This window comes from Prunus avium, chromosome 6 (assembly GCF_965620075.1).
Source record: "Prunus avium chromosome 6, drPruAviu1.hap1.1, whole genome shotgun sequence".
In the NCBI taxonomy this organism is placed as follows: domain Eukaryota; kingdom Viridiplantae; phylum Streptophyta; class Magnoliopsida; order Rosales; family Rosaceae; genus Prunus; species Prunus avium.
In genome coordinates this window covers 21921200-21993288 of record NC_142289.1, presented here as the reverse complement: position 1 = coordinate 21993288, position 72089 = coordinate 21921200, and the positions used below count along the sequence as shown (strand labels likewise).

At 42.4% G+C, this 72089-nt stretch overlaps 3 protein-coding genes, 1 non-coding gene and 1 pseudogene across 6 annotated transcripts; 2 read left to right on the top strand and 3 right to left on the bottom strand.

Moving 5' to 3' along the window:
* The first annotated feature begins 25125 nt into the window (after window positions 1-25125).
* Window positions 25126-25527, top strand: LOC148293826 (uncharacterized). The gene has a single exon (XM_088254613.1). The coding sequence runs from the start codon at window positions 25126-25128 to the stop codon at window positions 25525-25527; it is 402 nt and encodes a 133-aa protein (XP_088110739.1).
* A 3461-nt stretch (window positions 25528-28988) lies between these two features.
* On the bottom strand, window positions 28989-29107 carry LOC148293825 (5S ribosomal RNA; annotated as a pseudogene).
* A 1299-nt stretch (window positions 29108-30406) lies between these two features.
* Window positions 30407-30525, bottom strand: LOC148293824 (5S ribosomal RNA). The gene has a single exon (XR_015836950.1). It is a non-coding gene; the product is annotated as a 5S ribosomal RNA (ribosomal RNA).
* Window positions 30526-42571: 12046 nt separating this feature from the next.
* On the bottom strand, window positions 42572-45769 carry LOC110771124 (uncharacterized). 3 transcript variants are annotated; one of them, XR_002528843.2, is made up of 10 exons: window positions 45502-45769; window positions 45290-45384; window positions 45154-45216; window positions 44828-44903; window positions 44622-44730; window positions 44232-44344; window positions 44026-44084; window positions 43813-43921; window positions 43039-43282; window positions 42807-42946 (listed from the first exon to the last, which is right to left on the bottom strand). XR_002528843.2 is itself a non-coding variant. In XM_088254162.1 (9 exons), exons 1-9 carry the CDS (start codon window positions 45535-45537, stop codon window positions 42779-42781), a joined length of 828 nt encoding a protein of 275 aa, XP_088110288.1. In that variant the 5' UTR covers window positions 45538-45753; the 3' UTR covers window positions 42572-42778. The 3 variants fall into 3 exon arrangements, 1 of the variants encoding a protein (XP_088110288.1); XR_015836314.1 differs by having other exon boundaries at window positions 42818-42946; window positions 43035-43282; XM_088254162.1 differs by lacking the exon at window positions 43039-43282 and having other exon boundaries at window positions 42572-42946; window positions 45502-45753.
* Window positions 45770-52385: 6616 nt separating this feature from the next.
* LOC110745684 (succinate--CoA ligase [ADP-forming] subunit alpha, mitochondrial-like) lies at window positions 52386-54757 on the top strand. The gene is made up of 3 exons (XM_088254019.1): window positions 52386-53555; window positions 53901-54071; window positions 54306-54757. The coding sequence occupies exons 1-3, from the start codon at window positions 53244-53246 to the stop codon at window positions 54333-54335; spliced, it is 513 nt and encodes a 170-aa protein (XP_088110145.1). The 5' UTR covers window positions 52386-53243; the 3' UTR covers window positions 54336-54757.
* The last annotated feature ends 17332 nt before the right edge of the window (window positions 54758-72089 follow it).

Sequence of the window (72089 nt, the reverse complement as noted above, 5' to 3'; positions counted from 1 at the left end):
GGACGATGTGATTTTCGAAGAATTTGACCACCTGTGCGCTAGAAATTGACTGATAGGACTCCGCCTCGACCCATTTAGTAAAATAGTCGGTTGCCACTAGAATCCATGCATGTTGGTTGGACGCTGCCGGATAAATTTTGCCCATCCTCTGAACGGCCACGGTTTAGTAACCGGGTGGAGGGCTTCGGCCGGTACCCTTTGTATGGGGCCGTAGATTTGACACTTGATACACCCTTTCGCATATTCTATGCAGTCCTTTAAAATGGTAGGCCAATAATAGCCGTGCCTCCGAACCAACCATCTCATCTTGACGCCAGACTGGTGAACGCCGCAAATCCCCTCGTGGGATTCGGTCATGATAACCTTAATATCTTCGGCTCTGGGGCATAGAAGCAATAACCAGTCTGATCCCTTTCGATACAGCTCGTTCTGATAAATTAAATAACAGCGAGCTCGGAAACGCGTAGTCCTCTCACGGCTGCCGGAGGGGTCGCGCAGATACTTCACTACGGGGTAGCGCCAGTCGGTTTCGGCCGTGTTGACTTGCGTTGTCATTCCCCGTTCGGCCAAAGCCGGCAAGGTATGCCTCTCGATTCTTATCACACGATCGTGGTCACTGTCCCGAATATTCACGCCTGAAGCTAGTTGGCTGCGCAAATCTCACGGCCTGGAGCTCCGGGCCGAGGGGATGTGCGTTAACACGTGGCTTCCTTCTTTTAGATGCGGTGCGGTTGTGCGCGGGCGTGCCAGCACGGTCTACCGCGTGTCGAGATGGTAATGTGGATGAAAATGGTTAAGTGGTGCGCCTGTTTGAATTCGACTTCTAATCAAACGATTGTGGCCGAGAGAAGAACTGATCTCGGCCATCAGGTTCACGGCCTGAGCTGGCCGTTTAGTGGTGGTGTTGATGGTGGATTTTGGGCGTTGCTCCGGCGCGCTGCTCAGGGAGCGACGGTTGTATGATATATGGGATGAATGAAAGAGTAACAGAGATGGTGCTCCAGCGCCTTGAAAATCAAGGGTCGTATGATATATTGATGAATAGATTTTCCTTACAAACTAACACTACTCCTAGAAAAACAAGTAAAGGTATTGAAAGTGCATTACAGGAAAATATAATTTGCTCCGTGGGAGGCTTTTGTTTGGTGTTTGAACCCTTTGAATGTAGCTTGAACTTGGTATTTATAGGAGGAGTTCTTGGAGGAGTAATCGAGGCTGAAAATCTGCATGGTGGAGCCTGATCAGAGCAAGTGGGTAGTCCAATCGACATTTGGGATCGTGAAGCATGGTGGTGTGACCCCATGAATCCTGGTAAATCTCGGCCGCCGCCCTGATCGTGGGTTCTGCGCTTCTGGCCGTGGGGACGCATTTAATGCCCTTGTTTGGTGGTTGGTGATCTGACCTCAATTTGTAAGAATGTTTGTAAGTATGTTGGCGCCTAACCACTCTGATTTCTGTCACCAAATCCTGACTTGAGTCACTTCCCTTCTTCCCTCGTGCATTAAATGCCCTTTTGCGGCTAGTGGGTTTGCTAGTCAGCGGCGTTACTTCATTAAATGAAGCGTGGGACCCTGCTGCCATGTGACGGTTTGACTCTTAATATCTTCGGCCGTGTCCCCTTCGTCCCTCGGCCTTGGCCTATCGAAACCGTGTTTGCAAGGCCGAGATGACTATGCCTTCTCAACTTTTCCTTTGTTTTGAGGAAGGCAAAAGCGCTGCGTTTTGGATGGCAAACAGGTGCTGGGGCCGAGGGGGAAGACCCCTTTGGTCAGTGTACGACCGTGATTTATCAGGCACAAACATTGCCCCCACATCCCCGGATTCTTCGGTCTCGGCATGGGCAGAGGCCGAATAGATTCCAGGGGATGGACCCTTTGCATTCCTTCTGAAGTGATTGTCAACTGGTGCATTAAATGCGCAGGACAGTCGGCGCATTTAATGCCCAAGCGCATTCAATGCCCAAGCACGTCGTGCAGGCCATCATTGCCCAGACTTACGCGAGGCGTCGCTTCGCCTCGTCAAATGAAACGACGGCCTCTGGGCTTCCGACACATCATCGCGCTTTCGATTTGTGCGAGCCATCATTTTACCTCGCCAACCGAAACATCAGCCCCCAAGTTTCAGACACACCCTTCGCGTGCTCCGAGTGCGTTGTCAGGCTAGTATAAAAACCAGTGCTAGTATAAAAACCCTGCCTTCCTTCATTTTTCTTTCACGCCTCCTGTTCTGAAACTCTCCTCTTGCTTAGTGATTCCTGGGCCTCGTTCCTCCTTTACTCATTCTCTCCTTCATCCATATGTAGCCCCAGGTCGTAAGAGGGGTAGAGAGGCTGCAAGTGCCGAGGTCGTAGCGACCGAGGGCACTCCGGCCAAGAGGGTCGCGGCCGAGGAAGAGGGCCCTCCTTCTTCTCTTGGAGGGTGAGGATGAGGAGGAAGTCCCCTCTGTGACTGTGAGCGAGGCCCCTCCTGTGATCGTAAGTACTTCCCCCCCCCCCTTTCCTTTCTCTCTTTTTTTTTGACTTTTTATATTTTGATAATCTGGTTCCTTCCTCAGGGCGAAGTGGTGGCCGAGGAAACAGTTGTTGCTGAGGCGATGGTCGGGGAGGCGGCCGCTGCCGAAGTGGTGGTCTAGGAGGCAGCCACTGCCGAAGTGGCGGGAACGCTGGATGCCGAGGGAACCGCCGCTGAGGTGCCAGCTACTGAGGCCGCCACCGCAGATCCATCAGATGGCGAGGACATCTCCGTGGAAATAGCACGGGCTGCCCTGGTGGCACCTCCTCCGCTTGTTTCACCAAATGACCACCGTCGAGGCATTTATGGAGTTCAGGTCCTGCTTGGATGCAGCTATGGCGCTCAAAGTACATGGTCCAGTAGTTCTTCTCCATGCGGGCCATGCCAATCTCGACCTCTAACTTTTCTCCCTGCCCCTGAGTCGGGTGGTGAGCCAGGAAATCGGCCAATGCCTGACCCTTGGCCGACTTCTGAGCCACATATTGGAAGGTGAATTTAGACAATGCCATCGTCCACTTCCCAATTCGGCCGCGTATGATCGGCCAAGTGAGCATATATTTGATGAGGTCGGTCTTGGAGATGATCTGAATGAGCGAAGGAAGCATACAATGGCGCAACTCGGTAGCCGCGAAATAAAGTACCAAGCACAATTTCTCGATCGGCGAATAGTTTAGCTCGGCCATGTTAAGGGTGCAGCTCAGATAGTGCACTGCTTGTTCTCGTTCGGATTTGTTGTTCTGAGCTAGCAGACAGCCGATAAAGCCCTCTGAAGCCGAAATGTAAAGCCTCAAGGGTTTCCCTCTTTTCGGCGGCATAAGGACCGGTGGTTGAGATAAATATCTCTTGATGTCATCGAGGGCCGCTTGATGTTCTGCCCCCCATACGAACCGTTCCGTGTCTTTTAGTTTGAGCAGAGGAGTCAACGGCCGGATTTTCCTTGCCAAATTGGATATGAACCGCCTTAGAAAGTTGACCTTACCGAGGAAGGACTGGAGTTCCTTCTTGGTCCTTGGCGGAGGTGCTGCCATAATGGCCGTAGCTTTATTTTTATCCACCTCGATTCCTCGTTGGTGAACCAAGAAACCGAGGAAGTTCCCGGCAGTGACGCCGAAAGCACATTTCTTAGGGTTCATCTTTAGGCCATGCGCCCGCATTCGGTTGAAAGCCTGTCGGAGATGTCCTACGTGGTCGGCTTTGGATGGGGACTTTACAACCACGTCGTCGATATAGACTTCAACGGTCCGGCCAATAAGGTCGTGGGAAATAAAATTCATAGCTCGCTGGTATGTCGCGCCGGCATTCTTTAGGCCGAACGGCATGACCACCCACTCATAGGTTCCGATTGCGCCTGGACATCTGAACGCCGTCTTGTGGACATCTTCCTCGGCTATGAAAATTTGGTTGTAACCAGCATGGCCGTCCATGAAAGATAGGAGCTCATGCTTCGCGGCTCCGTTTACCAGGGGGTTGCGCGATTCAGATTTCTATAATCGCTGCAAACCCTCAAAGCCCCAGTCTTCTTCAAAACTGGTACGATGTTAGCCAACCACTCAACGTGCCGGGCCGTTCGGATGAAGCCGGTTTTAAGGAGCCGTTCAATCTCCTCCTTGACTTTAAGTTGTACTTCGGTCGAGAACCGCCTCGGCGACTGTTGGAGAGGCCTAAACCCCTCCTTGATCTTTAATTCGTGCTCAACCAAACTTCTTGGCAATCCAGGCATCTCATGGTAATCCCAAGCAAAACAATCCTTATATTCATGGAGCAGGCCGATAATCTCGGCCGCTAACTTAGGGTTCAAAAGTTGGCTTACAAAAAGAGGCCGTGGTTCGGCCTCAGGGTAGTCATCTTCCATTTCGGCGGGCGCCATTTCTAAGTCGTCAAAAGTCAAAGCGTCTGCCTCGTCTGATTCGTGGAGGAATTCGATTAGGTTGATCGGTGAATTTGGCCGTAAGGATTCCTCCGCCCAATGTTCCAACTGTCTTTCCAGCAGGTCGGTCACGGCCACTACACCCTCTTCTTTAGTAGCTTTGTCTGTCATCTAGAGGCTAGTGAGGTCGATCAACACTTCGCGTGCCGAATCCTGTCGAACATTCTCGGCGCCTAACTCCAGCACTTTCTAGGCCGTTGTCCTGGTTGGTCGGCCGCTTGCATCGTGGTCGGTGAGGACAACCCATCCAACGTCGTCGTTTAAATCCGTGTATGGATACCTTCTGGCCGGGTGTATGGATACCTTCTGGCCGTCCCAAAAGAACAACAGTTGGAAGAGGGAAGACGGTATGCATCCAGATTGATGGATCCAGTCACGACCGAGCAATATATTGTAGTCCACACTGGATTCGACTACGTAGAAGGCCGCGACTCTTGTTTGGTCGGCCACGGTGATTTTCAACGGCAATACCCCGATGGTCTTAGATTTATCGTCGACAAAGCTGCTCATGACCACGTCGTTGGGGATGAGGTCCTCTTTTCACTTATCCAGCTTCCTCACCAGGGAATAAGGAAGGATGTTGACCGTCGCCCCACAGTCAACGAAGACTTTGAACACGGGCACATCCTCTACATGAGCCGAGATGTACAACGGCTTGAGATGTCGGTATTTGTTCGGCTCGTCTCTGGGTATTACCTTGTTAAAAGCCACGGCCAACAACTCTTCCTTTGTCTTTGGCCTCTGATCAAGCTGCTCCTCGGCCACGTCATTATCCAGGCCGTTCGTCTGCCCTCCTGGGGCTGAAAACTCAGACGATAGCACCAAGACCATGTTCATGCTGACCTCCTTTGGCTCCTGCTGGTCTCCCCTACCAGCTTCCTCTTTGGCCTCATAGCCGTCCTTGGCGAGAGTTTTTTCCTCAACCATCCCGAGGATCCCCTCGTATTCTTCATCGGAGATTCCTAACGTGGGGTTGTCTTCGGCCTCATGCCCAAAGAAAGGATCACCGGGGCCCTCGATCATAGGCCTTCCAGTCCCAGGGATATCGTCTGTGGACACTTTGATCTCAGGGGGGGTCCGAGGCCTCGACCTTCTCTTCGAGGGCTCGTCTAACCTTAGCCAACGTATCCCTGAGTGTTAAGTAGTCGTCCAAACGGCTTACCCGGGCCTTTTCCTCGGTCGTCAGACCAAAGATAGTGTCGGCCGGAGTCACAGTAAAATATTGGCGGAGGTATTCTAAGTCGCCCTTGCTGAAGGGGGCCTTAGCCTCCAATCTTCCTAGGTCAGGCTGGTAACCTGCCATCCCTCTCGCTCTGGCTTCCCTGTTTGCCTGGTATACGGCCTTAATGGCCAGGTCAGATCCGCTGGTAATGAGGAGCCCCTCCGCCTTAGTGTTTTTGAGGGCCAACTCCATGATTTCACGGTTCTCAGGGGTCATGCTGTATAGGTCGGTGGCCGAGTGGTCTTTATGGAATTCCATGAGAAAGGGCAAACCGTTGGCCGAGAAAGGGGGGTCCCTTCCGTGGTAGACTTCGACGATACCCTCGTCTGTTTTCTCCAGGGCCGCGGCCTTCGGCTCAACCGAAACGGCCGCTGTCCCACGAGGGTTCTCGTCCTGCCTAGGGCGCCACGTCCTCAGAGGCTTGATGCTGGCCGTCTTCGCTGTAGAGGGGACGATTGGTACGGATGGTGGCCCATCTGCGGTCGCCATTTTCTTTTGTCGTTTGGAACCCTTGGCCTGGGTCGTCTGTATCCTGGCCTGCTGAACCTGTCTCTGCATTCTTCTCAGCTGGGTTTTTGTCAATGGTTCGGCCCTGCCCCCAGGTCGTGCATGGTACCAACGGTCATCCCGTATGACCGGCGGTTTGAAAGTCTTTACTGGCCTAGGGGCGGCCTCGTCTTTGTGGCCCACCGAGGTACTGGGGGTTTGTGCCCCCAGTCGGTCGAAAACAGCTTTGCTGGCTGGCCGACGGTCGTACTGGCCGTCGAATTTCTTCACAGTCGGTTGAGATGGCTCGGCAGCCTTCCTTTTGTTCTCCTATAGCCTGGGCTAACCGACCTCACACTTGCATTGATCGCAAAGCATCGGCTCTGGCTCAGCCAAGGGTTCCTTTCCTTTTGCCGGCCGACGAATTTCCCTATATTCGGCCTGGAGTTGGGCATTGACCATGTTGACGACAGGTGGAGGGAATGGATTGGAGTCAACCTGCATGGCCACCTTCTCCGAGAATTGGAGCTTCTTTTCATCTATCAACTTCTGGATGACGTCTCACAGGACAACGCAGTTGTTGGTGTTGTGAGACCAAGAACTGTGGTATTTGCAGAACGTCTTTCGTTTGAGCTCGTCGGGTTTCGGAATTTTATGGCCGAAAGACAATTTGACCTTTTCCTCGCCCAATAGCAGGTCAAAGATAGCCTCGGCTCTTGTCAAATCAAAAGTGTAGGCCTTTGTTTCCCAAGCCGCAAACTTGGCGTCGGGAATTTTTGTGCGGCTATTGTCGGCCTTGACAAGTCCTTTGCAGACGAATGGTTTGTCTATGCTGACTTCAGCTGAGCTCATCTCTACTTCGTTGTTTTCGGCCTCCGCGGAGCCGTCTGCTTCGGCGTAGCTGACAATGGGATTCCTATAGTAAGTCCCTTTTGAAGCCGTCTTCTTCTGCATTTCTTCCTTCAATAAGGATGCGTATCTGTCCACCTTGTTGATCAAGTCATGCATGTCCCGGAATTCGATTCCCTGGAATTTTTTCCGATATTCGAATTCCAAACCCTTCTTTGGCCATCTTGACAAATTCCCTCTCTGGTAGGTTTGTGCAGCACCAGTTCCTGCATGTTTTGAACCGCTGCAGGTAGTCAAGAGGTGATTTGTCTGACGCCTGGCTCATCCTTGCCAGCTCGGCGACCGTTATCTCTATTAGTCTGATAAAAATGTTCTCGGAATATCCTTTCCATGTCAGACCAATCCCTTTGGGCGTCCGAATCGTGAGAACGCCGCGCCGGTCAGAGAGTGAACAAATAAACGGAGCTTTTGGGCGTCCGAATCGGCCTCTCCACACTGGGCCATGAAGCGACCTATGTGTTCAATGGAGGAGGTCTGCCCATCCCCGGAGAAAAGCATGAATTCTGGCAACCGATAGTTCCGGGGAAGAAGGGTTCGGTCAATTTACGACGGGTACGGCCTTGTATACCTTGGCGCTTCCGGCCGCCTCTGAGCTAGGCCGTCCTCGATCATTCGCCCTTGGGGGGGCGTTTCTTGTTGGGCCACAAATGGCCGCGGGACCTGTTGTACATCGTTCTGTGGCCTTATCTGCTGGGCCGCTTGAACAGGGGGCTCGGTCGTTGCGACCGAGCCGGGTGGCACTAGATAAGCGCCATGGGTTTGTTCAGGGTGCGCATGTGTTACCGTCGGAATGGCCGAACCATACTGACCGTACTGTTGTGATGGAGCAGCAGTCGCGTTGCTTGGGCCAGGATGGGTCTGGATGGCCAAAGTATGAACTGGGCCGAGTTGCTGGATCTAGAACTGCATGGGACTGCTTTGCCCCAAGGATACGGCCAAAGCGTGGAGTGGGCCGCACGCTGTCTCTACCGGGTAAGTTGGTTCGGGGTCTACCCATGTGGGCTAGGACTGCCCCCAGCTATTCTTCTTGCATGAGTTTTTGACAAGTATCCCACCGGGCGTGCCAAAAGTGTTGGCGGCGCAAATCTCACGCCCTGGTACTCCGGGCTGAGGGGATATGCGTTAACACGTGATGTCCTTCATTTGGATGCGGTGCGGTTGTGCGCGGGCATGCCAGCACGGTCTACCGTGCGTCGAGATGGTGATGTGGTTTGGATAGAATGGTTTAAGTGGTGCGCCTGTTTTGAGTCTGACTTCAAATCAAACGATTGTGGCCGAGAGAGGAACTGATCTCGGCCGTCATGTTCACGGCCTGAGCTACAAATCCGTTTAGTGGTGGTGTTGATGGTGGGTTTTGGGCAGTGCTCCGGCGCGTTGCTCAGAGAGCGACGGTCGTATGATATATGGGGTGAATGAGAGAGTAACAGAGATGGTTCTCCGGCGCCTTGAAAATCAGGGGTCGTATGATATATTGATGAATGGATTTTTCTTACAATCTATCACTACTCCTAGGAAAGCAAGTAAAGGTTTTGAAAGTGCATTACAGGAAAATATAATTTGCTCCGTGGGAGGATTTTGGTTTGGTGTTTGAACCCTTTGAATGTAGCTTGAGCTTGGTATTTATAGGAAGAGCTCTGGAGGAGTAATCGAGGCTGAAAATCTGCATGACGGAGCTTGATCAGAGCAAGTGGATAGTCCAATCGACATTTGGAATCGTGAAGCATGGTGGTGTGACCCCATAAATCCTGGTAAATTTCGGCCGCCGCCCTGGCCGTGGGGACGCATTTAATGCCCTGGTCTGGTGGTCAGTGATCAGATCTCAAGTTGTAAGAATATTTGTAAGAATGTTTGCACCTAACCACTCTGATTTTTATCACCAAATCCTGACTTTAGTCACTTCCCTTCTTCCCTTGTGCATTAAATGCCTTCTTGCGGCTAGTGGGTTTGCTAGTCAGAGGCGTTACTTCATTAAATGAAGCGTGGGGCCCTGCTGCCACATGGGGATTTGACTCTAATATCTTTGGCCGTGTCTCTTTCGTCCTTCGGCCGCGGCCCATAATGCCGCGGTCGAGCTCGAGATGATTAGGCCTTTGCAGCTTTTCCTTCGTCTCTGGGAAGACAAAACGCCACGATCCAGTTCATGAATAGGTGCTAGGGCCGAGCGGAAACTCCTTCGGTCATTTTTACGACCGTGATTTATTAGGAAAAAACAGTTTCGGATCGAGCCCAAAACTTGGCAACATCATAATAAGGTGGGAGGAGTCATTCGGTGAGTTTTCAGTGAAATCCAATCACTAGAACTATGCAATACACCAACCACTTCATTTAAGGCACAAACTGAGTATGAACTTGAATTGTCCAATTTCAATGGCCTATTGATTTCGGATCGAGCCCAACACTTTTGCAACACCATAATGGGGTGGGAGGACTCATTCGGTGGGTTTTGAGTGAAATCCAATCGCTAGAACTACGCAATACACCAACCACTCCACTTAAGGCACAAACTGAGTACGAACTTGAATTGTCCAATTTCTTACACCTATGGATTTTGGATCAAGCACAAAACTTGGGCAACATCATAATCAGGTGGGAGGAGTCATTCAGTGAGTTTTGAGTGAAATCCAATCGCTAGAACTATGCAATACACCAACCACTTCATTTAAGGCACAAGCTGAGTACGAACTTGAATTGTTGAATTTCATACACCTATTGATTTCGGATCGAGCCCAAAACTTGGATAACATCATAATAAGGTGGGAGGAGTCGTTCGGTGAGTTTTGAGTGAAATCGAATCGCTACAACTGTGCAATACACCAACCACTCCATTTAAGCCACAAACTGGGTACGAACGTGAATTATCCAATTTCTATGGCCTATTGATTTCGGATCGAGCCCAAAACTTGGGCAACATCACAATAAGGTGGGAGGATTCATTCACGGAGTTTTGAGTGAAATCCAATCGCTTCAACTACGCAATACACCAACCACTCCATTTAAGGCACAAACTGAGTACGAACTTGAATTGTCCAATTTCTTACAACTATTGATTTCGGATCGAGCCCGAAACTTGGGCAACATCATAATTACGTGGGAGGAGTCATTCGGTGAGTTTTGAGTGAAATCCAATCGCTAGAACTATGCAATACACCAACCACTTCATTTAAGGCACAAACTTAGTACGAACTTGAATTGGCCAATTTCTATGTCCAATTGATTTCGGATTGAGCCCAACACTTGGGCAACATCATAATATGGTGGGAGGAGTCATTCGGTGAGTTTTGAGTGAAATCCAATCGCTAGAACTATGCAATACACCAACCGCTCCACTTAAGGCACAAACTGAGTACGAACTTGAATTGTCCAATTTCCTACACCTATGGATTTCGGATCGACACCAAAACTTGGGCAACATCATAATAAGGAGGAAGGAGTCATTCGGTGAGTTTTGAGTGAAATCCAATCGCTAGAACTATGCAGTACACCAACGACTCCATTTAAGGCACAAACGGAGTACGAACTTGAATTGTCCAATTTCTATGTCCTATTGATTTCAAATCGAGCCCAGCACTTGGGCAACATCATAATAGGGTGGGAGGAGTCATTCGGTGAGTTTTGAGTGAAATCCAATCGCTATAACCATGCAATACACCCACAACTCCATTTAAGGCACAAATTGAGTACGAACTTGTATTGTCCAATTTCTTACACCTATTGATTTTGGATCATGCCCAAAACATTGGCAACATCATAATTAGGTGGGAGGAGTCATTCGGTGAGTTTTGGGTGAAATCCAATCACAAGAACTATGCAATATGCCAACCACTCCAAGTAGGAACGAACTGCCTCTGAACTTGAATTGTCCAATTTCTTACAGCTATTGATTTCGGATCGAGCCCAAAACTTGGGCAACATAATAATATGGTGGGAAGAGTCATTCGGTAAGTTTTGAGTGAAATCCAACTATGCAATACACCAACCACTCTATTTATGCCACAAATTGAGTACGAACTTGAATTGTCCAATTTCTTACACCTATTGATTTCGGATCGAGCCCAAAACTTGGGCGACATTAAAATTAACTGGGAGGAGTCATTCGGTGAGTTTCGAGTGAAATCCAATTGCTAGAACAATGCAGTATACCAACCACTCCATTTAAGGCACAAACTGAGTACGAACTTGAATTGTCCAATTTCAATGGCCTATTGATTTCGGATCGAGCCCAACACTTGGGCAACATCATAATAGGGTGGGAGGACTCATTCGGTGGGTTTTGAGTGAAATCCAATCGCTAGAACTACGCAATACACCAACCACTCCACTTAAGGCACAAACTGAGTACGAACTTGAATTGTCCAATTTCTTACACCTATGAATTTCGGATCGAGCCCACAACTTGGGCAACATCATAATAGGTGGGACGAGTGATTCATTGAGTTTTGAATGAAATCCAATCACTAGAACTAAGCAATACACCAATCACTCCATTTAAGGCACAAAGTGAGTACGAACTTGAATTGTCCAATTTCTTACACCTATTGATTTTGAATCGAGCCCAAAACTTGGGCAACATCATAATCAGGTGGGAGGAGTCATTCGGTGAGTTTTGAGTGAAATCCAATCGCTAGAACTATGCAATACACCAACCACTTCATTTAAGGCACAAGGTGAGTACGAACGTGAATTGTCCAATTGATTTCGGATCGAGCCCAACACTTGGGCAACACCATAATATGGTGGGAGGATTCATTCATGGAGTTTTGAGTGAAATCCAATCGCTTCAAGTACGCAATACACCAACCACTCCATGTAAGGCACAAACTGAGTACGAACTTGAATTGTCCAATTTCTTACAACTATTGATTTCGGATCGAGCCCGAAACCTGGGCAACATCATAATTATGTGGGAGGAGTCATTTGGTGAGTTTTGAGTGAAATCCAATCGCTAGAACTATGCAATACACCAACCACTTCATTTAATGCACAAACTTAGTACGAACTTGAATTGTCCAATTTCTATGTCCAATTGATTTCGGATCGAGCCCAACACTTGGGCAACATCATAATATGGTGGGAGGAGTCATTCGGTGAGTTTTGAGTGAAATCCAATCGCTAGAACTATGCAATACACCAACCACTCCACTTAAGCCACAAACTGAGTACGAACTTGAATTGTCCAATTTCTTACACCTATGGATTTCGGATCGACACCAAAACTTGGGCAACATCATAATAAGGAGGGAGGAGTCATTCGGTGAGTTTTGAGTGAAATCCAATCGCTAGAACTATGCAGTACACCAACCACTCCATTTAAGGCACAAACTGAGTACGAACTTGAATTGTCCAATTTCTATGGCCTATTGATTTCGGATCGAGCTCAAAACTTGGGCAACATCACAATAAGGTGGGAGGATTCATTCACGAAGTTTTGAGTGAAATCGAATCTCTTCAACTACGCAATACCCCAACCACTCCATTTATGGCACAAACTGAGTATGAACTTGAATTGTCCAATTTCTTACAACTATTGATTTCGGATCGAGCCCAAAACTTGGGCAACATCATAATTACGTGGGAGGAGTCATTCGGGGAGTTTTGAGTGAAATCCAATCGCTAGAACTATGCAGTACACCAACCACTTCCTTTAAGGCACAAACTCAGTACGAACTTGAATTGTACAATTTCTATGTCCAATTGATGTCGGATCGAGCCCAACACTTGGGCAACATCATAATATGGTGGGAGGAGTCATTCGGTGAGTTTTGAGTGAAATCCAATTGGTAGAACTATGCAATACACCAACCACTCCACTTAAAGCACAAACTGAGTACGAACTTGAATTGTCCAATTTCTTACACCTATGGATTTCAGATTGACACCAAAACTTGGGCAACAACATAAAAAGGAGGGTGGAGTCATTCAATGAGTTTTGAGTGAAATCCAATCGCTTGAACTATGCAGTTCACCAACCACTCCATTTAAGGAACAAACTGAGTACGAACTCGAATTGTCCAATTTCTATGTCCTATTGATTTCAAATCGAGCCCAGCACTTGGGCAACATCATAATAGGGTGGGAGGAGTCATTCGGTGAGTTTTGAGTGAAATCCAATCGCTATAACCATGCAATACACCCAAAACTCCATTTAAGGCACAAATTGAGTACGAACTTGAATTGTCCAATTTCTTACACCTATTGATTTTGGATCTTGCCCAAAACATTGGCAACATCATAATTAGGTGGGAGGAGTCATTCGGTGAGTTTTGGGTGAAATCCAATCACTAGAACTATGCAATATGCCAACCACTCCATTTAAGGCACAAACTGAGTACGAACTTGAATTATCCAATTTCTACGGCCAATTCATTTCGGATCGTGCCCAAAACTTGGGCAACATAATAATATGGTGGGAGGAGTCATTTGGTGAGTTTTGAGTGAAATCCAATCGCTAGAACTATGCAATACACCAACCACTCTATTTATGGCACAAACTGAGTACGAACTTGAATTGTCCAGTTTCTTACACCTATTGATTTCGGATCGAGCCCAGAACTTGGGCAACATTAAAATTAAGTGGGAGGAGTCATTCGGTGAGTTTCGAGTGAAATCCAATCGCTAGAACAATGCAGTATACCAACCACTCCATTTGAGGCACAAACTTAGTATGAACTTGAATTGTCCAATTTTAATGGCCTATTGATTTCGGATCGAGCCCAACACTTGGACAACATCATAATAGGGTGGGAGGACTCATTCGGTGGGTTTTGAGTGAAATCCAATCGCTAGAACTACGCAATACACCAACCACTCCACTTAAGGCACAAACTGAGTACGAACTTGAATTGTTCAATTTCTTACACCTATGGATTTCGGATCGAGCCCACAACTTGGGCAACATCATAATAAGGTGGGAGGAGTCATTCGTTGAGTTTTGAGTGAAATCCAATCGCTAGAACTATGCAATACACCAACCACTCCATTTAAGGCACAAACTAAGTACGAACTTGAATTGTCCAATTTCTATGGCCTACTGATGTCGGATCGAGCCCAAAACATGGGAAAGATCATAATATGGTGGGAGGAGTCATTCGGTGAGTTTTGATTGAAATCCAATCACTAGAACTATGCAGTGCACCATCCACTCCATTTAAGGCACAAACTGAGTACGAACTTGAATTGTCCAATTTCTATGTCCTATTGATTTCAAATCAAGCCCAGCACTTGGGCAACATCATAATAGGGTGGGAGGAGTCATTTGGTGAGTTTTGAGTGAAATCCAATGGCTAGAACTATGCAATACACCAACCACTTCGTTTAAGGCACAAACTCAGTACGAACTTGAATTGTCCAATTTCTATGTCCAATTGATTTCGGATCGAGCCCAACACTTGGGCAACATCATAATATGGTGGGAGGAGTCATTCGGTGATTTTTGAGTGAAATCCAATCGCTAGAACTATGCAATACACCAACCACTCCGTTTAAGCCACAAACTGAGTACGAACTTGAATTGTCCGTTTTCTATGGCCTATTGATTTCGGATCGAGCCCAAAACTTGGGCAACATCATAATAAGCTGGGAGGAGTCAGTCGGTAAGTTTTGAGTGAAATCCAATCGCTTGAACTATGCAGTACACCAACCATTCCATTTAAGGCACAAACTGAGTACGAACTTGAATTGTCCAATTTCTATGGCCTATTGATTTTGGATCGTGCCCAACACTTGGCAACATCATAATAGGGTGGGAGGACTCACTCGATGAGTTTTGAGTGAAATCCAATCGCTAGAACTATGCAATACACGAACTGCTCCACTTAAGGCACAAACTAGGTACAAACTTGAATTGTCCAATTTCTTACACCTATGGATTTCGGATCGAGCCCAAAACTTGGGCGACATCATAATATGGTGGGAGGAGTCATTCGGTGAGTTTTGAATGAAATCCAATCGCTGGAACTGTGCAGTACACCAACCACTCCATTTAAGGCACAAACTGAGTACGAACTTGAATTGTCCGATTTCGATGGCCTATTGATTTCGGATCGAGCCCAACACATGGGTGTAGGTGCTTTTTCATTCCAGCAGCTTGGCGAATGGGCCTGGGCTGCTGTAAAGAGCAAACGGCTGGAATCGTCCGTTGTGTCTGTGTTCGAGAATCAAACCCCAAGTGTGCTTCAAAAGGGTAGCGGAGCCTTAGGAAACACCCTAGTTATCTTCACCAACAAAAAAGACAATTGCTTGCATATAAATATTTTGGCTTGGCATGAGAAGCTTGTGGCATGGGAGCTGAGCATTTGTGAGTTTAGCATGAGAGAGAGAGAAGGCTTGGATTTCCTATGAGAAACATAGTCTCGAAGTAAGGGGAAGAGGGAGTTTTTGGGAGGATTTATTGAGGAGAGAGAGAAAGAGATGAGGAAGAGGAACGGGTGGCTTGAGCAAGTTTCCGGCAGCTTGACGAAAGCTTCGTCAAGCTCCTAGGCGATTTGACAGAAGAGAAAATGGGAAGCAATGGAAGAACAAGGCTTGAAATCGGAGGGTTCCAGAGATGAGAGATGATGCTTGCTCTCTCTGGATGTGGGTTTTGAGAGAGAGAAAGGAGGAAGATGGAAGAACAAAGCATGAAATTGAAGGATTCCAGAGGGGATGCTTGCCTTCGATCGATTTTGTTGTGTGTTTTGCTGGGAAGAAAGTAGCTCCTTTTATAGGCGTTAAAAACCTTAATTTTGTCAAGCTACCCTCGCCCCTTTTCCTCACTTTCTTCCATTTACTCTTGTTTGGTGAAATTTCCCTAGCCTGCACTCATAGGCACGCAGCTTTTTGGGGTTCCAAGGTCCTGAGGCAGCTGGACTTCTCCATGTGGGTGAGGAGCCGCCCACTTTTGTTTCTTGTTTTCTCACCAAAGCTTGAAGAGGAAAGAATGGGTAAGGGTGCTTGGTCAAAAAGGTGATTAGCACATGGGTTTGCTTGGTTTTGGTGGTTTGGCTGTGATATGGTTTTAACAGACATGCACGACGTTGGATATTTTATAAGGTGCTGGGCTGGGCTGTTTTGTTTCCAGCAGCTTGTGAGTTCCCTTTGATTTCGTCAGACTGCTGGAAGCTTTGGCTAATGTGGGATTTTCTCACGTGTTATGGGCTATTAGGTTTTCTTAAGGTGATGGGCTACTAGGTTTTTCTCTCATGCTTACCCATATGTTTGGGCTCAAGGAATGAGCTTGAGTTTTGGTGCTCCCAAGTAGCCCAAAACTTCCACTCCTTGGACCATCAATGGGCCTTAGCAAGCCCCAGGCGTTCGCGTGGCTTGGGCCCACTTAAGCTCGTAGCGTGGCGTGTTGCTTATTTGCTTGGCGTGGCATGTGTGCAAGCTCATATGACGAACTTTCGCGTGCCCAAATCGGGTTTCTTCTCGATAAGGTGTAGCATTGGGCCGAGATTATTTTTGGGCCTAGCCTTGGATTTTTTGGGCCTCAACATTAGCCCCCTTAATTATTAGGGCCATGGATAGGTGCTGGAATGGGCCGAATAATTAAACTTGACCCAAAAATCAAGTTCAGTGTGGTTATGTGACCCTTCTCTTCCCGCATGCATCATGATGGGCTTCCAGCAATTACTTGCAATGTCCCAGATAATAACTTCCTCCTTCTTTTTCGTTTATTATTATTTTCTTCTTTTCCTTCCTCTTTATGTGCACCAGAGTAAATCCTTCTCTCTACCACTTTCCTCTTCTTTTCTTTTCCATTCTCCAGCGCCCTTCTATAGCCATTGGAAGGGAGCTCAAGCCAAACTCGACTCCGTCATTCCCCGCACGAAGAAAACCCACTTGTTGTTGGAAGAGATCACTTCCTGCAGACTTTTCTTCTAAGAATCCCTGATTTCCCTCTTTCTTGGTGCATCTGAGGCCATCCTTTGAGGGGATTAACAAGGTATACCCTTTTCTCATGCAATTTCTTAAATCTATTGAGGGGTTTGTTGGGTTCCTCACACCCATGGATTTTGCTCTTTGTTTTGACAGCCAAGCACCCATTCCTTTTGACCCATCCATCTTTTGTTGGAGTAATCATTAGCAAGGAAGGGTTTGCGTTAGTTTTTGGGGTTCTCCCCCTTTTTGATTTATTTCTTTTTGCAAGCTACTGGAAGAGTGCGAACTTTGTGAAAAGAAATCGTTGGTATGGATTGCATCCTTTTCTTTTCTCCATTTTTCTTCCCTTTTTTTTTTTTTTATCATGTGTTGGCTCTCTTTGTGCTGGTGAAAAGGCTGAACTTTGCACGATGTGCTTTTTCTATGTAGGTGTATACGGCTCTGCGTCATATTCCCTGCTGCTGGAAGCTTTGAGTGCACCAATTTCGCAACTTGGCAATTTGGATTTCTATCTCGGTTTCTCGGTAAATAGTTCTACTCCTTTGCTGGAATCGCGAGTCTTTCTTTTGGCTTTGTAGGAATAGACATAGACTGGTGTTTGGCCTAGGCTCATTTTTCTTGCGAACACATGCTTGATTAACCTTGGACTTTCTCCTATGTTGTGGGAAATAGAAATTGACATAATGCATGTTTTGCAATGCTTGAATTTTTGTATTATTGAGAGAGAATTTGCTTGCCATGGGGATTGCTTGTCGATCATGGAATGAGAATTTTGCTTGCCATGGGTAAATTGCATGCTGCCCGGGCATTTGCTTAAGTGTTTCCTTTGGCGTGAGCTTGACTTGCCGTGCTTGGCGTATATTTTGCGTGTGATGCCTCCTTGACCCCCTTCTTGATGTTGTTGTTGAACTATATGCATCAAGAGCGTATGCTTGTAACTGCATGATTAATACGTAAGATTAGAGGCTGCTTCAAAGCTTGAGGAACGCACCATTGGTTTCTTTCTTATGAGCTTAGAGCTTGGTCATGGATAGCTATTTATTTTTGGCTTTACAGGGATAGATATAAACATGTGTATGATGGGTCAGCAAGAATGCCGTGTAACTCATAAGGATTTTTTTGTTTTTGTGAAAAAGGTTACTAGGAGGTAAGTAGTGTTCAGTTTGTAACACTTGCTTTGTGAAAAAGGGTCTGCTGGAATGATTGATTGAGCATGGAATGAGAACTTTGCTTGCCATGAGCTTGAGTAATAGATTGCATGATGCTTCGAAAATATTTTTTTTTTGTTTATGCATTTCGCTTGGCATGAGATAGCTTGCTTTGCTTGGCTTGTAAAGTTCATATAGCTTGCATGCTAGTGTGGAGATTGCTTGGCTTTAACACAGAGAACTAGCTTTATGCTTTGCTCTTTTTCAGCATATTCTTTGTTGGCAATTCTTGCAGGGATTCATGTAATAAGTCATAATGACCTCTGTGATGAGTGATGGCCTATTTCCCCTTGCACGATGGGCTGAAGAAGAGACGACTACCTTCATCACTTAGAAACACTTGCCAAGACTTGATCATAGGCACTTGGTAAGCTTTGGAGGCTACTCTCATTTCCAGGTGTTGTATAGAAGAAATGCATGTATTTGGTATCCTTGCAGCATCATTAAGGGCTGGCCAGAGTGGTTTGATTGTGAGTGGGCAGACCTAGCTACCAAAGATGCTTTGCGAATGATTGAAGGTTGCAAAGGAAACATCGTTTTCGACCTCACAGCAGTGTGTTGAAAGGGTTTGAGCGTGTGTCTTGTTAGGACCTCGCATGAACTTCCCTCTTGATACTTTGAAGAAATTATAGCACACGTTGTTTTTAGAGCATAGGCTGCTTGTAGCATAAAGATGTACGCCTGATCCCCTGAAGCAAGAGTTATTGTTAATGCGTTGAGCCTTAAGGAACACGAATTGGAGAGCCAGTGCTGTAAGCTACGAGACCTTCTCCTTGACAAATGAGCTACTGATAATGGCGCTTGGTGCGTGGTGGAAACATCGAAAGGATCATCTCTCCGTGCTTCTTCTGTTCTGTTTTAGTCATGCATTGTGATCTAGTTGAGGTACCCAATTCTCCTTCTTTGCACCATGATATGCATAATTTTTGTTTTTTTTAGCAAGGCTATATCTTCCGGCACCATCTTTCTCTGACACATGTCTTTATTTCGCCTTGCAGGTCGCGTAGTAGCTTTTCCTTTTGAAATTGTAGGATGTATAGCTCTTCAGCACAGTTGACTGCATTTGGGCTTGAGTTGTACCCTTTTTTTTTTGGAGAACTTAAAGCTCATGTTGTTGGAACCTTGAAACACAGCATTGTTACATACTTTCTGCCAGAACTTTTGATTTAGCATGCTTGAGATATTAAGCTTCGGCTTGTTTTGTACACTTTGCTTGGTTGGAAATGATGGAATACATGAATCGTTGGGGTTCGGAATGCATTGAGATAATGATTTCCAGCTTGTTCTGTACACTTCGCTTGGTTGGAAATAATGAAATGCATGAATTGTTGGGTTTTGGAATGCATTGAGATAATGATTTCCAGCTTGTTTTGTACACTTCGCCTGATTGTAAATGATGAAATGCATGAGTTGCTTGAGATTTTAACAGGTTGGTTTGTGGTAGGTGCAAGGCACATGCTGCCAATTTTTTTTTTTTTATAAAAAGATCACAAAGATGTTTGCCCCATTGCCTCTATGTATGTGTATTTTTTTAAAAAAAATTAAAAAATTTAATTAAAAAAAAAAAAAAAAGGAACATGTTTTGCAAAACAGAAGAAGGCAAAAGTAAGGAAAGAATTCTAGAGGCTTTTTACTTTTTCCAAAATACTTCTTTTTCATTGCAAATATCATCTTACACCTTGGCATGCCATAATGGTGGTGTATTCTACAAAATTTGTGAAAGCATAGGGTGAAAACACATAAGGAGTTCATTTTTTGAAATAAATTTGAAAAAGCCAAAAGCAAAAGGATATGTGTAAAAGCAACTCAGCAGTAGTAAGGCTTTTAGCCATTTTGCATTGATGAATACTCCAATCAAATTAAGCCCCCAAGTATGAAAGGGCCAAGGAGTGTGCGTGACTTGCAATAGCATGAAAGCTTGTGGCTTAGGTTGGCATGTATTTGGTATGTGTTGTACAAAGCTGCCATGCTCTGCAGAGGTATTTAACAGAGCCACAGCTACTGCTTTACTTGCATGCGGCTCATAACCCAACTAATCAAAGGGTGCTTTGCAGCTCATAACCCATTGCACTTTTTTTTCAACTTTCGTGAGATTATGAGAGGTTAGGTAGCTGCCTCTTGATAATCTTGCTCACCAAATGAAGCCCCCAAGTGGCGTTCTTCCAGCATGTCTGATGTGCATACTTCGCTGCTGGAATCATCCTCCCATCGATCAGCAAGTGGCCATAGGGTGTTATAACTTGAAGTTTTGAATATTTTCACCAATAAGCTTTCTCCATGTTTCCACAAGGCTCCCAAATAGCCTCTGATGGCTTTGGGTCATTCTTCAACGGGTGGCACAATATGTCATCGTCGAGCAAGTCATCAAAGCATGTAATGACAGTAGCCATCTCCTTTCCCCTTCGTTTTGGCAAGGGGTCTTCATCAATAGCTTGCCTCTTAAAGGGTAGCTTAAGAGTTCCGCCATGTATCTCGGCATGCAAGATCTTCCTCAAAGTTTGACAAGCGGTTGTTGGATGACCCACAAACTGATGATAACGGCAGTACCAAGGATCACCATTTTCTTCTCTAGTAGGGACTTTGTAGGGCCTGATGAGGGGTTTGATTGCACCATGAATAAACATTGTATCAAGAATGGCAAGTGATTCTTTATCTTTGCATGGCAATGGTGTGCTTCTTCCTCTTCTCTCCTCCAAGCTTCTTGCCCAGTTAGTTTGACTGACATGCTTGTTTTTCTTACTGCTTCCAGTAACCGAGAAAATTGGCTGATGCCAATATTTTCCAAATAGACTCTGTAATCTGCCACGATGTTGCTAATGCAAATTTCAACAAGCATTACTTCATCCTTCTCATCATAGCAGTCTAAAGCCAGGTCCCTGAACCTGTGCACGAAGTCCACGGGATCTTCCCATGTTTTTGACGAGTGTTGTTGAGTTGAGTGGTAGTAACTCTTTCCTCATGTTGGAAGTATTTTTTACAAAACTTGTCTGCCAAATTTTCCCAAGAGTGGATGGAACCTGGTGCCAATGTTGTGTACCACGTCATGCATGGCCTGTCAGGTCTTGTCCTTGCCACCCCTACCTTGTGCCACGCGCGAAATGGCATGGCCTGTCATGTCTTGTCCTCGCCACCCCTACCTTGTGCCATGCGCGGGCCTGCCGAACTGCCGGTTCCAATCGGCTGTGGGGCCTACCTGACGATAAGTGAACCCCAAAAACAAAAGCAAAAGCAACATTAAGAACAACCCCATTAATTTCGACAGTGCATCGGTCCCGCGGCTTTTTCATTTTCGTTCCTTCCCAGTGACTAGTTAATTGAAGACGAGCTCCACGGGGTGACGTAGGACAGATGGCTGAAGCAATTGAACAGTAATAGGAGCGACACACGCGCAACAGCAAATCGGGTAAACCACAGATCCGGGCTCCGACCTCAGAATTGGGCCCCTAAACCGTCGATTTGAAGAGAACGGCATCACGAGTAAAACTCATCGCATTGCCATGACTCATGGGCCTTTTCGGGCATCCGACATCATTTACTAGTCCGAAATCCAGCTTTTACAGTTTTTGGAAACTCGTTGTTCTTGAGTAGTACTGCTTGTTCTCGTTCAGACTCGTTGTTCTGAGCCAGTAGACAGCCGATAGAGCTCTCCGAAGCCGAAATGTAAAGCCTCAAGGGTTTCCCTCTTTTTGGCGGCATAAGGACCGGTGGTTGAGATAAATTCTGATACATGCCGTATAGGTCGATGGCCGAGTGGTCTTTGTGGAATTCCATGAGGAAGGACTGAGTCCATGAGGAAGGACTCGGCTATTGACCTATGTTCTACAACAATTTAATTCCGATACATGCTTCAAAGTTAGCTGCTCAAAGAAACAAAATATCATAATTCACATAACAAAGAGAAACCGAAATCATCACGCTTGTAGAAACTGAAAAATCCATTCAAACTTGTTTATAGAATTGAAATCATGTTTAGGGCTTCAAGATTAAGCCCTAACTAACAAGAACTGAAAGTTACTCATGTTCTTGGATGAACTCAAAAATAAATACATAAGAACTGAAAATTAAAAGAAGAAAGGAAAAGAAAGAACTCGGTGGCAGCTTTCTCCTCTTGCGCGGTTGATCTCCTCCGGACGTGAATCCATTGTATGGGGCCTTGGCTGGCCTTTTATATGACTTAAATCAAAGTCCTAAACCCTAAAATTGACTGAAAAGTCGTCCAAGAAGTCTTGGTAAACAAGGAATCCAAATAGGAAAGTAAAGATCACAATTCCTAACTCCACAGGGAAATACAGCTCAGCCCAATTGTCACACGATTTGGGGATCTTCGGCCTTCTAGAAAAATCAGTAAAAATATATTTTAGAAAGATAAATGTCTTATCTTTCCAACCATATATAGCACGTAACTTGGAAAATTCGGGAAGGCTTCCGTTTCTTCATATTCACGTAACATGTACGAAACTGTCTTGTCTGCACGTGGGCTAATTTTACTTGCAATACTGTACCAATTGGCTTGGTAGAAAATTCTAGAAAAATCACAGATTGAACTTCAAGGTGTTAGCTTTCATCTCCAATTGGCCTTGTGCTCAAATTCCTCTGAAAAGTTGATTTTCCCTTAAAAACCTTCTAAGAGCGCAGAAAAGCTGAAAATCAGAAAAGTGAAGTAATAAGCCCTTTTTAAATCTAATTCTTCTACAAAACCTAAGTAAAAAGAGTACATAAATGAGTATATTTATGGACTTATCAATAGCCAAGGAAGATGTCCACAAGACGGCGTTCAGATGTCCAGGCGCAATCGGAACCTATGAGTGGGTGGTCATGCCGTTCGGCCTAAAGAATGCCGGCGCAACATACCAACGAGCTATGAACCTTATCTTCCACGACCTTATTGGCCGAACCGTTGAAGTCTACATCGACGACGTGGTTATAAAATCCCCATCCAAAGCTGACCACGTAGGGCATCTCCAACAGGCTTTCGACCGAATGCGGGCGCACGGCTTGAAGATGAACCCTAAGAAATGTGCTTTCGGCATCACTGCTGGGAACTTTCTCGGTTTCTTGGTTCACCAACGAGGGATCGAGGTGGATAAAAATAAAGCTACGGCCATTATGGCAGCACCTCCACTGAGGACCAAGAAGGAACTCCAGTCCTTCCTCGGCAAGGTCAACTTTTTGAGGCGATTCATATCCAACTTGGCAGGGAAAATCCGGCCGTTGACTCCTCTGCTCAAACTGAAAGACATGGAACGGTTCGTGTGGGGGGCAGAGCATCAAGCGGCCCTCGACGACATCAAGAGATATTTATCTCAACCACCGGTCCTTATGCCGCCAAAAAGAAGGAAACCCTTGAGGCTTCACATTTCGGCTTCGGAGAGCTCTATCGGCTATCTGCTGGCTCAGAACAACGAGTCTGAACGAGAACAAGCAGTACACTATCTGAGCCGCACCCTTAACATAGCCGAGCTAAACTATTCACCGATTGAAAAGTTATGCCTAGCACTCTACTTCGCGGCTACCAAGTTGCGTCACTACATGCTTCCTTCGGTCGTTCAGATCATCTCCAAGACATACCTCATCAAGTATATGCTCACTCGGCCGATCATGCGCGGCCGAATCGGGAAGTGGACGATGGCGTTATCAGAGTTCACCTTCCAATATGTGGCTCAGAAGTCAGTCAAGGGTCAGGCATTGGCCGATTTCCTGGCTCACCACCCGGCTCAGGGACAAGAAGAAGAGTTAGAAGTCGAGATCGGTATGGCCCGCATGGAGAAGAATTACAGGACCATGTACTTCGATGGCTCCAGTACCGAGGCCAGGTCTGGGGCCGGAGTCGTGATCGAGTCCCCTCAAGGACAGAGGTGGCAATTTGCGTTTCAGCTTGATTTTAAATGCACCAATAATCAGGCCGAATACGAGGCACTCATCATCGGTCTCGAAATTCTAAAAGAAATGAAGGCAACCCGTGTCTTGGTATACGGTGATTCTCAGCTCGTAATTAACCAACTGACTGGGGAATACCAGTGCACGAGCGAGAATTTAACTATGTACTACGTAACGGTCCTCAATACGGCCGATGAGTTTTCTAGGATCTCCTTTGTTCACGTACCGCACGCCGAAAACCATGAGGCCAATGAGATGGCCTAGGTGGCGTCAGGTGTGAATATTCCGGACAGCGACCACGATCGCGTGATAAGGATCGAGAGGCGTACCCTACCGGCTTTGGCCGAGCGAGGAATGGCAACGCAAGTATCATCGGCCGAAATCACCGACGAAGTCAACACGGCCGAAGCCGACTGGTGCTACCCCATAGTGAAGTATCTGCGCGACCCCTCCGACGACCATGAAAGGATTATGCGCTTTCGAGCTCGGTGTTATTTGATTTATCAGAACAAGTTGTATCGAAAGGGATCAGACGGCTTGTTGCTCCTATGTCCCAGCACCGAGGACATTAAGGTTATCGTGACCGAATCTCACGAGGGGATTTGCGGCGCTCATCAGTCGGGCGTCAAGATGAGATGGTTGGTTCGGAGGTACGGCTATTATTGGCCGACCATTTTAAAAGACTGCATAGAATATGCGAAAGGATGTATCAAGTGTCAAATCTACGGCCCCATAAAAAGGGTTCCAGCCGAAGCCCTCCACCCGGTTACTAAACCATGGCCGTTCAGAGGGTGGGCCGTCGATATCATTGGCAAGATCTATCCAGCCGCGTCCAACCAACACGCATGGATTCTGGTAGCAACCGACTATTTTACTAAATGGGTCGAGGCGGAGTCCTATCGGTCAATTTCTAGCACGCAGGTGGTCAAATTCTTTGAAAATCACATCGTCCACAGATTGGGTATACCTGAGACTATCACGGCCGATAACGGCCCAGTCTTCGCATCGGCCGAGACTCGGGAGTACACCGAAAGGATGGGGATCAAATTGGTTCACTCAACACCTTACTACTCCCAGTCTAACGGACAGGCCGAGGCAAGCAACAAGATAATCAAGGGCATCCTTGAAAAAATGATTGAGGAAAAGCCTAGGGCTTGGCACGACTTACTCCCTGAAGCCCTTTGGGCTTACCGAGTCTCAAAACGCTCGGCTACTGGCACGTCTCCTTATGCTTTAACCTACGGTCATGACTCCATCATTCCAATGGAGTTAAGGGTTTGGTCTCTCCGTGTGACTGAGCGGCCTGGGCAAGAAAGGAAGGACTACGTGCAAGCCATGGCTCAGGAATTAGAAGATTTAGAGCAGTCCAGGCTCGATGCTTATAACTTCATGCAAGCACAAAAACAGATTGCGGCGAGAGCCTACAACAGAAAGGTCAAGCAAAAGACGTTCGCCGAAGGCGACTTGGTTTTGCGAGCTGTGCTTCCTATCGGGACTAAGGATCCTCGATTCGGCAAATTCTCACCCAATTAGGAGGGGCCGTTTGTTATCGAACAAATCCTCGGCCGAGGTGCTTTTCAGTTGAAAGATAGGGATGGAGAATGGCACAACTTGCCAATAAACGGCCAGTACTTAAAGAAATATACCCCGTCATTATGGGAGACGATCGAGATTGAGTTGTGAGATTTACAAATAACAAACGAATGAAGTAAACAGCACGACGAAGCTAAAAGGAAAAGCATGCATTCAGTCAGTGGGAAAAGGACAATAATTCATTTAAATTTAAAGAAAAGGGGTCGCGTTTACAAAGGAACGGCCGGTCGTGGCCGATTGGAAAAAACATATAAACATACATATGTGAAATACAGGTTACATCCTAAGTCTACGAACGACGGCTTTTTGATCCCCTTGCTGAACAGACAGATGATCCTTCCTTAGGCGATGTCTCCACCGTCCATATCTTCACTAACCACGGCCCCACCACGGCCGTTACTCCGGAAATTGGGGTCATAGCATGGCCGAGGCCGCCACTCAGGACATGACTGAGGCCGTCACTCTCGGCACGGGTGCAGCCGGGTTGAAGCCAGGGCCGTCACTCAAGCCATGGCCAAGGCCATCACTCTGAACACGAGTGCAACCGGGTGAAGCCAGGGCCGTCACTCCGGCCATGGGTACGACAGGGGTGCTCAGCCAAATAGACATGACCAAGATAGAATCATCATACCAGACCCTCCCATCTTCATCAATCGCATTGCAGTTTCTCCACGGCCTCATGAGGAGGAAGGTCATCCGCCTCCAGGGCTAGAAAGAAATCTCGGCCACATCATGGCCTTGGCTCACATCGGCTTTCCAAGACGAGAGACAGTTGGTGGACAGCGGGGGAAGAAAGGCCATCTGGATCAGGCCAAACTACCACGCCGCAAGGTTCAGTAGGTAGGGCTCGGCCCCGGTTTTGGAGAGGCCACGATGGGGGCCGTTAGAGCAGATTAAAATGGAAGGGAAAGGGTTGAAGGAAGAACGAAGATGAAACCCAGCAATCGAAATTGGAAACCCAGGAATCGACGGAAGGATCAAGAATTCTTTGAACAAGTAAAACGAAACACCTGTGTTTACAAGCGAGAGGTCACCAAACAAGGGAAAGATTTTCAGAATGAAAGAGAGAAGGCTGAGAAAGCTAGAAAGTTTAGAGAGAACTTTTGGGGAGCATGAGCTTGAGGATTCTGAAGGCGTGAAGAAAGAATGAAGAAATTTGGGTTTTTATATTGGCGCTAGAATTCAAAACGAAAGGGCATGGCTCTCTCTAGAGACGTAGCGGTTTGACAGCGTGCTCGAATGCACGATGACGTGTCGGAAGCATAGAGGCCGTCGTTTCATTTGACGAGACGAAGCGATGGCTCGTGCGAATCAAGGCAATGATGGCCTAAACGACGTGCCTGCGCATTAAATGCGCCAACCGACCTGCGCATTTAAGGCACCAACTGTCAATCACTTCAGAAGGAATACAAAGGGTCCATCCCCTGGAATCCATTCAGGCTCTACCCATGCCGCGACCGAAGAATCTGGGGATGTGGGGGCAATGTTTGTGCCTAATAAATCACAGTCATAAACTGACCGAAGGGACTTCCTCTCGGCCCTAGCACCTACTCATGAAGTGAAACGTGGCGGTTCGTTAGGCATTTTGCCTTCCTAAAAAACAAAAGAAAAGCGGCGAAGGCAGAATCCTCTCGGCCTCACAACGGCCGAGGCCGAAGGGCGTAAGAGACACGGCCGAAGATATCAAGGTTAAATGGCCAAAAGGCAACAAGGTCCCACACTTCATTTAATGAAGTAATGCCTCTGACTGTTGCAGCAAACCCACTAGCTGCGAAAAGGCATTTAATGCACGAGGGAATAAGGGAAGTGACTGAAGTCAGGGTTTAGTGAAGGAAATCAGGGTGGTTAGGCGCAAACATTCTTACGAAAATTCTTACAGCTTGAGAGATTAGGTCACCAGCTATCAGAGCATTAAATGCGTCTCCACGGCCAGGGGTGCAGAACCCACGATCAGGGCAGCGGCTGAGATTTACCAGGATTTATGGGGTCACACCACCATGCTTCACGATCCCAAATGTCGATTGGACTACCCACTTGCTCTAATCAGGCTCCACCATGCGGATTTTCAGCCTCGATTACTCCTCCAGAGCTCTTCCTATAAATACCAAGCTCGAGCTACATTCGAAGGGTTCAAACACCAAACCAAAAAGCCTCCCACTGAGCAAATTATATTTTCCTGTAATGCACTTTCAATACCTTTACTTGCTTTCCTAGGAGTAGTAATAGATTGTAAGGAAAATCCATTCATCAATATATCACACGACCCTCGATTTTTCGAGGCACCGGAGCACCATCTCTGTTACTCTCCCATCCACCCCATATATCATATGACCGTTGCTCTCTGAACAACGCGCCGGAGCACCGCCCAAAACCCACCACCATCGCCATCGCCAAACGGCCTTGTAGCTCAGGCCGTGAACCTGACGGCCGAGATTAGTTCCTCTCTTGGCCACAATCGTTTGATTAGAAGTCGAACTCAAACAGGCGCACCACTTAACCATTTTATCCAAACACACCACCCCCTTGACGCACGGTAGATCGTGCTGGCACGCCCGCGCACAATCGCACCGCATCCAAAAGAAGGACGTCACATGTTGACGCATATCCCCTCGCCCCGGAGCACCAAGCCGTGAGATTTGCGCAACCAACAACTTCGGAGTTCTGATGGGATCCGGTGCATGTGAGTTGGTATGATCGCATCCGTTAGCTTATAAAGCCCAAAAGTATATAAGCCACGTTTCAGCCACGCCATATGACCATGGGCTGCACACACCCCCCGCGCGAAATGGCATGGCCTGTCATGTCTTGTCCTCGCCAACCCTACCTTGTGCCATGCGCGGGCCTGCCGAACTACCGGTTCCAATCAGCTGTGGGGCCTACCTGACGATAATTGAACCCCAAAAACAAAAGCAAAAGCAACATTAAGAACAACCCCATTAATTTCAACAGTGCGTCGGTCCTGTGGCTTTTTCGTTGTCGTTCCTTTCCGGTGACTAGATAATTGAAGACGAGCTCCACGGGTTGACGTAGGACAGATGATGGAAGCAATTGAACGGTAGCAGGAGCAACGCGCGCGCAACAGAATTGGGCCCCTGAACTGTCGATTTGAAGAGAACGGCGTCACGAGTAAAACTCAACGTGTTGCCATGACTCATGGGCTTTTTCGGGCATCCGACATCGTTTACTAGTCCGAAATACAGCTTTTACAGTTTTTGGAAACTATGTTATTTTTTGATTTTAATTTGTGCGTTAATCCCGGGCTTTCTAGGAACATTTAAGCACAGTTGCCGTCGATTGTCACGCGGCGTCACTTGGTCGTGGAATAACAAAGACAGCTTGATGAATTAGACAACGGAAAGCAAATGCCCACGACAATTGAAACGTCAAAAAGGCAAAAAGAAGGGATCCAACACGAGGACTTCCCAAGAGGTCACACATCCTAGTACTACTCTCGCCCAAACTCACTTGACGTCGGAGTTCTGATGGGATCCGGTGCATGTGAGTTGGTATGATCGCTTCCGTTAGCTTATAACGCCTAAAAATATATAAGCCACATTTGAGCTACGCCATATGACCATGGGCTGCCCAACCCCCCGCGCGAGATGGCATGGCCTATCATGTCTTGTCCTCGCCACCCCTACTGCCGATTCCAATCGGTTGTGGGGCCTACCTGACGATAATTGAACCCCAAAAACAAAAGCAAAAGCAACATTAAGAACAACCCCATTAATTTCGACTGTGCGTCGGTCCCACGGCTTTTTCGTTTTCGTTCCTTTCTGGTGACTAGTTAATTGAAGACAAGCTCCACGTGGTGACGTAGGACAGATGGCGGAAGCAATTGAACAGTAGCAGGAGCGACGCGCGCACAATGGCAAATCGGGTAAACCACAGATCCGGGCTTCGACCTCAGAATTGGGCCCCTGAACCGTCGATTTGAAGAGAAGGGCGTCACAAGTAAAACTCATCACGTTGCCATGACTCATGGGCTTTTTCGGGCATCCGACATTGTTTACTAGTTCGAAATCCAGCTTTTACTGTTTAGGGAAACTATGTTATTTTCCGATTTTAATTCGTGCGTTAATCCTGGGCTTTCTAGGAACATTTAAGCACAGTTGCCGTCGATTGTCACGCGGCGTCACTTGGTCGTGGAATAACAAAGAAAGCCAGATGAATTGGATGACGGAAAGCAAACACCCACGACAATTGAAACGTCAAAAAGGCAAAAAGAAGGGATGCAACACGAGGACTTCCCAAGAGGTAACTGTGCTTATTGAACCCCAAAAACAAAAGCAAAAGCAACATTAAGAACAACCCCATTAATTTCGACTGTGCGTCGGTCCCGTGGCTTTTTCATTTTCGTTCCTTTTCGGTGACTAGTTAATTGAAGACGAGCTCCACGGGGTGACGTAGGACAGATGACGGAAGCAATTGAGTGGTAGCAGGAGCGACGCGCACGCAACGGCAAATCGGGTAAGCCGCAGATCCGAGCTCCGACCTCAGAATTGGGCCCCTGAACCGTCGATTTGAAGAGAACGGTGTCACGAGTAAAACTCATTGCGTTGCCATGACTCATGGGCTTTTTCGGGCATCCGACATCGTTTACTAGTCCGAAATCCAGCTTTTACAGTTTTTGGAAACTATGTTATTTTCCGATTTTAATTCGTGCGTTAATCCTGGGCTTTCTTGGAACATTTAAGCACAGTTGCCGTCGATTGTCACGTGGCGTCACTTGGTCGTGGAATAACAAAGACAGCCAGATGAATTAGATGACGGAAGGCAAACGCCCACGACAATTGAAACGTCAAGAAGGCAAAAAGAAGGGATGCAACACGAGGACTTCCCAGGAGGTCACCCATCCTAGTACTACTCTCGCCCAAACTCGCTTGACTTCGGAGTTCTGATGGGATCCGGTGCATGTGAGTTGGTATGATCGCATTCGTTAGCTTATAACGCCTAAAAGTATATAAGCCACGTTTGAGCCACGCCATATGACCATGGGCTGCCCACTCCCCCGCGCGAAATGGCATGGCCTGTCACTCCCTTATAGTCTTCAAAAATTCTCCTATTACACTCCATCCAAATGTTCCAGAAAACAGAGTGGACCAAACAGCCCCATATGGTTGAAGCACGCTTCCCCGATCCCCAATCCACAAAGTCAGAACAGAGGAAATCAAAGCACCCTTTCGGAAAAACCCAAGCAGTACCAACCTCCCTCCACAAGATCCACCAAAGACTCAAGGAAAAGGGGCAATGTAAGAAAAGGTGGTCCGCACTCTCCTCACACAGCTTACATAACACACACTAGTGGGGAGACAGATACATAACGGGTCTTTTCCTTTGGACAAGATTCGACGTGTTAATTTTCCCAAGCGCCACCAAGCAAGCAAGGACTTTGACCTTAGGGGGAGACTTGGCCTTCCACACAAGAGTGAAAGGATAAAAGGTCTCTGCCCTCCCCTTGTTGCGCAAAAAGGACTGAAAAAGACTTCCATGTGAAAGATCCAGAATCCTCTAGATCCCATCTTCTCCTATCCCTTTTAGTAGCACACAATCTGATGCCTTCCATTATTTCCAGCAACTTAATCACCACAGCAGTCTCCCTTTCATTCAGATTCCTCCTAAACCTGAAGTCCCAATTATGAGGTAAAACCTGAGGATCAGCAAACCAGTCAATGCTTAAGGTCTGCTTTGCAGATAGTGCGAACAAGTGCGGAAAAATGTCCTTCAACACCAACTCCCTCACCCAACTGTCCTCCCAAAATCTAACCCTATTCCCGTTTCCCACCTCGAATCTGCAGCACTGTAAAAAGGTTTGACAACCCACTGAAATGTCCTTCCAAGGGTTAAGAGGGGTAACCGTAATAGCTGGATTAGTATCCCACCCATTAGTGGCTAACCCATACTTGCTTTTGACCACCAAAGCCCACAGGGAATTAGATTCCATAGGGAGACGCCGTAACCATTTAGCGCGCAAAGCCTCGTTCTTTTCCTTCAAAAGAACCCACTCCAAGCCCTCCTTCCTCCTTAGAATTAGCCACCCGCTCCCATCTAACCAAATGATCCCTCTTTCCTTCCTCCACACCTTCCCATAAAAAGGATCTCATAAGCTTCTCCATTTTGTTAGCAAGATTGGCCGATATTTTAAACAAGGACATATAATAGGTAGGAATACTACTCAACACTGCTTGAATCAAAGTTAACCTACCCCCTCTTGAAATAAACGCTCTTTTCCATTTTTGAAGTCTCCTTTGAATCTTCTCTAACACCGGGTCCCAAAAAACAATCGCTCTTGGATTATCACCGAGGGGAAGACCTAAATACTTCATAGGCCAATCCCCCACCTCACACCCCCAACCACCGGCAAGGCGATTGAGGTAAGAAGAGCTTCGCCCAATGACCACAAGAGAACACTTACATTTATTGATTTTCATGTTGGAAACCAGGCAAAAAACATGCAGTAAGTCCGAAAGATTAAACTTGTACTCCTCTTTATACCCGATCAGAAAAATAGTATCATCAGCGAATTGGAGATGAGAGACCTCCACTCTATCCCTCCTAGTAAACAGACCATGAATCAAATTATGCTCTTGAGACTTCTCCATTAGCCTACTCAAAACATCAATAATTGGAGTGAATAAGAAGGGGGATAAAGGATCCCCTTGTCTCACACCTCTTGTCGTCGTAAATTTGCCCCTCGACCGGCCATTGATCATGACAGAAAAATTGACAGATTGTTAACAGTCCCTAATCCACCTTCTCCATCTCCCATCGAAACCCTTCTTATCCATTACCTCGTTGACCAATTTCCATTCTACATGATCATAAGCATGGTCAAAATCAATCTTAAAGACCAATCCCAACATATTCAGCTTTATGGCTTCCTGGACAACCTCATTAGCTACTAAAACCGCATCCAAAATCTGCCTATTTTTCACGAAAGCTCCCTGAGTAGCAGAAATTGTATCATCCAGCACCTCTCTCAGTCTTATAGCTAGAACTTTAGACACCACCTTATATAAGCTCGTCACCAAACTTATTGGCCTAAAATCCCTAAGCTTGGCTGAATCATTCTTCTTGGGGATTAGACAGATTAAGGTTTCATTAGTAACCGCATTGATAATCCCTGAATTATAGAAATCCTCCATTACCTTCATAAGATCACCTTTGATACTATCCCAGCAAGATTGAAAGAACAATAAAGTGAACCCATCAGCTCCGGGAGACTTATCTTTCCCACAATCGAACACAGCATTATGAACCTCCACCTCTTCAAAGGGCCTCTCGATCCAAGCTGCTCTCTCGAAGCTAATAGGGCACCAATTTAGACCATCCACTCCCCACCCCACTTCGTCATTGCTACTATAAAGGTTCTTGAAATAATAAATTGCCTCCGACTCAATCTCGTTTTCATTCTCAATAATAACACCATCCTCCTTCTCCAGCCGCTCAATGTAGTTTCTTTTCCTATGACCTGTGGCCATCATATGAAAAAACTTGGTATTTCCGTCTCCATCCCTTGCCCACTTAACTTTGCCTCTCTGTCTCCATTTCACTTCTTCTTTATAAATAATGTCCCCCACCAAAAGTTGAAGATTCTCCCTCTCTTTTCTCAACTCACTGTCCAAACCATCCCGCCCCTCTTGCATATCAATGGCCGCCAATCTAGCTTCAGCCTCCCTCTTAGCAGACTCCATATCTTCGATCACCTCCTTACTCCATTGTTTCATCTTAGTTTTTAGCAACTTGAGTCTGCTCATAAATTTGTAGCCTTCCCAGCCATAGAGTTGGTCTTCCTTCCACTAGTCTTTAAGGATTCTCTTGATGTCCGGATGCTCCAGCCAAGAATTCTCAAACCGAAAAGGCCCTAGGCCCCATTTTAGCGTAGAAGTATCCAACTCAATAGGGCAGTGGTCAGAAAAAATCCTAGGCAGAGCCTTATGCCAAACCAAGGGAAATAAATTCTCCCAACCTGCCGAGAATAAAAATCTGTCAAGCCTCCTGTATACAGCTCCCACTCTGAGATTAGACCAGGTGAAAGAGGCATTTAGTAGACAAGGGTCGCGCAGATTGGTTTCCTGTATGAAACCATTAAAATCACGCATACTCGCTGTCTCTCTTCCACCATTAGATTTCTCAGAATTAAATCTAACCACGTTAAAATCCCCTCCCAAACAACAATTGTCTCCACACAGACTGTAAAGGTCCCCCATCTCCTCCCAGAAACTTCTCTTGTCCCTCTGCTTGCAGGGACCATAAATACCATAAAGCCACCAACTATTCCCTGCACTTTCTTCAATTCGGATTGAAACAGAATACACCCCCAGAACTGAATTTACCATAGAAACCGTTTGCGTATTCCATAGGACAATAATTACCCCTGAACTGCCCCAGGAAGGGGAGAAAACCCACTGTCTAAATTTTGTTCCCCAAACTGTAGCAGCCAGCTTATGATCAACCACCATTTTTTTAGATTCGAGCAAAATAACTATATCAGGCTTAAGACGCCTTAACTCACTTTTCAACACCAACCTCTTAGACCTGCTTCCAAGCCCCCTAACATTCCAACTTATGATCTTCATTAAAAAGCGTTGGGTTCCCCACGGTATTTCCTTGCCTTAGTGATACCTCCAGTAGCAGCACAATCCAACGTCTTCCCTCCGTTCCTATGGAAAAGATTTCTCTTGAGGGGAACCAAAGAAATTTTCAATTTGGACAAGCGCCTAGATTTCATCCCTCCGATTTTGTCACTGTTACGACGATCGGACTGTCGTCTACAATATTTGAGCTTTTGCTCTTTTAAGAGTTTCGCCATTTGGGTGTCGTCAGCGGCACAGTCCTCCTCTTGCTCCTTACTCGGTTCATCCTTGCCAGCAGACCAGGATCCTTCTCAAAAATATCCATCCTCTCGTTTTCATCTTCAGAAAACATGTCGATACTTTCAGTTGAGCTCGACGCAGATTGCTTCTCATCTTCGAAATTGACCGAATCTAGGCAGAAGGAGTCGCTCTCGTCTCCAACCCTTGAGGTGAAAGACCCAGCCTTAGAATCTCCCCCAGACTCCACTGGTTCAATTTGAAATTGAGAGCCACCCCTTTTTCTGTTCCATCCCCCTGCAGAAGAAGCTCCATATTTTGAGAAAAAAGCCACATCCACTCTAGTGAAAAAATCAGTGCGATTGGTGGGTAGAGATAAAATGTCCTTTCTGCAAAGTCAATAGAACCCGAATTATCAGCTCTTTCACCAATTAACCCAACTTTCAGTTTCAGGCCCAAAAAAACTCTACTCTCGTGCAATTCACCTATGGGCCCAATGTTATTGGGTCCATCCTTTGAAACAGCCCGAGAACAACCCCCAATTAAAGGCGTACCATCATCCCTCATGATATCATGATAACACTCAGCCTCCTTCACATCGTATGTTCTATGGTTTTGCCTTCTTCTCTCTCTCTCTCTCTCTCTCTCTCTCTCTCTCTCTCTCTCTCTCTCATGCCTTCTCAAAATCTTTGATTCTATCAAATCCAATCTCGCAATCTCCTGGTATTTGCCGTTCTCATCCTATTCTCTCTTATTATTTTTGTTTTTTTGTCATTATTTGTGTGATACGAGGTTTTCTTGTTGATCTCAAATCAGTGTTTGTTGTGCAAATAGGGTTTGGTTTTGGGAAATTTGAGTGTCGTTTTGGTCTTCTTTAGGCTCACGATCGGGGGTTGATTTGTTTGTTTTCTGGGTATTCATGTTGTGTTTGTGTGGTTGTGTGCCATGGGTATTCACGATTTTGGGTTGGTTTCTTCTTTCGAAAATGTTCAGATTTTCTTGTGGTGAATCTTTCAAGTTTCGTAGCTTCATACAATTGATGTTTTCTTTTGTTTTAATTTAACGTTTGCTTCCCTTCTGTTTTGCAAAATTTCAAAAAATATTTTATCCAGTCCAGTCCACAGTAGGTATAACATCAAACAATCGGCTCAAAGTCTAGTCCAGTCTTAACTAGTCCAATCCAAAACACAAAATTAAATCCAGTCATATCCTGCTCAAGTTTAACTTTCAAGTGCTATAACTTTGAAAAACCAAGTATATGGTAAATGTTCTTCGCTGTTTTTGCTACATGGTGGTATGGATAAAGCAGTTGGTATATTTTCATCTTTTGTGCAGTGGTCAACATGGGTTTGTGGTTGTAATTACGGGCATAGAAAACATTGGGAAGGGGCTGATTCGCGATGGGACAGGGTTTGTCACATTCCCCGTGAAGTACCAGTGTGTTGTTTTCAGACCATTCAAAGGAGAGATCTTAGAAGCTGTTGTTACTATGGTGAACAAGGTATGCTTTCCTCTTTTGCTGAGGCTGGTCCTATTCAAATATTTGTTTCAAACCATGATAAAGGTGCAAAACCCGGTAGGATTCGCATAAAGTCTCATGTTTCTGAGGCCCGCGGAGATGTAGATAAAGACTCTGGTTCCGTTTCGAGATGTTTTAACACATGTTCTTTTGGCCGAACCATCTTAGCTTCGGATGGACGACCTTTACCTTCCTGGGTTTCTGCTCCAAATAAATGCCTCTTTTTGATGTTCAAGCAAGTGGACTCTTCCTTGGGTTCCCCACCACAGTCTGCCAAATGAATAACAAGTAGCTCACAAGAAAGAAGAAAAGGCAAGATCCCAACGTTGACTAGATAAGGATAGTCGAGATCTCCTTCTTCTGTTATGGTGAAAGAGGCTAAAACTATATCTTTTACCGGAGGAACAGTCATCCCCTCCATTCTGGGTTGGCATGGGCGGTCAGGTTGACTCAGAAACGTATGGATTCTTGGCTTCTCGGGGAAACCCACAAAAGTTCTACTTAGAGAAAGTCATTTTCTGGGGTGCCTTAAGGTCATACTATATCTCGAGGTGTCGTTAAACATAACATGCCGTTGGCATCGATATGAAACTTGAACCTTAGCTAACCCTGTTGCATCGGGATCAGTCCACTTTACTTGAGATGCCAGAAGAAAGGGTCGTTTTTCCGTGTTTTTTGCCGCCCTTCCTAGACGACAACAGTAGGAGACTAAGTAGAGGAAACACCATAAAATGGGCATGAATTGGCACATGAAGTTAGTGATTCAACTTCACTCCTAAGTGTCAGTGAGAAAGAGTAATTCCGTAGAAAGGTAAAGTTTAAGGGCTCTATGAGATTAGTAGGTGTATCAGGCTAGCAGCTATTGGTGTCACCCATCGAAGTCTAGTTCTTGCTCCCGATAAAGTCATATGATCCCGTAGTTGACACGTTCAAGTCTATCCTCTTGATGCTGCGATCGGAACAAGCAGCGGCCAAGACCAGTAAAGCTAGTAAAGTAAGGCAAGTAAAGGCCATAAAGTCAAGTTTGTTAAGAGCATCCTGGCACTGCAACCCCTTCACTTTCTTCTCTTGTTAAAGATGACAAAATTTGTTTAAAAGTAGAATTTTGGGATTATGATTATGGCTTAGGTTCCTAAAGAGCTCCAAAGATTTAGGCCGTATCTCCTACTAGCTCAAGTCCCACTGCTCTTATTTTATTCCGCTAATGCCCTAAGATTGGATTCAATAGTAGCTGAATCAATAGCTGGGGATTCCTTCTCCCTCAAAGCCTATTCTGATTTACTTTTGTCCTCGGGATTGCAAAAGCCCTGTCTCCCATTGGGCGATCTAGAGAAGCAAAATCGAAATCAGAATTCTAATTTTTGACCATGCCTCAAACCGGAATACAGAACATAGTCATTTACTGCATGAGCACCTTGTTGGAGAAGATGCAAATCCTGAGCTACTAAGCTCAACAGATCCATCCCACACATTGTCAACATCAACCTAGGTTTGCTTGAACTTCGAGGCAGAGAAAACTTGCCCGCCCCATAAGATAAGAGAAGAAAGGTGCAGCAGGCGATCATTTATATTGGTGACTCTTAGCTTCTTCCTCTTACAGATTGAAAAAACCCTTGCCTTGAAAAGCTGGGAATCCCAGGTTGATTTAGTGTGACCACTTTGCCTCGCTCTCAGGTTGGCCTTTCAATTGAAAATGACCAAGATTCAATAGTTGAAAATTTTATGCCTTCTTGTTTACATTGTGGGTTTTGGTCCAAAAAAGCCCACCCTCCCTCTCGATCTGTCCTACAACCGGTCCCTCTTTTTTTCCTCTCTCTCTCTCTCTCTCTCTCTCTCTCTCTCATTCTCTCTTAGCTGAGCAACAGTCGGCAATTGCCACTGCCTCCCTAAAGTTGTCAAAGAAGATGTTTAGGGCCGTAAATTGGATTGGAAAATATGATTCCGAACGATTCTGGTCTGAAAATTTCCAAAAAAATCCGACTCCGATACATCCGATATCCGAAATTTCCGATAAAATTCGGATCAGAATCAGAATGTATTTGTAAATTCCAAAAACTCCGAAATTCCGATCCGAAAATTTCCGAAGTTCTCCGAACCTTTTTCAATCCGATTTTTCAAATTGTTTTAGAAATTTTTCGAATTTATAATAATATTTTATGATTTATAAGTTTAATTGCATTGTTTTTAGTTTATAGGTCCTATATATGTTTCATTTATTATATTTAAGTGCTCTCCAACATACAAATATTCATATATACATGTACACTAAACATATGAGTATATATTACTTCAAAACTGTATTTTTGGCTAACATTTTTGTTTGAATATTACAAAAATTCATATGTGTGGTTATCATAATCAAACATACTATGTAACAAAAATGCATGTATACTTAAGTATTATATGTGTATCTATTTTTTGTTATAATGTATGTGTATATATAAAAGACACATACATGTATACATCAGAATTATACACATGCCTATATATATTTAAGTTTATTATATATACATATATGTGCTTACATATCACTTTAAGACTACGTATTTTTTACTGTACTATATAAAAATGCATATGTGTGCTTGTTACCTATGAATCATGATAGGAGTATATGTGTGCTTATCTAGAGCAAAACTAAATTATTTTGGAAATAGCTCAAAATGCCACCCTTTTCATAATTTTAAGTGAAAATACCACCCCTTCTCAAAAATTGTAAAACTATCACCTATAAATATATATTTATTGTCCACTTATTGCACAGATATCACTGTTACAGAAATTTTGGTCTCTCTCAGATCCCTATTCACTCTCTCTGCGTTTGCTTGCTCTCTCTCTCTCTCTCTCAGCTCTCTCTCACAGTTCTCTCTTCCTCTCTCAGTGCTTTCTCTCTCCATCGACCACCACCACTCTCTTTCTCCCTCTGTCGCAAAAACCTAAGTAGCACTCTCTCTTTCTCTCTTTGCAGTCAATGTTAGGGTTTGTTGAGGGGGTTCTTGAAGGTGAAAGAGAGGGTTTCTTCATTAAATGCTCTCTCCCTTCAACAATCTCTCAGTTCTCTCTCTTTTCATGTCTTCAATCGACGTCTTTCTCTTCTCCTCTACTCTTTCAGGGCCTCAAAAACCCTAATTCTTGGTTTCGGTTCCGACTTTTTTCACATACTTCCTCCTCATTCTCAATCCTCTCACAGATAGAATTCGAGCTTTTCTTTAGGTGTTTCTACGATTTCCAATTCGGTTCTGTGTGCAAAACGAGTATTCTAAGGTAGGTTTTGTATTTGTTATTGACTAGTTTGTCTTTTTGTATGGTTTTCATTTGAGAAGGATAATTTCACTAACCTGTGACTGATTTTGTGAAGTTTAGTAATTAGAGAGATTGGAAATTTCTGTATTTTAACTATGAATTACTTCATGCTTGGATGAAACTTCTATTGGTCTGATTGATTTTGCTCTATGGATGACGAAGTGCCTCAATTTGCTATTTGTCATCTAGGATTGGTTCGTTTGGGATGCGTGTTTTCAGTTCCATTTTATGATGCATATTTAGTTTGGGAATTTATTGTGGTGGCAATGGCTATTCCATTATAACACAGCTTGACCTCACTAGGCCCTAAATTAGCGGTTGAGTAATAATGCAGAAGTAAATTTGTTGTTATCATTGCTGTTTCAGCATCTAGTAGGATATTTTGCACCGTTCTAGTCTTAATGGTTAATTATGTGATTTTGAAATACTTATGTTAATTGGCGTGGGATTTTTCTCTTCCCTGTGCTATGAAACCTGCTAAATTTTGTTGTTATTCCGTGTCGAAACAAGCTAGTTAATCTGGTTGTGTGTGCAGTGCCGTTACAGTAAGTTTGTTTGTGTAGAGCTTTGTCTTGGCAAGATTGCAAGAGACAAAATTGAGGTAGTCATCTAGATTGTGTATAATTTTATATTATCTCTGGCTGGTATAGCCCATCAATTGCCAAAGTCAGTTGAATTATGCAGTTTAGAAATTTAATATAGGAAATTATCGCCGACAATGTCACGAGAGGTCCCAAATTCGATCCCTGCCCATAATACTTAAAGAGTTCAGTGTGACTGATAATACATATATGCTCAACTTGCATGATGTATTTTTTTAATCCCATTGCTGAAAGTGAAGGACAATCTTTGGATTAGCACCTCGTGGTTTAATCAATTCAGGGAATCTGTGCTTTCTCAATGCAACGCTACAGGCTCTTCTATCCTATTCTCCTTTTGTTCAGCTTCTGCAAGAATTGAGAACTCACAAAGTGCCTAAGGTTTCTTTTGTTTATTCAATTACTTTGCATTGACGTGGTTTTAGTAGAATTGCTAATTTGCAAATAACAAAATTTATATAGACTGCTGATCTTAGAAAATAGGAAGCTACCTTGCCTATGCTTGTTCTTTTTCTGGCTAATCACTTAACTAATATGTTGTCCATTTGAATTTGATTTTATTAGGTTGGCTATCCAACATTGGGTGCATTTGCAGAGTTCATCTCTGAATTTGACATGCCTAATGGTTCAAGTTCAAAGAACAAAGATGTAGGTGTTCTTGAGACTGGTAGGCCTTTTAGCCCTGCCATGTTTGAAGGCGTTCTTAAAAATTTTACTCCAGATGTACGAACTAGCATCTCGGGCAGGCCAAGGTGTGTATCTGATCTGGGTCAATAATTTTCTGTTCTAGTTTTGTCTTTTTGTATTTTTTATTTCCATGTTGAGCCTTCTTATTGCAAATTTAATCCTTGATGGTACTGCTGGCTGAAATTGTAAGGCCAGACATGTAGTGCAATTTTGTTACTTTGTGATTCTCATAAATCTCGTATTGATCGGTAATGGTTTTCCTTCAGTATTATTAGGCTTGATTGATAATTCTCATGCTTTACAATTTGTCTGATGGCTTGAAAAAGTGTCACTGCCTGACATAGCTCAGGACTAAAATGCCTGTTGTTACAGTGTCTCCACTTAAATTGTTTATTTTCTGAAAACATGTTACACTTTTTTCCAATTTATTTCTCTGTTTGTGGTTTATTACACCTGTTGCAACCCATTTAATGTGAAATAATGGGTTAGACTGAGATATGTTAGAAGTTAACTTGTGATCGGTAAAATGTTGTAACAAATAGGTTAACAATCTTCTGTACTATTCTGAGTTCACCAATATTTTCATGGACCAAGGAAAGAAGAAACCTAGAACACCTCAAGAGTAATTACCAAAGGGTTAAATTTGCATTGTTTAGTTTCTTCTTTGTCTAGTGTAAATATTTATGTCGGCATGTCTATATTCTACTTTCTATTTTAAGTTGCCTAGTGAAACTATTTTTGTTTTTTAGACAAGAAGATGCTCAGGAGTTCCTTAGCTTCATTATGGATCAGATGCATGATGAATTACTTAAGCTTGAAGGACAGCCCTCGAGTATTAATGGGCTCAAGTCATCTCTAGTATCTTCTACAGAAGAAGATGAATGGGAGACGATTGGCCCTAAGAATACATCTGCAGTAACCAGGACACAGAGTTTTGTTCCTTCAGAATTAAGTGATATTTTTACAATTGATCTTGATCTTGGTTTTTCTTTCTTTTTTCTTGCAGAGGAAAGAAGAACTTTTTTTTAGAGAAGGGTGGGTGACTATCAAAGAGCATTATGTCAGGCCTCCAAGATGGCGGAAAGAATTTCATCTTCAAGAGCATTTTGTTACTCTTCTTTGAGCCAGCAATTTTTATATTGTATTTCAAGGGATATATATAATGTCATAGTCTAACTGAAGTTGTATTAATTTATGCCAAGCCGTCCTTAGCTTGGGGTGGTTATCATTAACCGTATAGAATTTTGTATCTATAATTTAAAATTCCATTATAATAAGGTGGAAAATGTAAAATGTGCATCATATCTCAATCTCATCATTGTGTTTGCAAAATGATGCATGCCTCAGCTACTTTCAGTGTCAACAATGTCTCCAATTTCATAGGGTATGTATATCATTGGTAGGAAAAATGTAAGGGGAAATGTCTGATATAATCACTTTCTGTTTCTTTCTGCAGTTTTGTCTTGACAATTTCTATTTCTTTCCCCTTTTCTTTTCAGATTGCACAAGAAAAAGAAAAGCCGCGCCCAACTTGTTTATTGTATTTGTATTGCTCTTTTATTGCTTGTCTATTGCCACTTTATTGCTTGTTTATTGCTATCGTATTGCTTTTGTATCGCTATCGTATTGTTTTTGTATTGCATGTCTGTTATCACTTCATAATCTACGTGCCATTACTTTCGTATTGCTTTTGTTTATTGCTTTTTGGTTGGTTTTCTTAATTAATATAATTTGTTGCAGGGAAAGCAACTATGAGTTTGATTTATAAAAAGGATGTGACTTCCTTAATGGAATCACATTCTTACAATAATAAATAATTAATAAAAAAAGCAATAACGGAATCACATTCTTATACCTTAATGGAATTGCATTCTTACACCAATAGCTAAACACGAATCAATCATATTGAAGAGATACATATACGGTGCTTGTTGTACCTTATTTATATGATAATGAATAATGATCTGACATTTTCCTCTACAAAATAAACTAATACAATCAAGCGTTTTCTTTTACAAAATATCCTTATAAGTTCCTTCACAAGACAAACTTGAAAAAACAGGTGATAAGAAACAAATATAAATGCAATAACCAGGCAATACCACAACACTACAATGGCAATACGATGACAATACAAATGCAATAGGGGAGCAATACAATGGCAATACAAAAACTCCAAATTCCCCCTATAATTTCATTCCACATTCCCACTATATGTTCATAATCTACAACATATTACAAAAAGGACATGACGTCCTTAATGGAATCACATTTTACACTCCTACATCGTCAAAATACCCTCGAGCAAGGAATGGGCGGAGAGGCTTCTGTAAAAGTTGAGGATGTAAAAGATGTTCTTGACTTGAAGGTGGATTAGTTACTGGCCAAAGGCTTCTTAGGAAATTATTTTCCTTTCGCAACTCTCCAAGAGCTAATCCAGCCTGAGGGAAAAAACAGAGTCAGAGATACATAGGCATAACCAGTGACACTTGAGTACATTATGAACGCCAGAGAACTCAGATAAATCACCAACATAATTGTCCTTCATAGATTAGGCCTAGCTCTATCTCAGCACCTTGACATGTTGGTGGCAGGTGGTTTCTGCTCCAACCACTTCGTGAAATTAACCAAAATAAAAACCATTCTCCAAAATTGATTATGGTTCCAAAACAATACCAGGCATTAAATTAACACATAAATGTTGAGAAAAATACGAAGAGCAGAGAGAGAGAGAGAGAGATCGTAAATAATACTTCAGCCAAGAATAATCTCAACTCCTACACAAATCACAAGCAGATAAAGAAAAATGATATCAACATATATTCCTATTAAATTACAGTAACATATCAATAAAACACCAAAAAAAAAATCAATATAACAGAAATACCATAGCAATACAAAAGCAATACCACTACAATACAACTGCAATAAAATCACAAAACGATTGCAAATAGCAAATCAACAATGCTACCTCACTATGATATAATCATAACAAGTTCATAGAAAATCCCAATACCAATTGCAAAAATCAATCGACAAAGAACAAACACATTTGTTGTTTCAAACAAACAAAATCAATCCCAATACTTCACTTTCTACACAAAATTGCAGACAAAATCAATCGACATAGGTGATATTTGCAAAAAATTTGGGAAGAGGTATTTTCAGATAAAATTATGAAAAGGGTGGCATTTTGAGCTATTTCCCTAGATTCAATATGCTTAGCAAATTGACTCTAATCGAGTAGCACTGTACAATGTACATGACGAAGACACACAACACACGCATATGAAGAAGAGAGAACAACCTGATATATGGGTGCTCTTACTAAACCAGAGGTTCCCAACAGTCTCCTCCCATTAGCATCTAAAGCCATTTCATGTCTGCAATTTTTTGAGCTCTCAGGGTCACAAAATCTACAGTATGGAAGAGAGTAATGTTAGTTAATCAGGTGTATGCCCAAGTATTTTTGTTTGATAAGACTGCTGTGCAACCAATTTCTATATGCCAAAGAAGGTACCTGCTACAGTTTCTTGACCAAAGGATTTGACCTTGGTTTTGCAAGCTCCATTCAAGAACCTGACACCACAAAACCAGTTCTTTTAAGTAAATACTTTTAAGATAACAAAACTATAAGGCCATCTACAGTTCAAAAAATGATGGGGACAACATTTCAAAATGCAACAGTAGTTAAACTTCATGGGAAAATTAACGTAAAGCACTTGCCTTTCCATCTACTCCCAAACTGAAAATACTTGTCTCATCAGGCCCAAAAAGAATGGAGCTTATAGCAGGGTCGTGTGCTGGCCACCCAGTTATTTGTAGACCGGCAGACGTATCTTTGGCTTGTTAAGGTGTTCATATATCTATCCGCATGTACATCTGCAGGAAACCTCAGCTACAGAAAGGGGCAACCCATATATGATTCTACGAAGACATGGGCTTGACCATACAGTTAAATGCCCTTGTTGAGGGTGATTTAACCATCTTGGAAAAATAAATAACACTCGGGCAATGCAAAAGTGTCAAAAACATGGGTTTTCTGCTCATTTGAAAATCATTTACCACCTAATTTCCTACAATTTATACCAAGCCCTAAAATATATGTGAGGATACCAAACACGTGAATCATTCCATCAGTTGCAGTGGCTGCTAAAATCTTTCCATTGTGATTGAAACTAAGGGATGTAATTGCAGGTGGATCTTTACCAAGAGGAAGAACTGTCTTCATGAAACCCAAAAGGTTATTTAAGGCATAAAAATACAAGTTTCTTCTCACAAAAAGAAGAAGGCATTAAAACATAAGTGGCTATAGCACATACCATAGCCTTCCATGTCTTCATGTTCCACACAGTTAATGAAGCGGACCCGAGACTATCAAGGTGACTTGATCCATGCCTACAAAGACAATAAACTCCTAATTCTGACATGTATCAAAATTAAATACCCCAACACACACATACAAGGACATAGATGCATGTACTTAAGTTATAAGATGAATCTTTTCATGATCCAATTATAATCATTTCACAGCATGGTGCTCATACCACACTTCAGTTGAATAGGATTGTTACAATAGGGGCAACATTTTGGTCAAACACAGAGTCTGGCATATGAACAAAATGATAAGATTACAGAAAGAACATACCCCTTGGATGCTGCTGCAGAAACAAATATTGGCTCTACAGGGCTGCATTTTATATCCAAGACACTATAGAAGGGAAAACAAAGGTCAATAGCAACACCAAGGAGTACACAATAGTACCAGTAATATTAGGAAGGACCTTGGAAATGCTTCACTCGTATTAAGATCGCAGACAACTCTCTTTGCATCGACATTCCATGCTTTAATGCCTCCATCAGCAGTGCCTATGAGAAGCTTTTGTCAAAAGAAAAAAAAACACTTAAAAATAGATATATCCAATCTCAAATAATCAGAGTATGATTTCAAGGCCAAGCAATATTTGAGTTCATTATGAAAATCCAATCTGCATACCAATCGGTCAGATTTACATTCCCAGTCAAGTGACATAATTTTGGCTCCGCAATAAATGGTTGCATTTCTAGATGCCAGAGTTGATGAGTCATATGTCCATATCCTATTTAAATATGTATGAAGAAATACAGATTGCAAAAACTATGGTTTTATCTCACATTTTGCCCTAGACATAAACAATCAGTCACCATTTATAATTGAAGTAAAATACAGCATTAAGTTGGCAGCATAAATAAGAAAGACAAGGGGGTTAAAGAGATCTAGGGTTTACAGCAATTGAAATTTGAGGAATTGCAAGAAAGAATGGTACCTTCTTGTGGAATTGCAAATGAAGCACAGGGGTTTTGTGATTTACAAAGGGACCTGGGAAGTCCGATTAGCCTTCCCAGGTGGAAGGTAGAGTGAGAAATATAAGTAAAAATGAGATTGGCGCGACAGAGAGAGAGAGGGAGCGAGAGCTACACGACAGAGAGAGCTGCACAAGAGAGACTGAGAAAGACCGAAGAGAGAGTGAGAGAGTGAGAGTTGAGCGACAGAGAGATAGAGTGAAGAGAGAGTGAGAGCTGAGCAACAGAGAGACACGGAGCCAAGAGAGCTGAGAGACAACAAAATTTCTGAAAAAAGTGATATGTGTGCAATCAATGGACAATAAATATGTATTTATAGGCGATAGTTTTAAAATTTTTTAAAAGGGGTGGTATTTTCAGAAAAAATTATAAAATGGGTGGCATTTTGAGCTATTTCTCAATTATTTTTCCATTAAATTGTCATTATCTAATACCACGTGAAATACTTTCATTTGGTTTTAGATGTACATGTATATCTATTTTTTGTTACAATGTATATGTATACATAAAACATAAAAGATTTCCCAAGTTACATTTATACAAACCAAGATTAAACATACATTTAATTATATCAAACAGAAACTATCTCTCCCTATATAAATTAAATATACATATAATTATAAGTATTGGTGCTATCTACTATACTACTATTTCCTTTAAAATGTTCATAATTTTTTTTAAAGATGACATAAGATTTAATATTAACTAACAATGAATGCACTTGTTTAAATTATGAATTTTTTTTTTATGTAACTAATGTTAGTTAATATTAATATATTAAAAATTATATAACATTTTTAGTTGGGTCACACATTTTTAATTGTGCAACTCTTATTCATGGTAAGGTTTATATAACATTTCCAACAAAAACAGAAAAACAAAAAGGTTTAATATGCCATCAGCCCAGTTACTTTTATCCCAGCCCATTTTACAGCAGCCCAAATGCCAAATCCCAACCCCAACCTAATCCCCTAGGTCATGTTTGATGGGCTAGACTGGACTAGATATATTCAATTAAAATGGACATGGGTCTAGTTTGTTGTTTGATGGGCTTAATTGTATCACAGGCTGGATATTGGACCTTGGATCCAAGTCCCAAATACCTACGGCTCTGGAACCCAACCTCAGACGTGGGTTTACAACAACACGAGCTCCTCTTCATCTTTGTGAACGCAAGCTCCTCGTCATCTCCCTCAGCCTCCTTCACATCGTATGTTCTATGATTTTGCCTTCTTCTCTCTCCTCTCTTCTCTCTCCTTTAATATTAATTTTTTCGATGAAATGATGTGTTTGTACCAAAAATTGGATTTTTGCCTAAAATGGTAGATAATTTTCCATGGACATCAAAGTGGCCAAAATATGGCTAGACATGCATTGCTGCAGTCAGATGGAGTGGGCCCAAAATTCAAATTCAGTGCTCAAATCAAGTTTCATCCTCCTCGAAAGTTGTTCATCTCTACATCTACTGCAACATATCCAAATTTGGGTTTATTTGGACAAATGTGGAGTCCTAAGAGCTAAAAACACCAGATGCACAGCGCCAGCAAAAAGCTTATAGCAGCAATTCGGGCCTAATTCGGGCCTAATTCCAATGCTCTAATGAATTGTCTTTCTTCATGAAAGTTTTGCATTAGAACATCTACTGTAACATATCCAAATTTGGGATCATTTGGATAAATGTGGAATCCTCGCGACATCAAACATCAGAAGCATACCAGCAACAGCGAAAGCTGATAACAGTGGCAATTCGGGCCAGCTTCCAGTCCTCAAATGAACATTCGTTCTTCATGAAAGTTATTTATTTGGATGTCTACTACGACATATCCGAATTTGGCGTCATTTGCGCAAGTATTGAATCTTCAGAGCATTAATCATGATTTCTGTTCGTGAGAGCAGTTTGTGTCGACCAGTCAGGTGTAATCATGCTAAAACCAGATTTTCTATTGCTCAAAAGGAATTAAGTTCTTCATGAATGTTGTTCCTACTTATGTGGAGAACAACATATCCGAAATTGGCAGCAATTGGATCAACCTAGCATTCCCAGTTTATTACGCATCAAGGCATGTTCAGAGGAGAAACTCAGTGGCTGCAAATCAAGTTTCACTTTATCAATGGAGGGACTTCATCACCAGTGAGTTGATTCAGAGAAGAATAAAGTGAAGATGTGGTAGATGGAAACAATTTAATATTCAGTGTGATGAAGAATATTAAAACAAAGCCAAAGCCCAACATACACGTGAAAAGTCTACACCGAGGTTGAAAGAAGAATAAAATAATATGAAGTGGGCTTAAAGAATGAATAAAGAAAGAAGTAGAGATTGTGGTCATTATCTCTACATTTCTTTTTGTCTTTTAGTCAGCTACTTTTAGCTGTCACTCACCAATCAATGGCAAGTGGACTAATACTTTGGACTTCTTTAAGTCTAACAGTGACAACTTCTGTCAAATCACATCAAAGCCTCTTAGCAACTTTTTTGGGTTTACTTGTATTTTCAGCCACCCACTCACCAAAACCAATGGCAAGTGGGTGCTTCAAATTGACAGCTGGTCCACTCAACGACCTCCATTCTCTATAAATTGAAGGAGAAATCATCAGCAAAAGACACACACAACTCAACCAACAAAAACCAGACTCAACATCTATAAACCCAGCTCAAAAGCTTGAAACAGCCTTCCTTTTTCATTCTCTGAATTTCCCAGTTGAAAACTCATGAGGAATTTTCTTTATTTTGCTCTGCCAACTCTTGGTATGATATTTCCTTGTACAAGATTGAATCGAGAAATCTTTAATCTCCATTTTAATTTCATGTGCCAGGTCTGAATAAAGAAATCTTCAGGCTGTGTTGTTCCTCTTTTTTTTTTAAGTTGTCTGAATAGAGAAATCTTCCGATAAACTTCTGTCATTTCCATAACCGTTCAATTTTAGCTTCTGTCAGTTATCATTTTTGCAATAGATGATTATTGAAGTCCTCTTAACTGAGGCATAGAAAAGAACCTTGTATTGGGCCAGTTCCCCACCCAATCCACAATCGATTGATCAAAGTCAATATCAGTGTGCATTTTCCAGTCTTACCATTTTCAATATGTTGGAGTGGTTGGGGGAATTCATAATTCTAGCGTTTGGATTTCACTCAAAACTCACCAAATGACTCCACCCACCGTATTATGATGTTGCCCAAGTTTTGGGCTCGATCCGAAATCAATAGGTGTAAGAAATTGGACAATTCAAGTTCAAAGGCAGTTCGGTCCAAATTGGAGTGGTTGGGGGAATTCATACTTCTAGAGATTGGATTTCACACAAAACTCAAAAAATGACTCCTCCCACCTTATTATGATGTTGCCCAAGTTTTGGGCTCGATCCGAAATCAATAGGTGTAAGAAATTGGACAATTCAAATTCAAAGGCAGTTCGTTCCGAATTGGAGTGGTTGGGGGAATTCATAATTCTAGCGATTGGATTTCACTCAAAACACACCAAATGACTCCTCCCACCATATTATGGTGTTGCCCAAGCTTTGGGCTCGATCCGAAATCAATAGGTGAAAGAAATTGGACAATTCATGTTCAAAGGCAGTTCGTTCCAAATTGGAGGGGTTGGGGTAATTCTTGATTCTAGCGATTGGATTTCACTAAAAACACACCAAATGACTCCTCCCACCATATTATGGTGTTGCCCAAATTTTGGGCTCGATCCGAAATCAATAGGTGTAAGAAATTGGACAATTCAAGTTCAACGGCAGTTCGTTCCTAATTGGAGGGGTTGGTGTATTCGATACTTCTAGCGATTGGATTTCACTCAAAACTCACCAAATGACTCCTCCCACCATATTATGGTGTTGCCCAAGTTTTGGGCTCGATCCGAATTCAATAGGTGTAAGAAATTGGACAATTCAAGTTCAACGGCAGTTCGTTCCTAATTGGAGGGGTTGGTGTATTCGATACTTCTAGCGATTGGATTTCACTCAAAACTCACCAAATGACTCCTCCCACCATATTATGGTGTTGCCCAAGTTTTGGGCTCGATCCGAATTCAATAGGTGTAAGAAATTGGACAATTAAAGTTCAACGGCAGTTCGTTCCAAATTGGAGTGGTTGGTCTATTCCATACTTCTAGAGATTGGATTTCACTCAAAACTCAAAAAATGAATCCTCCCACCTTATTATGATGTTGCCCAAGTTTTGGGCTCGATCCGAAATCAATTGGTGTAAGAAATTGGACAATTCAAGTTCAAAGGCAGTTCGTTCCAAATTGGTGTGGTTGGGGTAATTCATAGTTTTAGCGATTGGATTTCACTCAAAACACACCAAATGACTCCTCCCACCATATTATGGTGTTGCCCAAGTTTTGGGCTCGATCCGAAATCAATTGGTGTAAGAAATTGGACAATTCAAATTCAAAAGAAGTTCGTTCCAAATTGGAGTGGTTGGGGGAATTCATAATTCTAGCGATTGGATTTCACTCAAAACAAACCAAATGACTCCTCCCACCATATTATGGTGTTGCCCAAGTTTTGGGCTCGATCCGAAGTCAATAGGTGTAAGAAATTGGACAATACAAGTTCAACGGCAGTTCGTTCCCAATTGGAGTGGTTGGTGTATTCCATAGTTCTAGCGATTGGATTTCACTCAAAACTCACCAAATGACTCCTCCCACCATATTATGGTGTTGCCCAAATTTTGGGCTCGATCCGAAATCAATAGGTGTAAGAAATTGGACAATTCAAGTTCAACGGCAGTTCGTTCCTAATTGGAGTGGTTGGTGTTTTCCATACTTCTAGCGATTGGATTTCACTCAGAACTCACCAAATGACTCCACCCACAATATTATGATATTGCCCAAGTGTTGGGCTCGATCCGAAATCAATAGGTGTAAGAAATTGGACAATTCAAGTTCAACGGCAGTTCGTTCCTAATTGGAGTGGTTGGGGGAATTCATAATTCTAGCGATTGGATTTCACTCAAAACACACCAAATGACTCCTCCCACCATATTCTGGTGTTGCCCAAGTTTTGGGCTCAATTCGAATTCAATAGGTGTAAGAAATTGGACAATACAAGTTCAACGGCAGTTCGTTCTCAATTGGAGTGGTTGGTGTATTCCATACTTCTGGCCACTGGATTTCACTCAAAACTCACCAAATGAGTCCTCCCACAATATTATGGTTTTGCCCAAGTTTTGGGCTCGATCCGAAATCAATAGGTGTAAGAAATTGGACAATTCAAGTTCAAAGGCAGTTCGTTCCAAATTGGAGTGGTTTGGGTAATTCATAGTTCTAGCGATTGGATTTCACTCAAAACACACCAAATGACTCCTTCCACCATATTATGGTGTTGCCCAAGTTTTGGGCTCGATCCGAAGTCAATAGGTGTAAGAAATTGGACAATACAAGTTCAACGGCAGTTCGTTCCCAATTGGAGTGGTTGGTGTATTCCATAGTTCTAGCGATTGGATTTCACTCAAAACTCACCAAATGACTCCTCCCACCATATTATGGTGTTGCCCAAATTTTGGGCTCGATCCGAAATCAATAGGTGTAAGAAATTGGACAATTCAAGTTCAACGGCAGTTCGTTCCTAATTGGAGTGGTTGGTGTTTTCCATACTTCTAGCGATTGGATTTCACTCAGAACTCACCAAATGACTCCACCCACAATATTATGATATTGCCCAAGTGTTGGGCTCGATCCGAAATCAATAGGTGTAAGAAATTGGACAATTCAAGTTCAACGGCAGTTCGTTCCTAATTGGAGTGGTTGGGGGAATTAATAATTCTAGCGATTGGATTTCACTCAAAACACACCAAATGACTCCTCCCACCATATTCTGGTGTTGCCCAAGTTTTGGGCTCAATTCGAATTCAATAGGTGTAAGAAATTGGACAATACAAGTTCAACGGCAGTTCGTTCTCAATTGGAGTGGTTGGTGTATTCCATACTTCTGGCGATTGAATTTCCCTCAATACTCCACAAACGACTCCTCCCACCATATTATGATGTTGCCCAAGTTTTGGGCTCGATCCGGAATCAATAGGTGTAAGAAATTGGACAATTCAAGTTCAACGGCAGTTCGTTCCTAATTGGAGTGGTTGGTGTATTCCGTACTTCTAGCGATTGGATTTCACTCAAAACACCCCAATTGACTCCTCCCACCATATTATGGTGTTGCCCAAGTTTTGGGCTCTATCCGAATTCAATAGGTGTAAGAAATTGGACAATTCAAGTTCCACGGCAGTTCGTTCCTAATTGGAGTGGTTGGTGTGTTCCATACTTCTAGCGATTGGATTTCATTCAAAACTCACCAAATGACTCCTCCCACAATATTATGATGTTGCCCAAGTTTTGGGCTCGATCTGAAATCAATAGGTGTAAGAAATTGGACAATTCAAGTTCAACGGCAGTTCGTTCCTAATTGGAGTGGTTGGGGGAATTCATAGTTCTAGCGATTGGATTTCACTCAAAACCCACCAAATGACTCCTCCCACCATATTATGGTGTTGCCCAAGTTTTGGGCTCGATCCGAATTCAGTTTTTCGCCGCCAACAGTGGCACGCCTTCGCAATCGCAACAAGCAAACTCCACGGCCAAACACCACGCAAATGGTCGGCGGGTCCTTTTCGGGGTAAACATGATGTAAATTTAAGCCCATATTAAAGCAGAGCAGAATCTGAAGCTCCTTCAAAAGACTAGACTAGAGAGAGAAGCAGTTTGTTGATCGTATCCTTGAATTGAAGCACAGCATCAAAAGAGGTGATAGGTCGCCAAGCCGTAGCCAAGCTGATCGGTTCGATCGCATCACGCAAACCATCTCCGTCTCCGTCAACTTCTATTCTTCAGCGTCGACATTACTCCCCGGCTCCGCCACCGCAGCCGGCAGTGTTTGTCGACAAAAACACTCGCGTCATATGCCAAGGCATCACCGGCAAGAATGGCACTTTCCACACCGAACAAGCCATCGAATATGGCACCACTCGTCTCTTTTATTTGCTTTATTGAGTCTTTGGGGTTCTTCTTCTTTCTTCTATTTTTGTTTTTCCTAACCCAAGCTCCGAAATCAATTTACGGAATTAAGAAAATTATGCTTTATTCTAGTGCCGCCTGAGATTATTTTGCTGTATTACAGTTTTTGGATTTTCACTGATACTGGTACTGCATTATTTGTGCTTAGATTCATTTTCTCATTGCTTAAACATCTATGTCTCTTACTATCAAAAGGGGAGTTTGAATTGGTGAAAATAATTGGAAAATGAGTTCTTGTTGACATGTGAAACTGAGAATATGGGTTTCTTAGGCTAATGCATTAAAATTAACTGGACTCCTAGATTAGAATTGTCACGACTTTTCACAATTAATTGACTAAGTTTGAAGGTTTGAATTTCCCATGATAAGTTTTCCTCTGAAATGCTACATAACGTTATAAATTATAATCACCTTCTTTGTTTCAAACTGTTATGTATTTTTCCTTCCTTTCTTTCATTTCTTTATACTATTGTGCTGAAACAGGTGGGTGGAGTAACACCAAAGAAGGGTGGGACCGAGCATTTGGGACTCCCTGTTTTCAACTCAGTTGCAGAAGCAAAAGCTGAAACAAAGGCTAATGCCTCAGTAATTTATGTTCCCCCACCATTTGCTGCTGCTGCAATTATGGAGGCAATGGAAGCAGAGCTGGATCTTGTTGTGTGCATCACTGAGGGGATCCCGCAACATGATATGGTAGTATATTTTTATCATTTTAAATACGAAAGATAAGTTTACATATTCATACATGACAATTTGGATCTTGGGTATAACATTTTGTTTTGTCGATATAATTCAATTTGTATCACAATCCTATTAGCTGATATGTCAGTTATGAAATCTTTTGGGACTTCCAAATGCTTGGTTATTGAGTTTTGTCCTTCCTGGACTATCATATGATTTGGAATGTGAACTTTGTTGAACTTGGTCATGGCTCTGATTATTAATTTCAGTTGACTGCAAGCCCAGTTGTTAAGCTTGAGTTTAGTGTTGTGTGATTCATGTGAAACTGTCCTTGAACCTAATAATTATGAATTTCAGGTACGTGTGAAGGCTGCTCTTAAAAGGCAATCTAAAACTCGGCTCATTGGACCAAACTGCCCTGGAATTATCAAGCCTGGTGAATGCAAAATCGGAATTATGCCTGGTTACATTCATAAACCTGGTCGTGTAGGAATCGTTTCTCGATCTGGTACCTTGACCTATGAAGCGGTGAGTACGAATTGTGACCCAGTTAGGATGTACGAAGGGAGAAAGAAATCTTTTGCCTTTCCAACAGAAAATTTTGATACTAATTTGGTTTTTCGGAAGATTGGGTACTATTATTATGGTCATATCTTCATCCTCTTCTTGTTCAATGTTTGGATTTTGTGGGTACCACCTCCAATTTACATTTTATGCCAGTTTTCTTATACTTCTAATTAATTTTGCCCCTTTACCTTGCAGGTTTTCCAAACAACTGCTGTTGGCCTTTGACAGTCCACCTGTGTTGGTATTGGAGGTGATCATTTTAACGGTACAAACTTTGTTGATTGCATTGACAGATTCCTAGAAGATCCTCAGACAGAAGGTTAGTAGTTCGTATTTTTTGGTGGCATGATCCTCAGACGGAGCTTGTTTCTATGAATTTGCTCTGGAGGTATATCTATGCACTCTGTTTGTTTATGGTTGCATGTATAGGTCCATGGTTTGCCTTTTACTCACCAAATCTGTTCGTGAATGTTGTGTATCATATAAAATATCAGGATACTCTGGGCCTTAAGAGCAAGTGTATAGAATTCTCTCTCTCTCTCGCTCTCTCTCTGCCATTTGCTTGAAATATTTATATCCATCAACAATAATGTTGGTGGTTGCCCATTTGTAAAGTAATGAACCTAGGCTTGATCTTTTGTGATTCAGATTTGTGTGATGTGCCTCTGCGTGAGTTCTTGAATACTTACCATTCAAGTTCAACCCTTAGGACTTTTATCTTTTCTAATTGTGGATGCTCGCCTGACTCTTTTTTATTGCTTAAAAATTCCATTGAGCACATTTTATTGATATAGTATTGTATGTTAGCTAAACTTCATTGATTGGAAAAGAATTATTTGGATATAAGAAAAACAAATGAAGTAACTCTTGTGTGATGAATTTTTTTTTTTTACTCACCCCTTTTAACTTGATGTAAGGTTTCTTACCCTTTAATTTGTGCGGATGTTTTGGGTAAGATGTACAGAAAAAAAAAAAAAAAAAAGTGTTGGAGTAGGGGACGTGATTTGAACGTAATTCTAGGATGTTACATCTTGCAGTGGAAATCACTGCAGGCAACATCATAATATTGTGGGAGGAGTCATTTGGGGAGTTTTGAGTGAAATCCAGTCGATAGAAGTATGGAAAACACCAACCACTCCAATTAGGAACGAACTGCCGTTGAACTTGAATTGTCCAATTTCTTACACCTACTGATTTCGGATCGAGCCCAAAATGTGGGCAACACCATAATATGGTGGGAGAAGTCATTTGGTGTGTTTTGAGGGAAATCCAATCGCTACAACTATGAATTACCCCAACCAATCCAATTTGGAACGAACTGCCGTTGAACTTGAATTGTCCAATTTCTTACACCTACTGATTTTGGATCGAGCCCAAAACTTCGGAAACACCATAATATGGTGGGAGGAGTCCTTTGGTGTGTTTTGAGTGAAATCCAATCGCTAGAAGTAAGGAATACACCAACCAATCCAATTAGGAACGAACTGTCATTGAACTTGAATTGTCCAATTTCTTACACCTATTCATTTCGGATCGAGCCCAAAACTTGGGCAACACCATAATATGGTGGGAGGAGTCATTTGGTGTGTTTTGAGTGAAATCCAATCGCTAGAACCAAGAATTACCCCAATCCCTCCAATTTGGAACGAACTGCCTTTGAATTTGAATTGTCCAATTTCTTACACCTATTGATTTCGGATCGAGCCCAAAACTTGGGCAACACCATAATATGGTGGGAGGAGTCATTTGGTGTGTTTTGAGTGAAATCCAATCGATAAAACTATGAATTACCCCAACCACACCAATTTGGAACGAACTGCCTTTGAACTTGAATTGTCCAATTTCTTACACCAATTGATTTCGGATCAAGCCCAAAACTTGGGCAACATCATAATGAGGTGGGAGGAGTCATTTTTTGAGTTTTGAGCGAAATCCAATCTCTAGAAGTAAGGAATACAATAACCACTGCAATTTGGAACGGACTGCCGTTGAACTTTAATTGTCCATTTCTTACAACTATTGATTTCGGATCGAGCCCAAAACTTGGGCAACACCATAATAGTGTGGGAGGAGTCATTTGGTGTGTTTGGAGTGAAATCCAATCGCTGGAACTATGAATTAGCCCAACCACTCCAAATTGGAACGAATTGCCTTCGAACTTGAATTGTCCAATTTCTTACACCTATTGATTTCGGATCGAGCCCAAAACTTGGGCAACATCATAATATGGTGGGAGGAGTCATTTGGTTAGTTTTGAGTGAAATCCGATCTCAAGAACTATGGAATACACCAACCACTCCGATTCGGAATGAACTGCTTTTGAACATAAATTGTCCCATTTCTTACACCTATTGATTTCGGATCGAGCCCAAAACTTGGGCAACACCATAATAGGGTGGGAGGATTCATTTGGTGTGTTTGGAGTGAAATCCAATCGCTAGAACTATGAATTAGCCCAACCACTCCAAATTGGAACGAACTGCCTTTGAACATGAATTGTCCAATTTCTTACACCTATTGATTTCGGATCGAGCCCAAAACTTGGGCAACATCATAATAAGGTGGGAGGAGTGATTTGGTGAGTTTTGAGTGAAATCCAATGTTGCTTCGATTCAGCTGCATCAAAATGGATTCAGCTGCATCCTCAACTTGTGATACTCGCAAGTGCACGAGCCGTTTGGTAGTATAGCATATGTAAGTGCAAGGTCGATCCCACGAGGATTGGTGATTGAATGATCCAATTTGTTTCCCCTACACAAAATAGAAATGAAAAAAAGAAAATAAATAAAACAAGAAAAAAAGGAAATAACTCAAGCAAATAAGTTCCCAAGTTCAATTAGATTAACGGATTGATTCTAGCTAAAGTATGATTAAGCCATGGTGTTTGGTCATAACCTTGTGCTCCTAATTCCCTAATTTGATCATTTGTTGTCTAACCTAAAACTAAGCATTAGGAACCCATTAAGCATAGAAGAACAATTTAAACAACCAAGCATGTATCTAATCCCTGTTGTCGAATGTCCATACATACTCTTCTTATTCATAGTTCAATTCGAATTAAAGCATGGTGTCTACTCTTAATTCAAACCAAGATAGCTAACATGCAAGCCTAAATGGTGATCAATCATTCAAACTAGCCTATTAACTTATAAGCATAATGAATAAGAACAAAAACCATAATTGAAACTTGGAAACTAATTAAACTTGAATACTTAAGAAAGAATGTACATTACAAATAAAAGTAAAGTGAAACTAAGAAAAACTTGAAGGAAAATTAAGTAAACTCATTTTACTACAACAATTGACAACTTGAAAGGAAACTAAGAGAATTTGAGGGAGAGAAGGGAAGGGAGCTCTAGAGAAGTGTTTGAGAGCTCCCCCCCTTGGGGTGTGATTTGAAGCTTGAAGGCTTCTCTATTTATAGGGCTAAGAGGGAGGAACATCATGATGGATTCCCACACCATCCTTCATCTTTTGCTGCTGCACCTCAAGCATCTTCACATGGGTTCAAAGGTGATGAGTTGTGGCTGCCTTTGCTGCTAACCCATGTGGTTGCCTTTGCTGCCAACCCATGTGGTTGCCTTTTGGTTGCTGAAAAACGAGTTTTCTGAACCAGTCTTGGTGTAAGAAGGCCAGAGGTTTCAAAACGTATCCAATGGTGCTCAAATTTGGATATGTTATACTAGACACCCATTGGAACAACTTCTATGAAGAAAGTATTTCCATCGGACCAGTAGAAGTGTGCGTTTTGGCCCTTGCAAGTTGGAAGCCGAACAGAGACTGGAATTGACTTCATTTCATCTTTTCTTTCCTTTTTGATTCACATGCATGCACATGCTTCCTCTTTCAATTAAAACCTGATTTCCAGCTCCAAAGTGATCTGCCAATTCAATTCCCATGTTCAAAGGCTGAAGCAAAATGCCTCTCATCATTCCTCATCCTTCTCTCTCTCCTTTCTCTTTGCTTCCCATGCATGCACATGCTTTCTCAATAATAGCTCCAGCATGTACCAACTTGCTCCTTTAGAATTTCATAGCTGGAATGCCTCCCCACTTCACTCATTATGCTAGCTGCAAATCCTCCTGAGCAGGGTTCAGTGTTGGACGGGCTAAGGACTCCAGACATGTTCAATTGGGCTGCAATTTGGATATGTTATAGTACACACCCAATGGAACAACTTTCATGAAGATCTTCACCTCATCCGAGCCCCACAGCATTCTGATCCAAGGCCAAGAAGTTGACCTACGAAATTGGGCTGGAAAGGAGCTGTAGCCAAAATTAGTTTGTCTTTAAGCTCATATTCCTCATATGCCAATCAGCCCATAACATGCATGGATTGCATCATTTCCTATCCAAAGTCATCATTGTTACCTAAATGTCAATTAACTGAAAGATAAACACAAAAAGGATTAAAAGCACAAGTTTAACTCAAAAACATAACCAAATCATAAGCTAGAAGGGTACAAAATGATATACAATTATGAACCGATCAAATACCCCCAAACCTAGATTTTGCTAGTCCTCGAGCAAAACAACACAAAACAAAGTTAAAATCAAAAAGTTAACTAAACCACTTTCGTAGGTAACTCGATTGCATTGAGCGTATGCAACAAGCCTTTAAACCTCTAGGCATCCCTAGTAGGAGGAGTTGTGTCTCCTGAGGGTTTAACAGAAACGATACCCACAAACGTTTTACTAACTCTACAAAACAAGGTGGTTAGAAAACTTATTAGATTTGTTAGTCCTTAAGCAAAATAAAATAAACACAAAAACCAAAATAAAAAATAATTACAAAACCAAAATAAATAAATAAATAAATAAATAATGTAAAAAAGTAAACTCAAAACAATCTTTCCGAACATTTTCTGAAGAGAGATGACTCATGCACATAACTCAAAATTAAAAGCTCAGTTTTTAGACAATATTTACAAGGTGGCAAAGTTCAAAACACAACATGCTCAAAGTGTAGTAGTGTGATAGCCAAATGCAACAAATTCCCCAATCTTAGTTTTTACACAATTTCAAAAATTATACCAAACACAAATGCAACTTCAAATCTCACCAAAGTTGTCCTCTCACAAATGAATCACTCAGAAGAGGGCTACAATGCAACACTCAGTTATAAACATGAGATTAGAGTTAAATCATAAGGGACTTAACTCAAAAATAGGAAGATGAATAACTTGCATTAATATGATCTCAAGAAGGATGCCAAACACTTTAAAGTAAGAAAATGTATGCAATTCAACCATATGACATTTAAGATCAATTTAGGTCTTTATTATAGGTTGTAATGGGGCCAAGGGTGTAAGGTGAGTAAGAAATGAAAGGTATGGATAATACAAAGTCCAAGGAACTCAAAATGTAAGAGCATAAAATAAAATTGTTTACGAGACTTCGAATCATCACGATTATATTTTTTTCTTTTACATGATCAAAACTCCTTATACCTTCATTTACATTGATTCACACTCCTTTCCAAATGCCAATTTATTTTGAAGGCCCAAAAATGAATTTTCAATCAACCACCACTTAATCACAACTTTTTTTTCTTTTCTTCTTTTCTTTCACCAATTGTGTGAATTTCCCTTCTTTTTTTTTTTCTTTTTTTTTCTTTATGTAATATCCCTTCCCAAACTTAGCATGAAAAACACATCCGAATTAGAGCTCATGAGTTCCTTAGAAAGGTAAATATTTGTTTTTCGGGCTAAGGCGAGGAAATATAATTGGTAAAATGAAAGAAAAGGTTTACATGTAGGCTCAAAATGGTTAACAATGGAAAATCATGCTTAAGCATGCATAAGGTTAGCTTGAAAGGCACAAACAATCCAAAGAGGGCCTTAATATCATTTCTTAAATGTCATGAAATCAAATTGCAAAAGAATGAATGACTTTTAAGTGTTCAACCAAATCAATGAATAATGAGATCAAACAACAACTTTGATGACAAGAAAATAAGAGTATGTGTATAACACTCATGAAATGAAGCACACGGCTCAAAAGCTCACATTATATGGTTATATAAGTCTAATTTATGCTTGATACAATTCTTTGGGTCATGCAAATCCTTTAATTGGAAAATTATGAAACAAATGACAAGTGCAAAGAAGGTTTCGAACATATCATGCTAGAACGATGCCAAATTAATTAATATATATATTTTTTTTTACAATAAAAATTTACAAGGAAAATAAATAAATAAAATTCAATTTTCATTTAAGTCATGCAAACATTTATCACAATCTCATCATAAGTGTTCGGAAAGTGACTCAAAACAAAACAAGACTCAAAATAAAACAAGCAAGAAACTAATTTAAATTTGTTGTTTTTTTTTTTTTTTAAAGAAAAACCAAATTTACTTGCTAAACTCCAATACCCCCAAACCTAGAAATGAACATTGTCCTCAATGTTTAAAAATTAGGAACAAGCAATGTCATAACAAGAAATGAAAGGTACTAAAGTAAGTAAATATAAAATCACAAAACACACAAGAATTAAAATAAAAAAATAAAATAATTACAAAATAAAAATTACAAAACAAACAAACAAATAAAAAAGAAACGAAACAGTAAAACACTCGAAACAGAAAGCTCTAAACAAATAGTCTTACACAAACCAAAACCCAAATAATTGAAAACCCAACCCAAAAGAAGTTAACACACTTTGAAACCTAACAACGGTGAAAACCCGACCCACAATGAAATCCGAAGCCCACATATTTTTTTATTATTATTTTTTTAATTTTTAATTTTTAAGATGACACGTGAATTGGGAGTGCAAAGACGGAATTTTTGAAAAGAGAGAATGTGGTCCCTGATGTCTCGGCTCCTGTGAGGTCACGGGCAAAAGAGGTGAGGGACGTGTCGGCGCGCAGAGGCCGCTTTCACATCCCCCAAGCCAGAATTATTGGCCTCTTGGGTGAAGCGGGATGACTTTTTCACTTTGAAGGTGGTGAAAGGTGAAAATGCAATTAAGGGGGGTTGGGAAACGGGTGCGGCGATATGTAGAGATAAGCCGTAAGGGCCGCACAGAACTCAGAACTGCAACGGCTAGGGTTTAGCAGACTAAGTCTATAAGAGGTAAAAGAAGAAAGGGTGAAAAACACAAACTCAAACACACAAAAGAGAAAAGAAAGAAAGAAGAAAAGAAAGTGAGAAATCAAATGGCCTCTAACTACCCATTTTCGTTGGATCTCAACCTAGCTCCACCGACTCAGACACGGGGCCAAGCAGCGGCACCAGTATGGATGCCCTACTTTGCCTCCGCACGGGGGCCTGTGACTGTCAATGACTCAATACTCTTGGACAACGATGTTGCCATTGGAGTGGGCAGAAATCTGGTGACTCCTAAAGATATACGTGTGTTTGGGACAAGAGATGACAACCGGGTCACGAGTGATGCCATGGCACTGAGCGTGCAGAGTACAGCATGTGTGGCAAGTTTGGGTCATCGCCTACTTGCGAAGGCCCATGAGGTAGAGGTGCTGAAAGGTCAGTTGGCGGCGGAGCGAAGTATGGTTGAAGAGTGTCAGAGTGCTATAAAAAGCTTGAAAAGGGAGAGGGCAAGGATAGTGGAGGTGAATCGACACCAGCTAGAAGTATTGCGGGACGAGAATAGAAACCTATCAAAGATGGTAGAGTTGTACTCTCGTGACATGCGAAAACAGCTGGAAGACCTAGACCGACCGGGTAAACGCAAACAAGCAGATCGCGAGAGTAGTTACGCTCAAGCTAAGATTGCGATCTTTGGGAGCTCAAGTGATGAGCCCCAAGAAGCTGTGCGTGAAGCCCCGGAAGAGGACAGCCAAAGGGCCAAACTCAAAGCTCCAATGGTCGAGACACCAAGCACCGAGAAGAAATGATTTCTACTGCTAATTGTTGTTTTTATTTTATTTTGGTTGTTTTTGTTTTTGGTTATTTTGTTTCGGAAATAAAATAGTAAAGTTGCAGAAGGAAAAAGAAAACGGAAAAGAAAGCGCATCTCCCAAACTTAAATCAAACGAAGACGACAAACGGAAAAAGAAAGCACAGTTCCCTAACTAAAATAAAATAAAGATGATAGCCGAAAGGAAAAAAAGCAGAAACACAAAGCTCTAGAAAATGGAAGTAACGGACAAAAACATAAAACACCAGAAAACACGGAAAAAAGAAAAGTAAAGTGAAAGTAAAGGTGCTCCCCCTTGAAGCGATTAGGTCGAGCATGCCCGGGAAATCCGAAAGGGTGTCGACTCCTTCATCAGCATATGTCTATTTAAAGCACACCTCTGCAAGCGGATGATACCCAGCATTTCTTCCTGCAACTCAAGGAAAAACATCAAAAAATCCAGAAACAAAAAAAATGGCATCCTCATGCACTCACCTTGATGATCTCAACCTTGAGCTCTCACTTGCACCTCCGAATGCCCAGACAAGGGCTCCTCCAACTCCTGTCTTCCCAAACTCCACATATCATCACGGCACGGCCTCAAACTTTGCTGAGGCAATACCGAACTTTACTGAGGCAAGGCCGAACAGAGCAGTGCTGCTGGGAGGCATGATTGGCAGCAAGCTCACACCGGCAGATCATTGGCATATAGCACACAGGTCTGACAAGGTGGCAGTGGATGAGTCCCACACTTATACCGCGCTCCAAGCGGTCTCGGCCACAAATCTGGGCTTGCGCCTACTGGCGAGGACACGGGAGTGTACAGTTCTGAGCGAGGAGGTGGCTGCCTTGAAGGCTGAGGTGGCTGCCTTGAAGGCTATGGTGGCGGACTTGCAGAAGCGGCTCTATTGTGCCACTCAGCATGTGGAAGCACTGCAGAGGAAAAATGATGACCATGTAGAGCTGCTGCAAATTCTACAAGTGCGAGACAATAGAGGCAAGCCATGATGAAGATGAAGATGAAGATGAAGAAGAAGAAGATGAAGAAAAAGAAAAAGTTGTTGTTTTTTTTTAATTTTACTTGAATGTGTTTTTTTTTTTTTTTTTTTTTTTTTTTTTTTTTGGTGATGTAGAGTTTGGAGTGAAAATAAAAATGTGTTTTAACACTCAGAAATAAACTAACTAACCATACCACGTAAATAAATAAATAAACTAACTTAACAAAACAAAAACAAAAACAAAGCAGAAAAGAAAACAAAGAAAACACAAATAAAAAAAACTTAATTTGAAAACACACGAATATACAAGCAACTCACGGATGACCAGTTAAGGGCCTCAGAAAACACAGCCAGGGGATCCGGGAAGGTTGGAGGGGTCACAATGGTCCCGCTTAAAACCCAAACTTCTTAGACACCGAAGGTGTCGCCTAAAGAACTCCTAGACACTGTATTGACGAAGGTGCTCACTGGGGTTACCAAAAGTTAGCTTATATGAAAAATCTTTTCTTTTTTAAATTTTTAAGATAAAAAACAAAAACAAATTAAGATAAAATGAAACAACAAACCATAAATGAAAATGAACTAAGTACTCTAAACAAACTCAAACAAACGAAATAAATTGTTGTACTAAAAGAAACAAACCAAGAAACCAAAGAAAAACACAAACAGCACTTTCTATCACCTATTTATCACCATTACGGAAATAAACAGAAATCAAAGAAGAGAAAGGATTGAAATGCTTCCCCTCACTTTCTATCACCTATTTATCACCATTACGGAAATAAACAGAAATCAAAGAAGAGAAAGGATTGAAATGCTTCCCCTTGAAGCGATTAGGTCGAGCATGGATGCACTTGGAGGTCGACTTCTCCCATTGCTCCACACTTCCCATTCTTACGATTGAGGTTGCCATCTCTCTCCATTTTTATTAAGCTATCATAAATTGCTAAAACAAACACACAGACTTGAAATGGAATTAAAAGGATTAGGAAATAAAAACTAAAATAAAAAGGAAAATCAACACCATCCAATTCCATGCTTCAAAGCAACAAGCACCAATGGGTTGTGTAAGCTGGGACTTAAACCCAGTTCTCTTGCTTGTTGGGCAATTGTCCTTTTCTGTTGGACTACAAACACAACTTGTCCATTAACGTCATTAAATTTAAAACAAGAAATTGTGCAGTTAAGAAAAAAAAAAAAAAGTAGGAAAGGCAAATAGAATCAAACAATGTTACCGATCCCCGGCAACGGCGCCAAAAACTTGTTGCTTCGATTCAGCTGCATCAAAATGGATTCAGCTGCATCCTCAACTTGTGATACTCGCAAGTGCACGAGCCGTTTGGTAGTATAGCATATGTAAGTGCAAGGTCGATCCCACGAGGATTGGTGATTGAATGATCCAATTTGTTTCCCCTACACAAAATAGAAATGAAAAAAAGAAAATAAATAAAACAAGAAAAAAAGGAAATAACTCAAGCAAATAAGTTCCCAAGTTCAATTAGATTAACGGATTGATTCTAGCTAAAGTATGATTAAGCCATGGTGTTTGGTCATAACCTTGTGCTCCTAATTCCCTAATTTGATCATTTGTTGTCTAACCTAAAACTAAGCATTAGGAACCCATTAAGCATAGAAGAACAATTTAAACAACCAAGCATGTATCTAATTCCTGTTGTCGAATGTCCATACATACTCTTCTTATTCATAGTTCAATTCGAATTAAAGCATGGTGTCTACTCTTAATTCAAACCAAGATAGCTAACATGCAAGCCTAAATGGTGATCAATCATTCAAACTAGCCTATTAACTTATAAGCATAATGAATAAGAACAAAAACCATAATTGAAACTTGGAAACTAATTAAACTTGAATACTTAAGAAAGAATGTACATTACAAATAAAAGTAAAGTGAAACTAAGAAAAACTTGAAGGAAAATTAAGTAAACTCATTTTACTACAACAATTGACAACTTGAAAGGAAACTAAGAGAATTTGAGGGAGAGAAGGGAAGGGAGCTCTAGAGAAGTGTTTGAGAGCTCCCCCCCTTAGGGTGTGATTTGAAGCTTGAAGGCTTCTCTATTTATAGGGCTAAGAGGGAGGAACATCATGATGGATTCCCACACCATCCTTCATCTTTTGCTGCTGCACCTCAAGCATCTTCACATGGGTTCAAAGGTGATGAGTTGTGGCTGCCTTTGCTGCCAACCCATGTGGTTGCCTTTGCTGCCAACCCATGTGGTTGCCTTTTGGTTGCTGAAAAACGAGTTTTCTGAACCAGTCTTGGTGTAGGAAGGCCAGAGGTTTCAAAACGTATCCAATGGTGCTCAAATTTGGATATGTTATACTAGACACCCATTGGAACAACTTCTATGAAGAAAGTATTTCCATCGGACCAGTAGAAGTGTGCGTTTTGGCCCTTGCAAGTTGGAAGCCGAACAGAGACTGGAATTGACTTCATTTCATCTTTTCTTTCCTTTTTGATTCACATGCATGCACATGCTTCCTCTTTCAATTAAAACCTGATTTCCAGCTCCAAAGTGATCTGCCAATTCAATTCCCATGTTCAAAGGCTGAAGCAAAATGCCTCTCATCATTCCTCATCCTTCTCTCTCTCCTTTCTCTTTGCTTCCCATGCATGCACATGCTTTCTCAATAATAGCTCCAGCATGTACCAACTTGCTCCTTTAGAATTTCATAGCTGGAATGCCTCCCCACTTCACTCATTATGCTAGCTGCAAATCCTCCTGAGCAGGGTTCAGTGTTGGACGGGCTAAGGACTCCAGACATGTTCAATTGGGCTGCAATTTGGATATGTTATAGTACACACCCAATGGAACAACTTTCATGAAGATCTTCACCTCATCCGAGCCCCACAGCATTCTGATCCAAGGCCAAGAAGTTGACCTACGAAATTGGGCTGGAAAGGAGCTGTAGCCAAAATTAGTTTGTCTTTAAGCTCATATTCCTCATATGCCAATCAGCCCATAACATGCATGGATTGCATCATTTCCTATCCAAAGTCATCATTGTTACCTAAATGTCAATTAACTGAAAGATAAACACAAAAAGGATTAAAAGCACAAGTTTAACTCAAAAACATAACCAAATCATAAGCTAGAAGGGTACAAAATGATATACAATTATGAACCGATCATCCAATCGCTAGAAGTATGGAATACACCAACCACTCCAATTTGGAACGAACTGCCGTTGAAATTTAATTGTCCAATTTCTTACACCTATTGATTTCGGATCGAGCCCAAAACTTGGGCAACAGCATAATGTGGTGGGAGTAGTCATTTGGTGTATTTTGAGTGAAATCCAATCGCTAGAACTATGAATTCCCCCAACCACTCCAATTTGGAACGAACTGCGTTTGAACTTGAGTTGTCCAATTTCTTACACCAATTGATTTCGGATCGAGCCCAAAACTTGGGCAACCCCATAATACGATCGGAGGAGTCATTTGGTGTGTTTTGAGTGAAATCCAATCGCGAGAACTTTGAATTACCCCAACCACTCCAATTTGGAACAAACTTCCTTTGAACTTGAATTGTCCAATTTCTTACACCTATTGATTTCGGATCGAGCCCAACACTTGGGCAACACCATAATATGGTGGGAGGAGTCATTTGGTGTGTTTTGAGTGAAATCCAATCGCTAGAACTATGAATTACCCAAACCACTCCAATTTGGAACGAACTGCCTTTGAACTTGAATTGTCCAATTTCTTACACCTATTGATTTCGGATCGAGCCCAAAACTTGGGCAAAACCATAATATTGTGGGAGGACTCATTTGGTGAGTTTTGAGTGAAATCCAGTGGCCAGAAGTATGGAATACACCAACCACTCCAATTGAGAACGAACTGCCGTTGAACTTGTATTGTCCAATTTCTTACACCTATTGAATTCGAATTGAGCCCAAAACTTGGGCAACACCAGAATATGGTGGGAGGAGTCATTTGGTGTGTTTTGAGTGAAATCCAATCGCTAGAATTATGAATTCCCCCAACACTCCAATTAGGAACGAACTGCCGTTGAACTTGAATTGTCCAATTTCTTACACCTATTGATTTCGGATCGATCCCAAAATTTGGGCAACAACATAATATTGTGGGAGGAGTCATTTGGTGAGTTTTGAGTGAAATCCAATCGGTAGAAGTATGGAGGACACCAACCACTCCAATTAGGAACGACCTGCCGTTGAACTTGAATTGTCCAATTTCTTACACCTACTGATTTATGATCGAGCCCAAAACTTGGGCAACATCATAATATGGTGGGAGGAGTCATTTGGGGGGTTTTGAGGGAAATCCAATCGCTAGAAGTATGGAATACACCAACCACTCCAATTAGGAACGAACTGTCGTTGAACTTGAATTGTCCAATTTCTTACACCTATTGATTTCGGATCGAGCCCAAAACATGGGCAACACCATAATAAGGTGGGAGGAGTCATTTGGTGTGTTGTGTGTGAAATCCAATCCCTAGAAGTATGGAATACACCAACCACTCCAATTTGGAATCGAACTGCAGTTGAACTTCAACTGTCCAATTTCTTACACCTATTGATTTCGGATCGAGCCCAAAACTTGGGCAACATCATAATATGGTGGGAGGAGTCATTTGGGGGGTTTTGAGGGAAATCCAATCCCTAGAAGTATGGAATACACCAACCACTCTAATTAGGAACGAACTGCCGTTGAACTTGAATTGTTCAATTTCTTACACCTATTGATTTCGGATCGAGCCCAAAACTTGGGCAACATCATAATATTGTGGGAGGAGTCATTTTGTGAATTTTTTGTGAAATCCAATTGCTAGAAGTATGGAAAACCCCAACCACTGCAATTAGAAACGAACTTCCGTTGAACTTGAATTGTTCAATTTCTTACACCTATTGATTTCGGATCGATCCCAAAACTTTGGCAACACCATAATAAGGTGGGAGGAGTCATTTGGTGTGTTGTGTGTGAAATCCAATCCCTAGAAGTATAGAATACACCAACCACTCCAATTTGGAACGAACTGCCGTTGAACTATAATTGTCCAATTTCTTACACCTATTGATTTCGGATCGAGCCCAAAACTTGGGCAACAGCATAATATTGTGGGAGGACTCATTTGGTGAGTTTTGAGTGAAATCCAATCGGTAGAAGTATGGAATACACCAACCACTCCTATTAGGAACTAACTGCCGTTGAACTTCAATTGTCCAATTTCTTACACCTATTGATTTCCGATCGAGCCCAAAACTTGGGAAACACCATAATATGGTGGCAGGAGTCATTTGGTGTGTTTTCAGTGAAATCCAATTGCTAGAACAATGAATTACTCCAACCACTCCAATTTGGAACGAACTGCCTTCGAACTTGAATTGTCGAATTTCTTAAACCTATTGATTTCGGATCGAGCCCAAAACTTGGGCAACACCATAATATGGTGGCAGGAGTCATTTGGTGTGTTTTGAGTGAAATCCAATCGCTAGAACTATGAATTACCCCAACCAATCCATTTTGGAAAGATTTGCGTTTGAACTTGAATTGTCTAATTGCATACACCTATTGATTTCGGATCGAGCCCAAAACTTGGGCAACACCATAATGTGGTTGGAGGAGTCATTTGGTGTGTTTTGAGTGAAATCCAATCGCTAGAACTATGAATTACCCCAACCACTCCAATTTTGAACGAACTGCCTTTGAACATAAATTGTACAATTTCTTACACCTATTGATTTCGCATCGAGCCCAAAACTTGGGCAACAGCATAATATTGTGGGAGGACTCATTTGGTGAGTTTTGAGGGAAATCCAATCGGTAGAAGTATGGAATACACCAACCACTCCTATTAGGAACTAACTGCCGTTGAACTTCAATTGTCCAATTTCTTACACCTATTGATTTCCGATCGAGCCCAAAACTTGGGAAACACCATAATATGGTGGCAGGAGTCATTTGGTCTGTTTTCAGTGAAATCCAATTGCTAGAACTATGAATTACCCGAACCACTCCAATTTGGAACGAACTGCCTTCGAACTTGAATTGTCCAATTTCTTACACCTATTGATTTCGGATCGAGCCCAAAACTTGGGCAACACCATAATATGGTGGCAGGAGTCATTTGGTGTGTTTTGAGTGAAATCCAATCGCTAGAACTATGAATTACCCCAACCAATCCATTTTGGAAAGATTTGCCTTTGAACTTGAATTGTCTAATTGCTTACACCTATTGATTTCGGATCGAGCCCAAAACTTGGGCAACACAATAATGTGGTTGGAGGAGTCATTTGGTGTGTTTTGAGTGAAATCCAATCGCTAGAACTATGAATTACCCCAACCACTCCAATTTGGAACGAACTTCCTTTGAACTCGAATTGTCCAATTTCTTACACCTATTGATTTCAGATTGAGCCCAACATTTGGGCAACATCATAATATTGTGGAAGGAGCCATTTGGTGAGTTTTGAGTGAAATCCAATCGCTAGAAGTATGGAGTACACCAACCGCTCCAATTTGGAAAGAACTGCCGTTGAACTTGAATTGGCCAATTTCTTACACCTATGGATTTCGGATCGAGCCCAAAACTTGGGCAACATCATAATATGGTGGGAGGTGTACTTTTGGGAGTTTTGAGGGAAATCCAATCGCTAGAAGTATGGAATACACCAACCACTCCAATTTGGAATCGAACTGCAGTTGAACTTCAACTGACCAATTTCTTACACCTATTGATTTCGGATAGAGCCCAAAACTTGGGCAACATCATAATATGGTGGGAGGAGTCATTTGGGGGGTTTTGAGGGAAATCCAATCGCTAGAAGTATGGAATACACCAACCACTCCAATTAGGAACGAACTGCCGTTGAACTTGAATTGTTCAATTTCTTACACCTATTGATTTCGGATCGAGCCCAAAACTTGGGCAACATCATAATATTGTGGGAGGAGTGATTTTGTGAGTTTTTTGTGAAATTCAATTGCTAGAAGTATGGAATACACCAACCACTCCAATTTGGAACGAACTGTCGTTGAACTATAATTGTCCAATTTCTTACACCTATTGATTTCGGATCGAGCTCAAAACTTGGGCAACAGCATAATTTGGAGGAAGGAGTCATTTGGTGACTTTTGAGTGAAATCCAATCGCTAGAACTATGAATTACCCCAGCCACTCCAATTTGGAACGAACTGCCGTTGAACTTGAATTGTCCAATTTCTTAAATCTATTGATTTCGGATCGAGCCCAAAACTTGGGCAACAGCATAATATTGTGGGAGGACTCTTTTGGTGAGTTTTGAGTGAAATCCAATCGGTAGGAGTATGGAATACACCAACCACTCCTATTAGGAACTAACTGCCGTTGAACTTCAATTGTCCAATTTCTTACACCTATTGATTTCCGATCGAGCCCAAAACTTGGGAAACACCATAATATGGTGGCAGGAGTCATTTGGTGTGTTTTCAGTGAAATCCAATTGCTAGAACTATGAATTACTCCAACCACTCCAATTTGGAACGAACTGCCTTCGAGCTTGAATTGTCCAATTTCTTACACCTATTGATTTCGGATCGAGCCCAAAACTTGGGCAACACCATAATATGGTGGCAGGAGTCATTTGGTGTGTTTTGAGTGAAATCCAATCGCTAGAACTATGAATTACCCCAACCAATCCATTTTGGAAAGATTCGCCTTTGAACTTGAATTGTCTAATTGCTTACACCTATTGATTTCGGATCGAGCCCAAAACTTGGGCAACACCATAATGTGGTTGGAGGAGTCATTTGGTGTGTTTTCAGTGAAATCCAATTGCTAGAACTATGAATTACTCCAACCACTCCAATTTGGAACGAACTGCCTTCGAGCTTGAATTGTCCAATTTCTTACACCTATTGATTTCGGATCGAGCCCAAAACTTGGGCAACACCATAATATGGTGGCAGGAGTCATTTGGTGTGTTTTGAGTGAAATCCAATCGCTAGAACTATGAATTACCCCAACCAATCCATTTTGGAAAGATTTGCCTTTGAACTTGAATTGTCTAATTGCTTACACCTATTGATTTCGGATCGAGCCCAAAACTTGGGCAACACCAAAATGTGGTTGGAGGAGTCATTTGGTGTGTTTTGAGTGAAATCCAATCGCTAGAACTATGAGTTACCCCAACCACTCCAATTTGGAACGAACTTCCTTTGAACTCGAATTGTCCAATTTCTTACACCTATTGATTTCGGATTGAGCCCAACATTTGGGCAACATCATAATATTGTGGAAGGAGCCATTTGGTGAGTTTTGAGCGAAATCCAATCGCTAGAAGTATGGAGTACACCAACCGCTCCAATTTGGAAAGAACTGCCGTTGAACTTGAATTGGCCAATTTCTTACACCTATGGATTTCGGATCGAGCCCAAAACTTGGGCAACATCATAATATGGTGGGAGGTGTATTTTTGGGAGTTTTTAGGGAAATCCAATCGCTACAAGTATGGAATACACCAACCACTCCAATTTGGAATCGAACTGCAATTGAACTTCAACTGTCCAATTTCTTACACCTATTGATTTCGGATCGAGCCCAAAACTTGGGCAACATCATAATATGGTGGGAGGAGTCATTTGGTTAAGTTTGAGTGAAATCTGATCTCTAGAACGACCCAAAACACCAACCACTCTAATTAGGAACGAACTGCCTTTGAACTTGAATTGTCCAATTTCTTACACCTTTTGATTTCGGATCGAGCCCAAAACTTGGTAAACACCATAATATGGTGGGAGGAGTCATTTGGTGTGTTTTGAGTGAAATCCAATCGCTAGAAGTACGGAATACACAAACCACTCCAATTAGGAACAAACTGTCGTTGAACTTGAATTATCCAATTTCTAACACCTATTGACTTCGGATCGAGCCCAAAACTTGGGCAACACCATAATATGGTGGGAGGAGTCATTTGGTGTGTTTTGAGAGAAATCCAATCGCTAAAACTATGAATTACCCTAACCACTCCAATTAGGAACGAACTGCCGTTGAACTTTAATTGTCCAATTTCTTACACCTATTGACTTCGCATCGAGCCCAAAACTTGGGCAATATGATAATACTGTGGCAGGAGTCATTTGGTG

Excerpts from the sequence above, each read along its gene's own strand:
- LOC110771124 (XM_088254162.1), bottom strand. The coding sequence starts at position 45,537 with ATGTCACTTGACTGGGAATGTAAATCTGACCGATTG. Across the intron at positions 44,904-45,153 it reads TCTGCAGCAGCATCCAAGGG|GCATGGATCAAGTCACCTTG; the intron begins GTATGTTCTTTC and ends TTGTCTTTGTAG. Across the intron at positions 44,085-44,231 it reads GTTTGGGAGTAGATGGAAAG|GTTCTTGAATGGAGCTTGCA; the intron begins GCAAGTGCTTTA and ends TTGTGGTGTCAG.
- LOC148293826 (XM_088254613.1), top strand. The coding sequence starts at position 25,126 with ATGATTGAGGAAAAGCCTAGGGCTTGGCACGACTTACTCCCTGAAGCC.
- LOC110745684 (XM_088254019.1), top strand. The coding sequence starts at position 53,244 with ATGCTACATAACGTTATAAATTATAATCACCTTCTTTGTTTCAAACTG. Across the intron at positions 53,556-53,900 it reads GGATCCCGCAACATGATATG|GTACGTGTGAAGGCTGCTCT; the intron begins GTAGTATATTTT and ends TATGAATTTCAG. Across the intron at positions 54,072-54,305 it reads GTACCTTGACCTATGAAGCG|GTTTTCCAAACAACTGCTGT; the intron begins GTGAGTACGAAT and ends TTTACCTTGCAG.